Raw genomic sequence first — 71,445 nt, forward strand, 5'->3', positions numbered from 1 at the left:
TCAAAACCCAAAGGTTTGGCCGAAATTGGAGGTGGAGGAGTCCTACTCCAATCCTACTTGGAGTAGGATTCCACCTTCCCACTTGGAAACTCTTTCCACCTTGTGTTTTTTTCCTTCTCAAACCTTATGGGCCTTAGTGGGAACTTATTCCAGCCCACTAGGGGCTGGTTTATCTCTTCCCATAGCCCATGAGACCCCTTGGGGCGTGACACCCCTCCCGATGGTCCCCGGCACCCCTCCCGGCACTCCCGGTACACTACCGATGAGCCCGAAACTTTTCCGGTAATGCACGAAAACCTTCCGGTAACCAAATGAGGTCATCCTATATATCAATCTTCGTTTCCGGACCATTCCGGAAACCCTCGTGACGTCTGTGATCTCATCCGGGACTCCGAAAAACATTCGGTAACCAACCATATAACTCAAATACGCATAAAACATCGTCGAACCTTAAGTGTGCAGACCCTGCGGGTTCGAGAACTATGTAGACATGACCCGAGAGACTCCTCGGTCAATATCCAATAGCGGGACCTGGATGCCCATATTGGATCCTACATATTCTACGAAGATCTTATCGTTTGAACCTCAGTGCCAAGGATTCATATAATCCCGTATGTCATTCCCTTTGTCCTTCGGTATGTTACTTGCCCGAGATTCGATCGTTAGCATCCGCATACCTATTTCAATCTCGTTTACCGGCAAGTCTCTTTACTCGTTCCGTAATACAAGATCCCGCAACTTACATTAAGTTACATTGCTTGCAAGGCTTGTGTGTGATGTTGTATTACCGAGTGGGCCCCGAGATACCTCTCCGTCACACGGAGTGACAAATCCCAGTCTTGATCCATACTAACTCAACTAACACCTTCGGAGATACCTGTAGAGCATCTTTATAGTCACCCAGTTACGTTGCGACGTTTGATACACACAAAGCATTCCTCCGGTGTCAGTGAGTTATATGATCTCATGGTCATAGGAATAAATACTTGACACGCAGAAAACAGTAGCAACAAAATGACACGATCAACATGCTACGTCTATTAGTTTGGGTCTAGTCCATCACATGATTCTCCTAATGATGTGATCCCGTTATCAAGTGACAACACTTGCCTATGGCCAGGAAACCTTGACCATCTTTGATCAACGAGCTAGTCAACTAGAGGCTTACTAGGGACAGTGTTTTGTCTATGTATCCACACAAGTATTGTGTTTCCAATCAATACAATTATAGCATGGATAATAAACGATTATCATGAACTAAGAAATATAATAATAACTAATTTATTATTGCCTCTAGGGCATATTTCCAACAGATAGAACTTGACGAGGTTGTCGAACCTCTCATCCCTCTGGATGGTGGCGCAGGGCAAGGGGAAACCTCTGTCGTTGCGACGCCGGTTGAGGAGGAAGTTAATGATGATGATCATGAAACTCCAGTTCAAGTTTCTGTTGAACCACGCAGGTCGACGAGATCACGCGCTGCTCCAGAGTGGTACGGTAATCCCGTCTTGTCAATCATGTTGTTAGACAACAATGAACCTGCAAATTATGAAGAAGCAATGGTGGGCCCAGATTCCATCAAATGGCTAGAAGCCATGAAATATGAGATAGGATCCATGTATGAGAACAAAGTGTGGACTTTGGAGATACTACCTGAGGGCCGCAAGGCTATTCAGAACAAATGGATCTTTAAGAAGAAGACGGACGCTGACGGTAATGTGACCGTTTATAAAGCTCGACTTGTGGCAAAGGGTTTTTCACAAGTTCCAGGAGTTGACTACGATGAGACCTTCTCACCCGTAGCAATGCTTAAGTCCGTCAGAATCATGTTAGCAATAGCTGCATTTTTCGATTATGAAATCTGGCAGATGGATGTCAAAACGGCGTTCCTTAACGGTTTCCTTAAGGAAGAATTGTATATGATGCAGCCCGAAGGTTTTGTCGATCCTAAAAATGCTGACAAGGTGTGCAAGCTCCAGCGATCCATTTATGGACTGGTGCAAGCATCTCGGAGTTGGAATAAACGCTTTGATGAGGTGATCAAAGCATTTGGGTTTATACAAGTGGTTGGAGAATCTTGTATTTACAAGAAAGTGAGTGGGAGCTCTGTGGCGTTTCTAATATTATGTGTGGATGACATATTACTGATTGGAAACAACGTAGAACTTTTGGAGAGCATAAAAGGTTACTTGAATAAAAGTTTCTCTATGAAGGACCTAGGAGAAGCTGCTTACATTCTAGGCATTAAGATCTATAGGGATAGATCAAAACGCCTGATAGGACTTTCACAAAAGCACATACCTTGATAAAGTTTTGAAAAGGTTCAAAATGGAACAATCCAAGAAAGGGTTCTTGCCAGTTTTACAAGGTACGAGATTGAGTAAGACTCAGTGCCCAGCAACTGATGAAGGTAGAGAGCATATGCACTCCGTCCCCTATGCTTCAGCCATAGGTTCTATCATGTATGCAATGCTGTGCACTAGACCGGATGTTAGCCTGGCCATAAGTATGGCAGGTAGGTTCCAGAGTAATCCAGGAGTGGATCACTGGACAGCGGTCAAGAATATCCTGAAGTACCTGAAAAGGACTAAGGAGATGTTTCTCGTATATGGAGGTGACGAAGAGCTCGCCGTAAAAGGTTACGTCGATGCAAGCTTTGACACAGATCCGGACGACTCTAAGTCGCAAACCGGATACGTATTTATTCTTAATGGGGGTGCAGTAAGCTGGTGCAGTTCCAAGCAAAGCGTCGTAGCAGATTCTACATGTGAAGCAGAGTACATGGCTGCCTCGGAGGCGGCTAAGGAGGGTGTCTGGATGAAGCAGTTCATGACGGATCTTGGAGTGGTGCCAAGTGCACTGGATCCAATAACCTTGTTCTGTGACAACACTGGTGCCATTGCCTTAGCAAAGGAACCAAGGTTTCACAAGAAGACCAGACACATCAAACGACGCTTCAACCTCATCCGCGACTATGTCGAGGAGGAGGACGTAAATGTATGCAAAGTGCACACGGATCTGAATGTAGCAGACCCGCTGACTAAACCTCTTCCACGGCCAAAACATGATCGACACCAGAACTGTATGGGTGTTAGATTTATTACAATGTAATTCACATGGTGATGTGAGGGCTAGATTATTGACTCTAGTGAAAGTGGGAGACTGTTGGAATTATGCCCTAGAGGCAATAATAAATGTATAGTTATTATTATAATTCCTGTATCAAGATAATAGTTTATTATCCATGCTATAATTGTATTGAATGAAGACTCATTTACATGTGTGGATACATAGACAAAACACCGTCCCTAGCATGCCTCTAGTTGGCTAGCCAGTTGATCAATGATAGTCAGTGTCTTCTGATTATGAACAAGGTGTTGTTGCTTGATAACTGGATCACGTCATTGGGAGAATCACGTGATGGACTAGACCCAAACTAATAGACGTAGCATGTTGATCGTGTCATTTTGTTGCTACTGTTTTCTGCGTGTCAAGTATTTATTCCTATGACCATGAGATCATATAACTCACTGACACCGGAGGAATGCTTTGTGTGTATCAAACGTCGCAACGTAACTGGGTGACTATAAAGATGCTCTACAGGTATCTCCGAAGGTGTTAGTTGAGTTAGTATGGATCAAGACTGGGATTTGTCACTCCGTGTGACGGAGAGGTATCTCGGGGCCCACTCGGTAATACAACATCATACACAAGCCTTGCAAGCAATGTAACTTAGTGTAAGTTGCGGGATCTTGTATTACGGAACGAGTAAAGAGACTTGCCGGTAAACGAGATTGAAATAGGTATGCGGATACTGACGATCGAATCTCGGGCAAGTAACATACCGAAGGACAAAGGAAATGACATACGGGATTATACGAATCCTTGGCACTGAGGTTCAAACGATAAGATCTTCGTAGAATATGTAGGATCCAATATGGGCATCCAGGTCCCTCTATTGGATATTGACCGAGGAGTCTCTCGGGTCATGTCTACATAGTTCTCGAACCCGCAGGGTCTGCACACTTAAGGTTCGACGTTGTTTTATGTGTATTTGAGTTATATGGTTGGTTACCGAATGTTGTTCGGAGTCCCGGATGAGATCAGGGACGTCACGAGGGTTTCCGGAATGGTCCGGAAACGAAGATTGATATATAGGATGACCTCATTTGATTACCGGAAGGTTTTCGGAGTTACCGGGAATGTACCGGGAATGACGAATGGGTTCCGGGAGTTCACCGGGGGGGCAACCCACCCCGGGGAAGCCCATAGGCTTTGGGGAGACACACCAGCCCTTAGTGGGCTGGTGGGACAGCCCCAAGGGGGCCTATGCGCCAAGAAAAAGAAATCAAAGGAAAAGAAAAAAAAGAGGGAGGAAGTGGGAAGGGAGGGGGACTCCTCCCACCAAACCAAGTCCAACTCGGTTTGGGGGGGAGTCCTCCCCCCCTTGGCTCGGCCGACTCCTTGGGGGGGTCCTTGGACCCCCAAGGCAAGGCCCCCCTCCCTCCTCCTATATATATGGAGCTTTTAGGGCAGATTTGAGACGACTTTCTCACGGCTGCCTGACCACATACCTCCATAGTTTTTCCTCTAGATCGCGTTTCCGCGGAGCTCGGGCGGAGCCCTGCTGAGACAAGATCATCACCAACCTCCGGAGCGCCGTCACGCTGCCGGAGAACTCTTCTACCTCTCCGTCTCTCTTGCTGGATCAAGAAGGCCGAGATCATCGTCGAGCTGTACGTGTGCTGAACGCGGAGGTGCCGTCCGTTCGGTACTAGATCGTGGGACTGATCGCGGGATTGTTCGCGGGGCGGATCGAGGGACGTGAGGACGTTCCGCCACATCAACCGCGTTCTCTAACGCTTCTGCTGTACGATCTACAAGGGTACGTAGATCACTCATCCCCTCTCGTAGATGGACATCACCATGATAGGTCTCCGTGCGCGTAGGAAATTTTTTGTTTCCCATGCGACGTTCCCTAACAGTATAGGCTATTTTCGACGTGGGATCGATGTAGGCCACAGAATCGTTTATTTTTAATACTGTGTTGACAGGGTCTTGATCTCAAGACCTCTTGACTTTGATAAAAAATTGAATTCATGCTCCAGCCAACTCATCCAAAAGTCTAAACTGATAAAAAGAGATTGGGCAATATATTTCAACAATATAACCGCGATAACGATGACGACATGGGACATAGTGCTCTCATAGTCTCACGTGAGACCTGATTCGTGAAACAAATGGACAGAACATTAGAAAGCGGACGGAAATCCTATACGACCTGGGTCACCCACGCCCGATGGCTGGACCAAGTCAGGCGCTTGACGCGTGGCAGAAACGAATCGCAAAGCAGCAGGGCTCACTTATTCCCCAATTCAGCTACCAAATCCTTATTCTCGTTGTCTTCTCCACAAGATCAGCACCGCTCTCGCGCTGCCGTGATTCTCTGCCTGCACTCGCTGCTCTCCTCGGCGTCCATGGCCACGACCCTGCGTCCCATCTCCTTCGCAGTGCCGTCGCTCGCAGCAGCACCGACACTCTAGCTAGCGACGACCAGCCTTCTCCGCGGCCGGCGGCGCAACTTCTTCCCCGCGCCGTCGCTCGCGGCACCACCGGCGCTCCAGCTAGCCACGGCCGCCCTCCTCGACGTCTTCGCTCTGTGCGCCGCCGACGGACGGCCTCCACTGCTTGCCCCAACTAGCCGTCTTGCACGACAGGACCAGGACTGCCGTGACTTTGGACTGTCCTGTTTTAGACTTTCAGTTAGCAATAGACAGTGTCAAGAACTGAACTGGACTGAAATACATAGGAGTGGATAGTGATGCTTTATTATTTTTCTTCTGAATCTTACTCCCGCTCCTACAGAATATTCCACTTCTTTTGTATGGAAGAATTTGATGAACGCTCTGAATAAAAAGTTGTGCTATTTGCAGCACTATTCTCACACTTGTGGCATTTGGTTTTGGCAACTTAACATAACAGAGCAATGGTGATCAGGATTAATCCAAATACATCAGTTGCCAACTCAAAATAGACAAATGCACAAGATTTGACAAATATGGCAATGTATTTTCACCAATATCCAGATAGCAACATGAGGACATAAGCACCATGTATCAAAATCAAAAGATGGCTTTAGTGTTATGTTGTAATAATTAAATAACAATAATTAGCTGACATGCCCAGCTAACTAGCATTTAGCACCAACATGATACATTTAGCACCAACATGATAATTGCCTTTTGAATTCCTCTTCAAATTCAGAGTAGAGTGTCCTAGTATATGATTCAGCTGCAATCTTCAACAAAGGTAGGTCAGACAGGCAAAGTACTGGGCTGGTATGGCGTGATTTGTAGTCTTCATATTTTTCTTTCCTATGAAGACGGGCGGTGCACTTATCATATGCTTGTAAAAATTCTGAGAGGCATAGTCTTTTGCGGAAACTTTTCTTGAACACATTATTCATTCATTCGCTCCTCTGAGTGGTCGTCATGTCTGCACTAAAAGAATCTCGACGATAAATAGTAGCCCACTTCTCACGCAGCTTGTACAAATTGTTCATCCATGAATTGTCCACAACCTGGTATTTAGCCAATAGCCCATGTCATCTATTCTCAAAGTGTGCCACTGATCTATCTTCATACACACATCTCTTAAATTCTTTAAGAAATTTAGGATGATCGTTGATTACTTGACTTAGATGTTTAGCTGCATTTTGATACAAATGCCACAAACAAAGACGATGGCATGTGTTTGGAAATACATTTCCAATAGCCTTTATAATGGCCGCACATTGATCAGTGAATATGGTTTCAGGCTGCTTACCGGACATAGCTTGTAGGAAGGTTCTAAAAAGCCACTCAAATGAATCTGCGGTTTCATCATATAGCAAAGCTGCACCAAAAAGAATAGTCTGTTTGTGATGGTTAACACCAACAAGCGGAGCAAATGGCATTTTAAACTTATTTGTTGAAAATGTGGTGTCAAAAGAAATAGCATCCCCAAAGACAGAATAATCCATGATAGCTTGTCCATCAGCCCAAAAGATATTCATTATTCTTCGTTCAACTTTATCTGGCTGCACGGCATAAAAGAATGAAGGGTCCTCAACTTGCTTATTCTTCAAATACTCCATAAGTGTTTCTGCATCTTTGGATTCTAAATACTTCATGCGCTCACTTCGCAAGTAATTGTTGCAATCCATTTGCAAGAAGGGTACACCATCCTTACCATACAATTGCTCACAATAATCATATATTTCAGATTGTCTAATTCCGGATGTCCTCATTTGTTTAATCATGTGGCGGTCAGCGTCTAAAAGTTGACGTTGAGATCTAAGCATGTGCCTTTTATCTGGACTTACCAACTGATGATTGTGATCGAGTATAACTTTCTGAACATTCCAAATACCCTCCCGAGTGATGCTGAATTGAACACGAGCCATGCAAGCTGTCCTCGAAGTAGCTTGTTCTTTCTTGGTTACATGTGTTAGATGAGTAGCCTTCACACCTGATTTGCTACAAACAAAATATCTTGAAGCTAATGTCCCATCTGCTCTGTACTTTCTGTGGCACCTCCTCATGCTGAATCCATTAGCTTCGGCATAAGAATTATAGAACTTGCATGCCTCTTCCTCTGATTGAAAGAACATCCCAACTGTTGGAACACTATTTTCAGATGATGTATTCTGATTATTAGCCTGCAACCATGTGTTACTTTATTTTCAGTTATTGAATAACTTATTGCAAGAACATAAATATTATGAACCTTATTTACATTATCTCCATCTTGCAGGTCAAAATCATTCCTTGGTGTGTTCCTCGCCCTTGGCTGACCGCTGGTTTCATCCAACGGAAAGTTTGGGTATTCCCGTGGTGATTGTTGTGCGGGTATGAAATCAGTCAAAAGAGGATTTGTGCAGCAGGGGTTGTATGTCTGTAGATGTAAAATATACTTACCACCGGTGGAGGAGCGGTGGGCAGAGATTGATCCGGCGGAGAGGCTTCCATGTCTGTTCCTTGGCTGTCGTTTGCCGCACTACCCCGTCTTCAAGGTCGATCGCCATCTTGGCGTTCCGTCACAGCGAGAGGAAAAGGGGCATGGAGATGAAACGCTCGTAGGTAGATGAACCGTTCAGGGATGATTTGGTCTGGTGAGAATAGGGATTTGGTAGCTGAATTGGGGAATAAGTGAGCCCCGCTGCTTTGAAATTCGTTTCTGCCACGCGTCAAGCGCCTGACTTGGTCCAGCCATCGGGCGTGGGCGACCCAGGTCGTATAGGATTTCCGTCCTTACAAAGCCTCCTGGCAAGAAGATATTCCTTCATCGCCACATTGCCCACCACTCACAGTGATTCCTTCTTGGATGAGAAGAGAAGGCTACTCCATGTGTCACGACCAACGGCATACACTGTATAGTCAAGAGTAAAGTTCTTAGTGCACTCGTGGCAGATAAGCAGGTGTGTAATGGTCACACCAAAGCCCGATGGTCGACTGTGAAGAGGGGGGAACAACTAGTTAGCAAGCACTCTTTCGAAAGCCTCCCAACGAGCACTCTCACGCGCCGTCACTTCGCGCGTTCTCAGTCGCCGCCACGTGTTGCGCTCTAAGCGTTTTCTTTGTATTTTAAAAAAAAAATCGCATGTGTTTTCGGTTTTTTAGAGTGATTTTTTCCGGGTTTTTTCGCACGGCCGTGCCTCTCGAAAAGGGAAAAAACGTGTCTTTTACTCACTTCTTTTCTGTGAGAGGCACGATTCTGCTATCGCGAGAAGCACGACCGTGCCTCTGGAAAATATAAAAAAACGCGGTTTTTGTTATCTCTTTTTTTCGTGAGAGGCGCGGTTTTGCTTTCGCAAGAGGCACGATTTTGCTATTGTGTGAGGCACGTTCGTGCCTCTCGGAAAGGGGGAAACACGTTTTATGCTCTCTATTTTTTCCGCGCGAGGCACGATTTTGCTATCTCTTTTTTCGCAAGAGGCATGGTTTTGCTTCCGCGAGAGACACGGACGTGCCTCTCGAAAAGAGAAAAGAACACCGGTTTTTTCATGAAAAAAAAGTTTATCAAAACCTATCAACTTGGGATCTAGTTTTAAAGATCTCGATGCGAAAAATCCAATGATGAAAACAATTCAAGATTTGAACGCACGGTTTATGAGATAAAATATTTTAAAAATACGGATCATCGAAAAAAGAAAAAACTTCCCGATTGCGACAAGTGACACGTATATAATACGCCGCTTGTCACAATCTAAAGAATTGGAATAATCGTTGAAAGATGTACTCCTCAACTAATGATTTCGGTAAAGAGGTCGCACACACAGGTTACACTACGTAGGCGTCCAGTTTTCCGGATCATCGGACCGACGGTCTGGCCCATTGGTTCTTTGCCTTTAGTTTGGCTTCTATCGAGGCAACACGAGAAGGAGTCGACTACACCGTATCATTATAGTACTAATGTATTAAATAGCGGGCTACGGCAAATAGCCGCGAGCCTCTAAATCAGCTATAGCGGAGCTATAGCGACATATTTGTACATGATACCATTTAGCGGCACCCTGCTGAAAAGGCTATAGCAAGGCTATAGCGGGCTATTTAAAACTAATAGTACCACACCCCCTACAGAAGGGGACCTTTACCTATTTATAAGCTGGTTTCCGGACATGGTATTCACCACTTGACATGAGTGGTAAGTTATATAAAAAACAATGAACAATAGATAATTGTGATTTCACCATGGCATTGATCTCTCAGGGGTGATTACAGTGGTGGAACTACATTAGGAGGGTGTTTGGTTAGGCTGTGGGCTGTGGAGAAGCAGCTGTGAGCTGTGGGCTGTGGAAAAGCTGCTGTGTCAGGAAAGCTGCTGTGAGCAGTATTGTCGTTTGGTAAACTGGCTGTCTGAACTGTGGGTTTCGAGTAAATGTTTGGAATACCCCTGAGATGCTGAGACGGTGTATATGTACTGATACTATGATAATAATCTATTTTTTGACATGTTTCACTAATTTTTAGTTGATGCATGTATTTTGGAGGTAATTAAAATTTGATAATTGCTAACATTGTTCATATATAACATTAGTTGTTCATACATCATCATGAACATTGTTCATATATCACTGTCCACATATTTATACCAAAATATACTTCCTATTTCCTACATCTACACCAAAAGACATTACTTGTTCATACATCATCGGTCAAATATCTATACCAAAAGACATCATTTGGCTCTCCCATAAGATAGTTATCCTCCTCTCGCGGCAAACAAAGAGTCAGCAATGTTTTCACGAAGATCATTCATGTTTACCGCATCAAGTAAAGATGAGGTACTATCGCCTTGTAGTGGTACAGTTTGTCGCAAAACATGTGGCATGTAGTCCTCATCCGCGTCACACTTATCGAACTCTTTGTCACGTAACTTGGTGTCCCGAATATAATTGTGAAGTGCCATACAAGCAACAATAATCTTCTTTTGTCTTCTAGGCTTGAATTTTGGCACCTTTTTCAAGATGCGCCACTTTTCCTTAAGCACACCAAATGTGCGTTCTACCACATTGCGAAGTGAAGAGTGAGCATGATTGTATACCTCATACTTCCCCGTCGGTTCTCTTCGCCTATTGCGAAACTCCGGTATATGATAGGTTTGGCCTTTGTATGGAGCAAGGTATCCACTTCGGTTTGGATAGCCTGAATCGACAAGGTAGTATTTGCCTAAAAATTACAACAAAGTTAGCATTACAAAAAGAAAACTTGAAACTAAATTGCTTTGAATATGAGTATTGTTTTGTAGTACCATGTGGAGGAAGAGGGAACTTATGTGCATACTTCTCCACGGTATGATTCAAAATCCTTGTGTCATGTGCCGAGCCCGGCCACCCAACAACGACGAAAGTAAACCTCATGTCAAAGTCACAAACAGCCATCACATTTTGAGAAGTAAATCCATGTCGCCCGGTGTGGGTAATGACATCTAATGCTGGAACTGAAACTGGTATGTGACATCCATCTATTGCTCCAATAGCACCCTCAAAATGTGGCCAAAATCGATCATCTTTAATTCTTTCATGAGGAGTTGAGAAAGAATAATCAGTGGGTTTTATGTTGTTGGATGATAACTTGCACAGACAATCCAACACTTCTTTGAACTTTCGATGAATTGTTTCAGTTGATCTTGCAAAACGATTTTCAACTTGAGAGAAAGATTGTGGGGCTCCAACCATCCATAAGAACATAGCTAATGATTCCAACGATGTCATGCCTCTACTTGATTGCAATCCATAATCATCAACTAGAAGATCATGCAATGAAATAAAAACATCTGGGTACATCCTAAACATTTTGTAGCACATCTTTCTATTATCAAGATTCTCCATGACCCATTCATAACCAGTTTGTTGAGGAATTCGATATGGTGCTTTGTTCAAATAAGTCTGACTATACTTGTTACCTATTTCACCCAGCATAGCAACTTCATATGAAATGTGTGTCATTTGAAGAAGAAAAGTCCTCTCAGCCTCGTCATCAACCATCTCAACACTTTCATCCATCTACAAAATAGAGCAGCAAACGTATAAGTAAATGGCAGCCCAAAAAATGGCAGCAAATGTATACGTACATTGCAGCCCAAAAAATGGCAGCAAACATCACATATGATATATAAAACATATGAGATGCACATCAGCCCAAAAAATGGCAGCAAAGATCACATATGAGATGCACATCAGCCCAAAAATGGCAGCAAACAAATGAGTCAACATTTTTCATTACACGATAGCAACAGATCTCATAAATAGTTCACTACATCAACACACATTCAAACTGAAACAGGTCCCATAAACAACATTTGGGAACATGGTTTTAATACAACTTGCTACTTGCTCATTGCTTCGTGCTCCCTCGTAAGCCAGTCAAACCTGCCCTCCTTGGTTTTAATCAACATAAACAACTCACGATACTCTGGCTTCATCACAATCTTGGTCGCGGTGTGGAACAAAGAAGTCCCTTCCTCGGCCCCACACTCCACCATCAAATTAAGTACTTCTCCCATGGTTGGAGCAGTAACTTTGGGAACATGGTTAGCTGATCCTTCACTCACTCTTGAATTTATTTTTCCCAAGGTTTGCTTATACGCACGAAGAAATGGGTTCTTGTCCTCTTCATCTTCTACATGAGACTTAGATTTGCGTTTACCTAATGTTTTACCTTGCCCTCCTTTCTTCTTGAAAGATTTCAAAGGAGTTCCCAAATCTTCACTCTCTTTTACCTCCGCAATGGCATCATCATCCGAGCTACTGGATATCTCTCCTGGAATGGAGGCTGTTTCCCCGGTGACATGAGCATTCTCAAACATAACATCCATCTCCTTCAAGTTGGGAGGGCCCATGTACCGCCACTTTGCATGTCCTGGGTATTTCTGAAAATAGCATACACATTAACACAATGACATAAACAATTGGAAATCTTAATCATAAATATATGATCATCCTCACCTTAAGATGAATGTCCCACCAACTATCATCAGCTTCAATTGTTCCCATCTTATCATTCCAACCAAGTCCAGTTGCAGAATTCTTTAACTCCATAAACCGAGCATATTCTTTCTTCAATTGGTCCCATTTGTTTTTGAATTGCCTTCTTGTGCGTCTTTTCTTAGTTAGTTCAAAAAATTTCTCCTCGAGATTGTTGTAACCTTTGGGACTCAAATAACCACCCGGCCTATTGTGCTTCTCCGTCTCTTCTTTGCATATCTCACAAAATATTTTAGTATGATATGCATCCCAATTTGCTTTGTCCATCTATTGCATTCAAAGTTAAACATTCTCCTCAAAACATGTATATATATGGCCTATTGGCATCCATACATATGAAAGCATCTATTTTATTCTGCTCATATATTCAAACATATATACATGTATTTTTTGCTAATAGAATAAAAAACGAAGGCATGTAATTTTCTGCCAATAGAATCACACACAAACATATATGTACACAGGGAAATAAAAAAGAAGAACAGAGAGCTACCTTGGAAAATCCTGCAGATCTTGAGAACGAGGGGGAGGTGCGTTGGGAGGAGGTCGGCGAGGCGCTGGGAGGCGGTCTCCGGCGCAGACGAACACGGGCGAGGGCGCCGGAGGGCGGGCGCCGGCCGGCGCCGGCGGCGCAGTCCCCGGCGAGGGCGGGCGAGGGCGGGCGCCGGAGGGCGGGCGAGGGCGGGCGAGGGCGGGCGCCGGAGGGCGGACGAGGGCGGGCGACCGAGGGCGGGCGCCGGAGGGCGGGCTCTGGTGTACAGCGAGGCGAGGGCGGGCGCCGGCCGGCGCCGGCGGCGCAGTCCCGGCCGGCGGACGAGGCTGGCCACGGGAAAACCTAGCGCCGCCCTTGCTCCATCCCGTGTGGCTGTGTGCTGCGGGGAAAAAATGGCTAAGGAAAAAAACTGAATGGGGGGTTTGCACGTTTATATGGGAGGGGCATTTTTGCTGTAATTCTAACGAAGTGGCAGGGGTAGGATGGGCGTGGGAGTGATTCACCGGGGGAGGAAGCTGTGGAAGCTGCTCGGGACCAGCTTCTCCTTTTGCATGTAAAAAAGCTGCAGCTGCAGTCAAACTTCTCCCAGAAGCTGGCTGTTTGGTTGGGCTGCTGGCTTCAAAGCTGGGGAAGCTGTTAAAAATCTCAACCAAACACCCTCTAGGACTTATGGGGGCAGCTGCCCCCACTTGATTTTTGGTACCGGTTTATAGGGTAGGATACGGTTCATTAGTGCCCCCACTAAGTCTAATGACCTGCCCCCACTAAGCTTATCCTTTATGTATTTTTTAAAACGCAAACATAACAATATTAGTCATTAGGCCCAGGACTGATTAGGCCCATCAAATAGGAATTAGTACGTGCAAGGTTTCAGCCGGTCAGGCATGTTATACACGTAGCTCAGCCGGTCAGCGGTCAACCCCCGCGGCGCTGCCTATCCTTAGTATCCTATACACACGCAATGCAGTCCCCTGCCCCTGATGCAACGCAAACCACCGCGCAGCCGCATAGTCGCCGCCTCGCCTGTTCGCTGCGCCTGCGCCGTGTTGCCGGCCGACGGCCGCCGCCCCAATCGTCCTTCCTTCACAGCGAAAGTTGCACTGGGTATCGGCAGCACTGGACAATCTCATCTTTTGCGATTCCCTAATTTCAAATTTTCAATTGAGATCAAGATCGAGGTAAACCCTAATCTCTAGAAACTTTTTTTCAAACTTTTTTGTTCGTTTGCTTCTATGGCAAAGATAATCTTAGCCTTGTTAACTTGTGTATATAATAAATACAGGGAATCTAATCAGCTAATGGAGAGATTTTTTCAAAAATCAACAAGTTCTAGTACTAAGATGCCTGAACTAGTTGATTTAGATAAACTTCCTAGGGATCCATCTAAGAGGAAAAGGATTGTAGATTACAATCCCAATCAACATGAGGATATAAGAAGGAAGTACTTGATGTGGGGGCCCCATCGACCTCTTCCTAAAAAATTTAAGCCAAGGATGTTTGGAAAAACCAATAGGTATTTTAATCCTGATTGGTATGAGGATTATGGTGGTAATTGGCTAGAGTATTGTGAGGCAAAGGACAAGGCATATTGCTTGTGTTGCTATTTATTCAGGGACAACATCAAAGGAAACAAACCTGGGCATGATGCATTTATAGTAGATGGTTTTCACAACTGGAAGAAGCCAGAAAGATTTCTGACTCATGTAGGTGATCGCAATAGTTTCCACAATAGAGCAGTAAAAAACTGCGAGGATCTATTAAATATAGATCAATCAATCCCGGCAGCCTTACAGAAGCAGACTGAAATTGAGAAAATTGAGCATCTTATTCGGGTCAATGCTGCAATTGATGTTTGTCGATACTTGTTGCATCAGGGACAATCATTTCGTGGTCATGATGAATCAGAGGATTCGGTAAACAAAGGTAACTATCTACAGTTGATGGAGTATACTATTGGTCAGAATGAAGTTGTAGCCAAGGCATTCAAAAATGCCCCACATAATAATCAAATGTTGTCTCCAAAAATTCGGAAAAGTATCACTGAATGCTTTGCAGAAGAAATCTTATCATGTATTTTGCAAGAAATTGGGAGTGATGTGTTCAGCTTATTGGTTGACGAGTGTCGAGATATTTCGGACAAAGAATAAATGGCATTGGTTCTACGTTACGTGAGTGGTGGATTGTCATATGAGAGGTTTGTAGGTGTTGTTCACGTTGAGGAGACAACATCTATTTTTCTCAAGTCCAAAATTGATTTCATGATTGCAAAGTTTGGTTTGAGTCTAAAACAAGTGAGAGGACAAGAGTACGACGGTGCAAGTAATATGGCTGGTGAGTTTAATGGTTTGCAAGCAAAAATTATGAGAGAGAACAGTTCAGCTTATTTTGTACATTGTTTTGCTCACAAACTTAACTTGGTTGTTGTCGCCATTGCAAAAAAAATTGCTGATGTGGGAGACTTCTTTGATATGATATCACTTATTGTGACGGTTGTTGGATCATCTTGTAAGCGAAAGGATAAACTTAGAGCGGATCATCAAGAAGAAGTGAGGAAAGCAATTGGTAAGGGCGAGATTGCTACAGGAACTGGACTCAATCAAGAACTTTCTCTTCAGAGGCCGGGAGACACTAGATGGAACTCTCACTACAGAACTTTGGTAGGTTTGTCAAAGATGTTTCCATCAGTGATTAAAGTGCTAGAATATGTTGAGGAAGATGGTACCGATCCTATTAAGAAACGTCAAGCCAGTGGGATTCTAAAATATTTTCAATCATTTGATTCTGCATTCTATCCACACATGATGATGACCATATTTGCTTTAACAAATGGGCTATCTAAAACCTTTCAGAGAAAGGATGTGGACATTGTTAATGCCATGTCAGATGTGGAATCCACTAAGAGAGAGCTACAAAATCTTAGATCTGAGAATGGTTGGAATGATCTTCTGAACAAGGTACATTCTTTTTGTGAGAAGAATGAGATTTTAGTAATGCACATGGAAGATCATTATGTGAATCCAAAGAAGATAAGGCAAAGGACCGGCATTAACAACGAGCATCATTATCGAATTGATTGTTTCTTTGCTGTCCTAGATATGTTGGTAGAAGAGTTAAATGGAAGATTCAATGTTACAAATTCTGAGTTACTTTGTTGTATGTCAGCTTTGAGTCCAAGTGATCAGTTTTGTCACTACAATGTTGAGAAACTTATGAAATTGGCTCAGTTTTCGTTCCTGTTGCAGGTTGAGAAACTCTTCCTCGATTTGATCATGTTTTCGTTCCTTTTGCAGGTTGCAGACTAGAGTGTTAGAAAAATATCTCAATGTTCTCTTCTGCAACTTTGAAACAATTTATTGTTATGCTGATAAGATTCATTGTCTCAAGTGTTTACTGGTTAGTTCCTTTCATTTTTAAAAGAACATGATTGTCAGGAATAAAGTGATTACGCCTACATTTTTTTTTACAAGGGTCCTTTTCTTGTTGGTTCATGAATGTGGTCATACTTTGCCCCCTCTTAAATTTTTTCCTGGGTCCGCCCCTGGGTGATTACCTTCAGTACGAGCACATGACATGTTACCTACACACCGACATGGTGTGCATAGCTTTTTTTTATTCCTAAGTATTTTGTGTGTGTGTGGAGTAAACTACTTACTGAAAGATACATCTATTTGAACAAGATGTTGTCTCACGCGTTGCTGCGGAAAACTTGCTAGAAAAATCATAAAAGTTGCTAAAAACATTTATAACTTATGGGAATCTAGAAAAATCATAAAAGTTGCTAAAAACATTTATAACTTATGGAAAGCGAACGTAAGTTTCAAATGAAAATAAAATATAAAGAGTATAAAAAGACAAAAAAATGTAGTAAAAAGAATGTCGTTTTAACAAAAATGTGAATGTGATGCATAGCTTTTTTTTATTCCAAGTTTTGTGTGTGTGTGGGGAGTAAACTACTTACTGAAAGATACATCTATTTGAACTAGATGTCGCCCCACGCGTTGCTGCGGGAAACTTGCTAGAAAAATCATAAAAGTTGCTGAAAATATTTATAACTTATGGGAAGCGAACGTAAGTTTCCAAATAAAAATGAAATATAAAGAGTATAAAAGATAAAAAAAATGTCGTTTTAACAAAAATGTGAATGTAAAATACATATGTATGCATGGTACATGCGACCAACACATATATTGTCAATACAAAATCTAATGCAAAAAGTAACTTATGAGTAACATGCATGAATTAATGATGTGGTGCTTGCATGCATAGAGTAATAAAAAATAATGTAATTTATGACTTACATGGATGGCTTGCTCATGTGACGAGTTGCGGCGGGAACCTTATTAAAAAAATGTATGGATAAGTGGTAAAAAATTAGTATAAAACTTTCTTACATGACTTAATTCAGTGGGAAAAAATAATGCATGAGGTGGTATGTTTTGCATGAAGAGAGTGGTGGAAAAAATAACTTATGACTCCATGCATGACTTGATGATGTAGCATTGCTGCATGGAGAGAAAAATTAGCTAGTGGGTTGTAGCTATTTAAAAATAGAGGATGTAGGTTTGTGGTGATGTTTTTGAGATATAGCAAAAGGAAAGTCACTTTCTTCATGCATGGTTGATTACCAATACGTGTGATTTTCCTCTCGCGGTTGTAACCCTAGCCGCCGCGAGGAGAGAAAATCTTCCATCGCTATCCTCCGGTGGCTCCCCCCGCCGGCGACCTCTGTCGTCGATGGTGAGGGGGGTCGCTAGATCCACGCGTGTGGATTGTTTTTAGTCCTCGTAGTCTAGGTTTTTAGGTTGTTCATCATTTTGGCTTCGGCGACGATGATGACGGTGTTGAATAAGATTCTTCGAATCCTTCCCGAGCGAGGACATCACTCCTATGGTTGGGGATGTTAGAAACCAGTCTATTCAAGCAATGATGACGTGGCGGCGACGGCCTCCTCGTGGTGGACCTGTGTCCTCAGGCTCCGTCGTTGCAACAACGTTTTCTCCAGTGTCCGCGCGGAGTTCGGAAGGTAGTACAAGAGCGGTTGCAGATTGTGATCTGCATTAACGATATCTGGAAGACGGAACGTGTGCTGCTTTGTGGTTCGTGGATGGCAGGCATGGTTTCCTTCTACGGCGTCTTAGTCGTGGTGGGGTGCCATATCTGAAGTTCGATGGCGTGTCTGGGGTGTTGTCCCGGTCTGATTCATTAAACGGTAAAGGCTTCACTTTTAGTGAGCCATCATGAAGGTGCGCAAAGCTGCATATCAGTGATGAAGCCGTGTCGAGCTCGGCTGAGGAGGTGATTTGTCATACTTCTCTTCGATGGCTGTTGTGGTGGTGCCGGAGACAGGTAACGGGCGTTGGTGTCAAGCTAAGAGATGTTATACTATCTTTTTAATTTTATCATGATGGTCCTTATGTGACTTGTACTTTGATATTTATGATATGAATAAGACCAGTGACGTAGGCAAAGGGTGGCCAGGGTGGGCCACGCTGAGTTTTGAAAATATCTTTTATACCACATAGAAGATATATATTTTGTATGTGTATAATAGCATTGCTGGCTCACCCTGGTCCAGTTGCTAGCTCCGCCACTGAATAAGACACGTATTATCATGTATATGTATATATATATATATATATATATATATATATATATATATATATATATATATATATATATATATATATATATATATATATATATATATATATATATATGAGATGAATATATGTTGGGTTACATGTGAGATCTTAAATATAAAAGGGAATCTTGAGCACAATCATCCGTGCTTTGGGGCGTCAACCATGTCTACGTGGTTAGATCTATCATGTTTGCACACTCTGTTATGGGAGAAAATTGTTCTGGAATAACATACTTGAGAAACACGCCAACTTTAATGTAGGTTTCCAAAGATGTTTTTGAAATGTCAGAAAGAACATGAATATATGTTGGGTTATACATGGGGTCTTCAAAAACTATTATGAGGAATCCATAGCGCTGAGATTCGCGCTTCGCAACATGATCCATGTGTACACCGTCAGATCTACTATAACACAGACTCGTGTGATGAAACCAAATAGGTTGGATGGCATGGAAAGCTTTGACTTGATCGCGCATGTTTGACATTGTGCCCTGATGCATTTTATCATTGATATTTATAAACATATAATTGTGAATTCGCATCTCACCTATCTACTTTGCACAAACAACAGAAAAAATAACTAAGGGAGCGGCTAAAGGTCAGTCCACCGAAAACCGAATTAGGGTCAGTCGACTCACCCCAAACTCCTTCCAGTCGACCTTGTCGGGCGACATCTCAAGACTTTCTCTCACTCTGAGATGAGCCTTTGATCCAAACAAGGCAACCAAAGAATTTTTGTTCAAAAAGACCACTAATTAAATGTTATTGTTAAAAAAGACCACATGTGGTATGAAATACCAGAAGAGACCCCCACCTCTCGTAACGGCAGGCACGCCAGGTGACGCGTGGCACCTGCCGCCACGGACCGAGGCGGCTGAGACCTGCCGCCACTAGACGAGGCGGCCGGCTGCGCAGATGCGACCTGCCGCCATCCCTCGAGGCCGGCTGCGCAGATGCGACCTGCCGCCATCCCACGAGGCGGCCGGCCAGGACGCTTTCTTTTCTCCAGCACGAGCCCCAGCATCGATCAGCACAAACTCTAGCGAAGCTAGCTGTAGCAACAAGTACCCTTAGGCTAGTCACAATGAGGAGGAACATAGAGTAGTAACATATATGCCACGTAAGCATGTTACTAGTCTATGTTACTACCTCCATAGTGGGTGGGAACTTAGGGGGTTTATTTATTGTTTTTGTGGGATCTATAATAGTACTTCAACTTTGTGATCTATATGTGGCATGTACCACAAAATTGTGTTTTCCTATATCCATGTATATATAAGAGGACGCCAAACTTGGATCATAATAAATAATATAGTATGAATATAATATAATTAAAATATATAAAACATATTTAGCAATACATCAAGACTTGAATGTAATCTATTCTCGCACAAACTTTCTCCATATATGCTCAATCAGATCATTTTTAAGAGCCTTATGCGTCGGACGATCACGAACTCTAGCATCTCTTTCAAGTACCTCGGCAAATTTTGGTATGTCACCATGAGTAAATACCGAAGGAAGGACAATCGATGAGCCGGCTTCATAGTTCAAATCAAGAATATTTCCCGCTTCTTCTTGTTCATCATCGACTATCATGTTGTGTAGAATGATGCAGGCTAACATAATATTATTGAGATCTCCCCGTTCATATAATCGTGCCGGAAGGCGTAAAATAGACCATCGCGCCTGCAACACACCAAATGCACGTTCCACGTCCTTCCTTGCTCCTTCTTGATGTTTTGCAAAACACTTATGCTTTTCTGTTAGAGCCATCGGTATTGACTTCATGAATGCTGCCCACTCTGGGTATATTCCATCTACAAGGTAATAACCAAGTTGATATTCCTTCTCGTTGACGGTATAATTCACTCGAGGAGCTTGCCCTTTCAGTTGCTCACTGAACAATGTCGATTGGTTAAGCACATTGATGTCATTGTTGGATCCGGCAACACCAAAAAATGCATGCCATATCCAAAGATCTTGAGATGCAACCGCCTCTAGAATAACAGTAGGGGCTCCTTTGTACCCGCTAGTGAATTGCCCCCTCCACTCTATGGGACATTTCTCCCAATGCCAGTGCATACAGTCAAGGCTTCCTAGCATGCCAGGAAACCCACGACTCTCTCCGATATCAAGTAAGCGCTGCACATCGTCAACATTGGGTCTTCGCATATATTCATCACCAAATATATGAACCACGCCTTCGACAAATAGTTTTAAGCACTTAACTGAAGTGCTCTCGGCAATCTTCAAATACTCATCGAGAGCGTCCGCCGGCGTACCATACGCCAATTGGCGAATAGCTGCTGTGCATTTTTGCAACGGAGAGAGTCCATCGCGGTGAAGAGCATCTTTCCTCTGTGTGAACTCAGGAGACCACTCTCCTAGTGCATGTACAATACGCTCGAAGAGAGGCCTTCTCATCCGAAATCTTCTACGAAATATTTTTTGCTTGTAGACAGGGTTATCACAGAAATAGTCACGTACCAATTGCTCAGCGGCTGCTTCACGTGGCCTGTTCACGTAAGTCCTCGGGCCACTCCTGCTTGATCTTGCTTGATCTTCGAGGCTTTCCTTAACTTCTGCTGCGATCTCCTTACCTAATGAGTCTAACATGTCCATCTGGACAAGGTAGACTTCTAGTGTGTAGAGGGAGGCAGGATTGGTGATACTTGCTTCAGCTTCACCATCAGAACCATCAGCTTGTTCACTGCTGGCCATCTTGCTGAACAGGGAAAAGAATGGTGCAGTGTGGAGGAGTAAGGAAAAGAGAAGGCGTGGGCTTGTATATATAGCAGATTATTGTGCAACGATTCATGTGGAGAGAGAAACTGAAACGATTGAGGTTTGGCAATGATTAAAAAATGGTAACTGGCAATTGTAGTTGATCGGTCATCAGGTAACAGCAACCTCACGTAGTAGCTGATCGGTCACATCAATTAGAGTAGCTAATCAGGTCCACATAATAATTATCCATCAGACTAACACAAGAAACTGACCAGGACAACAAAAGCGCTTAACAATCCATCAGGTCCAGACAATAAACTGACCCAGACAACAATTAAGGATCCACCAAGTTGACACAATTACTTGACCGAATGTAGCTGAACAATCTAATATGCTTCATAGTGCACCAGTTCTTTCCCTTCAATCACCTTGCCCTGGTCATTCAACACATAATAATAATCAGTAACTTAACCGGATGAAGTTGAATGAAAGGTTCACAACAAAAAAACAATACCCGAATCTCCTTCAGAAAATAACATGGCCTCCATTCTATTCAAAGCCTTAGCACGTCGAGCCTTTTCAGCATCATCCATCTTAGATGTGTCCGCTAAAAGCATTTTCGAGTAAACATCCAACATTTTTGTCTTGTTGTTGATCTTTGCGGTTTCAAGCTGTTGATTTGATAAAAGAACCTGGTTGTCTATCACCTTTTGGCGGTCCTCCATTGATTGTTTGTTAACCTCGATGAACTTGTCCAGCCTTTCTCCAAGCTCTTGTGAGATCCCTCCCGACTTTCCTTTACCAGCACGTTCAACCTTAGCCTTATCACGACCATTTTTTGGGCGCTCCTCGGCCTCCAAGTTGATCATATTTGATGGGAGATCGGTCTCTGTCATGTTCCCTTTTTTTGCCATCATGTTTTTATAAGAGGCTAGCCATTTTGAATCATCCTTGATTTTTTCCCACATAGTTAAATGTTGGAAAGGCTGGTGATAGTTGCGTTCATACTTCTCCAATGCCATTTTTTGCAGGTCATGACTATTGTGACCACTATGATACACTCCCATAACGGCAATCCACTCACCGTTCTAATCATTGCAAGAAAAATGTACAAACAAAAATGCACTCTACATGGTTGCTGAATGTATAAAGTATTTTTGGTTCAGTCTATGTGGATTGAATAACTAGCTGACAAAAATTATAAACGTGAGCATTTGATCACTAGTTCGATTCAGCAAGCAAAAACCTGAAGAATTGTAATGTCTAATGCTACAGAAATTCAGGCTAATACTTCAGAGTCTCTCTGCTTCAACACGTACACATGCTGAATCAGGTGAGGTATAGAAATTACAATTACCTACTGCTGCTGTATAACCCAAATATAATTACATAATGCTGCATACTCGAGCTAGAGAAATTGTAATTGCCAAAGATTGAATTAAAGCAGAAATTTTATACAGTACCATGTAGGGTTGGCTGAGGAGGATTCCATAGGAGGCGGGTACAGGTGTGGCGGCGTCGAGGGGCTGGCCGAGGATCTTGTCGGGGCGCCGGGGTAGAAGAGAAGCTGTGCAGAGCGGCTGGCGTACGAGCTTGCCGTGGCGCCGGGGAAGTGCTGCGGCGGCGGCGAGGTAGCCGATGGCCGGTCTTGCGCGGCCTCCTTACGGGCACCGGACTTGGCCATGAATCTGGTGGCTTCGCGCCGCCGGCCAGAGCCGCCGCCGGCCGGCAAGACGGACTGCTGGGCGCTGGAGCTCCAAGGCGGCAGGGATGGAGAAGGATGAGACTCAGCCGTGGAGGAAGAGAAAGTCACACGGGTTGGGGATTTTCTTGGTTTGCTTCGCGATGCGTCCGGCCGCCCGCACACAGGATCAATTAGTAATAAATTTTTCTCGTACACAGCGCTATGTTACCGGAACCAGCTAAGTTCCTCCAAAGCTCTCTCTCTTCATTTAATCGACGCCACGTAGGAATATTTGCTGATGTGGAATCGAAGTTCTCGCTGAAGTTCTCTGCATTGGGGCCAGCCTTACCTGTAGACGCATACGAACATACAGCAAGGAAGAAGCTTGTCCCGTTCTGAACTGCATGGCCTGCAATCTTTCTGCATGTATGATATTATGATGGATTGGTCATGCTTGCAGACACTGACACTGGCCGGCCGCCTCGAGGGATGGCGGCAGGTCGCACCTGTGCAGCCGGCCGCCTCGTCTAGTGACGGCAGGTCCCAGCCGCCTCCGTCCGTGGCAGCAGGTGTCACGCGTTACTTGACGCGCCTGCCGCCACGAGAGGTGGGGGTCTTTTCTGGCATTTCATATCATATGTGGTCTGTTTTAAGTTTTAACAATAGCACTGGGATAGTGGTCCTTGTGGACAAAAAATGGCAACCAAAAGGTGATGCACGTGACGCATGCATGCATGTCAAGGCGTCAATTCCGGATTGCTGCGGTGCAATCCTCTTTTATTTCTTGTCTGTTTGAGATTTGATTAGCACGGACGATTAGAGAGTCGGGTCAGTTATGTTCATGTCTGTCGATGTGTAGTTTGTCAAACACAAAAAATCATCTATCGATGTGTATGTATATTTCGGCGCTCCAAGAGAATTTAATTATTTTTATTACATGCATCGTATTGATGTAAAGGCCGAAAGGAATCCTCCTTTTTTTAAAAAAAATAATTATTATCTTTTAGAGTAGCCGGCAGTGCCTTTCTAAAAATTAGGAAGATTGCTACCGAGCATATTTATAGTTAGACGTGGCTTTCTTCCAACTATCCCCCCCCCCCCCCCCCAAACCAAAGACACACAGACGCACATCATATGTAACTAAAACCGCGGTCGATAAATATTTTGTAAGTATTATTATAATACCTCAACTTTTCTAAACTACCAAACTTTTTATTCCCATGAAATGTTAAACTGATAACCAAAAGAAGAAAAAGGGTCAATCACTTGAAACTCTAATACTTGTGGTGGTGTCACCATAGAGAAATAATAACTAAAATAAAAATAAAAAAACGTGAAATTTTCTAAAGAAGACTGAAATTGCTAGCATCAGTATTGCACTTATAATAAAGAATACATTAAAAAATTAGTAAAACAATGAAAAAATTGGCAAACAATTATACACAAGAAGTGCAATTTTTAGTAATATGCAATAGTAAGCATTATTAGTGAAAGTTCCACAAGAGGAAAGTTTACTAAGAAGGAATAAGTTAGTGGCATATATATTATCCTAAAAAGAAAGAACGTGTATAAATCAAATCTACTCCCTCCGTTCCTAAATATAAGACCTTTTAGAGATTACACTATGAACTACATGCGGATGTACATAGACATATTTTAGAGTGTAGATTCACACATTTTGCTCCGTATATAGTCTACTAGTGGTATCTCTAAAATGTCTTATATTTAGGAACGGAGGGAGTATAATGAAAAAATTGCATGTGATTTAAATAGAAATGTGTATATTTATTTTATGCTGTAATAACCATATAGTGGTGCAATTTCTGCAAAAGTAGTTTTCAAAGCATGAATGAATTAGCGACATTGATATAACCCTTAAATAAGAAACAAAACAAAAAAAATAAAAGAAAATAAATGTAATAAATTTTTCCAAGAAAGAATGAATTGGTGGAATTTGTATTACCCTTTCATAAGAAAAAAATCAAAATAAATAATAAAACAGAAACAAAATAATAAAGTTTTCTGAGAAAGAATGAATAAGTGGCATTGGTATAAGCCTTTCAAAAGAAATGTAATGAAACAAAGACTAAAAAATCAAAATAATGAAGTTTTTAAAGAAAGAATAAATTAGTGGCATATATACTAACCTTCCAGAAGAAAACAAAATAAAAATAGAACAAAATCAAAATAATCAAGTTTTTTCATGAAAACTGAATTGGTGGCATTTGTACTACCAGGAGTTGCACACAATTTCCACAGGAATTGCGCTTTGTTATAATATGCAAGAATAAATATGTAATTGTGTTTTGTTTCATAAATGCAAAGTGTTTTTAATGAAAAAAAAAATTTGATTAGTGCCATTTGTGATCCATGGCGTCTCTACTTCTCCAAATCAAAATAATGATATTTCTTTAAAAGGGACGAATTACTTATAATAGAATTACCATTTAAGAAGAAAAAAACAGTGACAAAGATTACAAATAATTTATGCAGAAATTGCTCCTTTTATAATATGAAAGAATAAGCATATAATTGTGAAATTTTCACAAAGACAACTCCTAAGAAGGAATGAGTTAGTGGTATTGGTTTTGCCCTTTAAGAAGAAATAAAATCAAATAATAACTAAATTTTCAAATAAGAAACAATGATTTGGTAGCAATAGTATTACCCTTCAAAGAAGAAAGATAAAGAAAAAAAAGTTTTAGAAGGACTTGCATACATCTTTGCTCCAAATTACACTTTTTGTAGTATGCAAACAATAATCATATAATAGGGTAATTTCTGCCCATATTGCATAATATTAATGTGTATACATTTACACTCACCCAATATCTAAAAAATGCTCACTAAATAAAAAAACTAACAAAGCAAAACAAAAATAAAAGTAAAAAAACAAAGGGGAAGAGAAGAAGCTGGATCACATAGTTCATGGGCTTTGGCCTAGCTGACCCAAATACGGGTCAGTAAAAAAAAAAGCCCAGCACACGTCAGAAAAAAAAAACACGGAACACGAATCCAGAGCAAAATCCAAACATCCAAGAAATTGACTGACCCAAATTTAAAATTCAGGCAACTAAGAAATAGATAAAGTCAAAAACTAATCATGGATGCTTTTTTAGATGAGAATTGCTTTACAAGAACCTATCTCGTGTTATTTTTATTTTTAAGGAATGTCGTTTAAAAATGGAGCGATTGCTCGAAAGCACCATTCCGCTTGCTTGGATGATCTACTATCTTAACATATTTCCAACTCAAACCATCAAACCATCCATAGCCGTACGGAGTGTACGGTCCAAATGTGTTTTGTCATCTAAGACGGTTCTCTATCGGTCTACAAGACAGTGTTTTGTCATCTAAGACGGTTCTCTATTGGTCTACAAGACAGTCTGGATGCACTTTTTTCAGAAAACTGCACACAAAGTGAGGGGACGTTGCGGGTGTTCTGAACCACTCCCACACCCACCAAAAAACCTTCACCCGCGCCCGTGCACGTTCCCGAGCTTTCGTCAGCTCCCCGCATTCATTTCGTTGGAGAGTGGTCGCTTCACATTAACGTCGACCCAAAGCAGACATAACCTCTCACGTGTGATATCATTAATGCATCACATTGGTCGATAGTGCCGCCCACAAGCGTCCCGTGTGTCTGCCTGCGCCATTTCAACGCCACAAAGGAATTTATCGGATCAGATGGGCGGATATCTACCACGTTTGTTCAAAGCTCGTCTGTTTGTATGCTTCCATTAAGCAGGCTCCCCGGCCGACGAACCAACTTCGACGTCGTGCATTGATGCACCCAAATGTTTGGCCTCACTGAAAATTTCTATTTAAAGACGACCACACCCAAGTAAATTCAAACCACAACACATCCGCTCTACATCCTCCTCCCTTGCACCACATCCGCCATGACCATGAGTGGGAATGCTATATGGGATAGTCTGTCATCAGAGATGAAGCATGAGACAGACGCCCTTGCAGCCGGCTGGCAGTCCTGCCATGCCAGGTGGACCAAGCACAACATGTCGGCTAGCTCGCCCGAGGTCTCCAGTGACGATCCCACGATGGAGATGGGCTCGGACGACGACACTGCATCGAAACCCACGCTTGTGCTTGCCGAAACCCGCGTCTCCGCAGGCGCACTACGACGCCACCATGATGGAGGAGGAGGAGCTTGCACCGGCTCCTATGTCGGCATTCGTGCAGGCGCAGGAGGAGCAGAGGTACAACTTGTTCCTCCTCAAGCAGCACTGACTGGCGGAAGGTCAGATCTACGGCGAGCACACAAGTGAGGAGGCTGTGACCGCCATGGTAGGGATGAACTCAAACTTCATTGCGGAGCAGTGACGCTCTACGAGGCTGTCTATGCTCAACGCACCATTCGTAATGAACATTCAGTGCAATCTGACGCTCATGCGGCACCACAAAGTTGGCAGCGCGAGAACGCCATCAGTTGCGCGTCTTACGCAACATTGTCCAACTTTTGCGGGTGCATGTGGCAGGAGGACAATGACAGACCATCCATATCCATCATCGCCCTCACATCCACCTGCACCGGCAACATACATGTCACGGACTCCTCCGAGGATGAGTGGGCATGGGAGGCGGCAGTGCATTGTGTCCCAAGTACGCCGGCCCGTATCTCATGTCCTACTCTTCCTCCTCAAATACTGCACCTTCACTTCAGGGGTCTTAAACCCTGCCGACGCTAATCGAGTCGGTAGCCAAAGGATGTGGTTGTCGATACGGAATACAAAGCAAATTGGACGACCGGTGCCGCCGTAGGATAGTTTTAGGTACGACCGCTCTTTTTCTCAATGAAATAAAATGTTTGAATTATAACGTATGTGCTCCGATTTATATGAACATCAGTCGGTTTGCATGATTTTGATCCGCGTGTTGAAATGCAGTTTAAATTATATGCGAGCAGCGTTGGACGACCGATTCTCGTATCTGTGTCTGCGGACTGGTTCTTTTGTCCGCGTATGTATGCAGAAGGGAATTTATCGGTCAACGTTGAAGATGCTTCTATCACATTTTCTGTAGGTAAGCCAAAATTTTACAATCGAAAGTTCGAAACTAGCTAGCCCTGAGGATATATACCCTCTTGAACCACAATGAAATAACGTTGATACGTTGGTCATTTCAAGAATGACTATGATGTGAAAGCAATGTCTTGAGAAATAAAATTCAAACTGTTTTAGGCCTTATTTAGAATTACTCAGATTACATAATCCAGTTTTTATAATTTATTATGTCTTCAAACATGATGAATTATGATGTAGATTATAAAAATTAGATGTAAAGATTATTAAAAACTCATAATCTACTCTACCCCAACTAAAATCAGATTATGAATTACTAATGATCCATAACCTTTGTAAAGTTGAAGATAATTACATCCATACCACCGCCATCCTTCTTTTAAAAAAACCAGAGGCATGTCATTTGCAATGCAAAACTTGTATTATAGTTTATATAATCTGGTCTTCAAACATGTCTATCTAGATTATTTTTATAAACCAGATTATATAATCTATCTTCACAATCAGATTATCATAATCCGTTGAGGTTTTAAATAGGGTTTTATATCACTGCCACCGGACTACCCTGTTTTCTATCACGGCCATTTTGTTCCGTTTTCAAACAAAAATCAATTATGGAAATGCCTTGAAAAAATCTGGTAGGCCTAGCCGTTCTTGGATGTTTTTTACTTGATCGACACACCTACGGCTACGTGTCTTGTGCACAAACTGGGTCCCGCCGGCTCGCTTCTCCTTCTCCAGTGCGGCCCCGATAAGACGAGCAGAGCCTGGCTAGGGTTCCGAGATTTCGTCGGCGGAATCGACCGTCCACGAGCACCGGCCGCCGCCACCTTCCCTCGCCCCCGACGTCGTGCTCCCCGGCGACCTTCCTGGAGCTCCTCAGTCTCCCTGCCCCCTCCTCCTTGAGCACCACCGCTCTCGATCTCCACTCGCGCCGCCCGCAGATCTGATTCAGGGGTTCCCGCCTTTCCCATCCAGGGTCAGGGTCATACTCGTCGGCCACCATGCAGGTCAGTAGTCCCTGACCCAATCTCTCTATGTTGCTTATTCTCCCCAAAATATTCGATTGGCTTTATATGTGGCCTATTTATTCTTGTCTGCTAACTGAATTGATTTATACTAGTATTAAGCAGAAACCAGTGCTATATGTGCTCAATACCTGTAGAATTGTTGTTACGTTTACCTTTTCGTTTTGTATTGGTGGCTAGCTTCGAGTAGTTGCTTTAACTGGTGTGTGCCACAATGTCAGTCTTAGAGCTCAGATGCTGTTGTTTGTCTTGAATTGCACTATCATGGTGCTTGTTTTCTTGATTTGTTTATTTCTAGTAATTCTAGTAAATATCACCTGATCATTGATTGATTTATTGTCTTCTTTTAGTTTGCTTCAGCTTAAAAGCTCCAACTAGGTCATAGTCTTCCAATACATTGTCGCTTTAGTAACAGCTTTTTACATTTTAACTGTATCGCTTGTAAGTTCTAATACGAATCACTATTTTAAAGGCTAGTGACAGGTTCAACATCAATTCTCAACTTGAGCATCTTCAAGCCAAGTATGTCGGAACAGGGCATGCTGACCTGACCAGATTGTAAGTATCTAGTTTCTTGTTTTAGAAATGTTGCACTAGCTAACTGGTATTCTTGGTTTGCATGGGCTGGTAGATATTAACCATTGCATTTCCTTGTATTACAGTGAATGGGCTGTAAATATCCAGAGAGACAGTTATGCATCTTATGTTGGACACTATCCGATGTTGGCATATTTTTCCATTGCCGAGAATGAATCTATTGGAAGGGAGCGTTACGACTTTATGCAGGTATGCGCGAAAGCAATGTGTTGTAACTTGCCTGCTGAGTTTTAGCTGCACATTGTGTAGAACTGAACATGTGTATAAAGGTTGGCATATGTTACAACTATCATTGCTATTGAATTATGTTACTTGATTGCATTAGGCTTTCACCGACGGGATGCTCAAGCTAGTCTTGCTTTTGTTAATGAAACCTCTCTTTGCATCTTAACTGGCCCTTTTTTAATGATGACCATGTACCATGAAAGTGCTGTTATAGTGTATCACAATGCAAGCTCATTAAATACCATATTGTTGCTGCAAATTGTAGCTGTGCAGGGTTTCTCTATTGGGCCATAATACATCATTGTCAGAATCTAGCTTGAAGTTATTTTATTTCCATGCTACCAAAGAATAGTGTAGTGATGTGTGACAATTTGTGGCACTTCATGTTTATAAGTAGATGTGAGATACACCTGCTGCGCGAACACATGCTTCACAACCCTTTCTTGAAGTGATATGAGAGACACTTCATGTCTATAAATATGGTTTCAGAATACTCAGAGTTTATGTTAATAAGTTTTACCCTAATATACACAAAATTATTGACATGTTTATCATCAAAGGGTTAAAAATGTAGCTTGAAGAGGTTCCACATCATCTAAATGGTTCAAATTCAAATGGCAGATGGCTATTCCTTATATTAAATGGCGGAGGCAAAACATACTGGACCATAGCTTTGAATTAATTATTTCCGGCTTTCAAACTGACGCGAACCTTAATTTAAGGCTAGCTGGCTGCATTTTGTTAATTCACATTTTACCATCTACTGTTAGATAGGCTTCAATTTTAAAAGCCACGTGTACATTCTTTGCTACGCAATATGGATAAGGAGAGCCAAGCTAGTTATCTAATGTCATCATTTATCTTCCCATTTTATTGTGGTATTAATTAGTGTAGTACTCTAGTATCCCAGTGTGACAGTGTCTATCTATGATGCGCTCTTTGTTCTGCAATAAAAAATGCGAATATAATTTCTCAGGTTGCAATTGTGTATGGATAGAGAAAAGGACTGCTATATCTAGCGTGTTGCAGGCTTGTGGTTAAATGCATAAACCAACATTTTTACTCAAAATTGAAGAAAAAAAGTTCAACCTGTTGTGCGCACATATCCTATTTGAACCCTTTTGCTATGTTCGTGATGCTATTGATCTGTTTATGTGTTTCATCAAATTCATTTATTGCCATCTGGTTTAGCAAGTTTGAAGTTCTCAATGTATTTACCAGTATCTGATGTAGTCGCCCTCCATGCCTGGTATTTGTCCATACTACAATGTTTCCATTTGCACGTTTGTCCAATTATGTAACAAGCAGTCGTATCGAGGAGGTATTTCTAGTATAAATCATTAAACCATGTGTTTCTGCTCTTGCAGAAAATGCTGCTTCCCTGTGGCCTCCCTCCCGAGAGAGACGAAGACTGAGGAGTTGGTAGTATAGTGCTACCTCCACAGCAGCTTGTGTTCAAATGCTGTTTGTCACCAATGTCTAAGTCTAAGGCACTTTGGTGGTTGTCTTTGAACATCCAGAACATCTTTAGCACCGTGCACCCTGTTTTAATTGGTACTCTGTTCAATGGATCTCTATCCCATTCAGGCTGGTTCGATTTATCCGCTGCCTACTAGTTTAATATCTGGACGCCTGTGGCTATCTTTCCTTGTAAAGGCATAATGTAATGTGATGTCGTATCTGTATCTTACTATCTGTCAACGATCCAATCGAACTGCAGCGGCACATGTTGAAGTTGGGATGTTATTGAGATGCTATGCTTTGATTTTTCATGTTTGTGCGAGCTGACCTCTCTGCCAGGCTTAATTGCTTCTACCGGTGTCGGCGGAGGCGGGGGCAGCACAAACCACCGTCTGCAGGCAGCCGCCACATTTGCTTTTTACAGGAACTACAGACGTAGTACCTGATATGTTACCTCTATTTCACTGGAGATGTTGGTAGTAAATTCATTTAATCTGTTGGCTAAAACTGGTTTTCTAGGCTTAAAGCATAGCCACATCGCGGGGCTTCACTCTGTCCCACATCACCATTGCCTTGCATCTCCTGCAGCTTAACTTGCTAAACTGTTTGACAGAGTCTGAATCCAATTTCCTTGTTTTTTTTTTGAGGGCAACATGCTAGGCTTAGCTTTATTACTCAACATTCAAGTCTGAATCCAATTTCCTTGTGCCTTCTGAATTCTGAATTTCCTTTTCTTTTCTTCTGAGAAGACTGTACTCTGAATTTCTGATGGTACCAAATGTAACTCGTTCCTCAGTAGCTCTGGCAGTTTCGATTTCTTGGGCCGGGTCCAACTCCAGTCCTCAGCAGCGCTGGCGGTTTCGATTTATTGGGCCGGGTCCAGTATAGCGGCGGACGGCCTGGTGGCTGGTGGGCCGCGATGCATACACACACGCCATCGTTCTTCTTTGCCGTAACCGCTCTCCCTCCATCCCCACACCCCCCGGCGCCGGGAGGAAAAGCTAACGGGGATGCTTCTCCCTCACCTCACGCGCGCGGCCCCTCACCTCCGCGCGGCGTCGACGGCGGCAACCCTTGCGGCGGCGCTGAAGGCGGGCGACGCGCTGCGGTCGCGCCGGCGGCGGTTCACGGAGGACGACGTGGCGGCGTACGCGGGGGTGAGCGGCGACCGCAACCCCGTCCACCTGGACGACGCCTTCGCGCGCGGGACGGGCGGGTTCCAGCGCGGCCGCGTGGTGCACGGCATGCTCGTCGCCTCCCTCTTCCCCGCTCTCATCGCCTCCCACTTCGTACGCTCCTTTCCTCCCCCTCTCTTTGCCATTCCGCCGAACAGCTGGTGGGCGTGGCGCCTGGTCGTCGGGATCCCGCCCCGATCTGACGGCTGCTTCTTCGTGCAGCCTGGGGCCGTGTACGCGAGCCAGTCCCTCAAGTTCGCGGCGCCGGTGTACGTCGGAGACGAGGTGGTCGCGCAGGTGCAGGCGCTACACATCAAGGCCACCGGCGCAAGGCACATGTACTACTGCCTAGCGCCACTTTTTCTATCTCCTCTTCTTTCTAACATTGCGCTTGCTGACAGCTAATGGTAATTTCTATCTGTGGGCAGCGTCAAGTTCGCCACCAAGTGCTTCATGGACGATGAGGAGACTCTGGTCATCGACGGCGAGGCCATGGCTTTTCTGCCCACACTGCAGCTCATCGTGGAGGCAATCAAGTGACAAGTATGTTGATTAGATGCTATGATCGATCAATTTGGAATAGGACTACTTTTATCTCATGATGAACCATTTTCACCTTCGTATAACCTTCGGGCCTGGGGGACATGACATGAGATTGCAGCTTTGTTGGTAATAGTTCGTTGCAGTCTTCCTGTTATGATGAACAGCACGAGCAAAGAGTAGTAGATCACTTCAGTTTTCTGAACATTCAATGGGTTGGGTGTTCATGCTGACTGTCATAGGAACTGAAGAATTTCAACAGATTAACTTGAACCACTAGGCATATTCAGTAGGTCACTTCAGTCTGCTCAGTACTACTTCCTGCTGCTACTCCGTACTATTTCTGCCGCTACTCTGTTGTGAAGAGAGGAAGGAAGGAAACAACTCAGTCTGCTTAGTTCACAAAAATAACAAATCTGAGCCTTTTACATTTAAACTGAAATCTTCTAGGAGCTGAAGAGTTTCAACAGAATAACTTGAACCACTAGGCTGTAACCTGAGAAGATGTGTTCCCTCTTTCCCTCCAAAACTGAGCAGAAGCAAGTTGTACCAAGCAAAAGGGGAGCAAACAATAAGCATCTACCCCGACGTCTTCCTTCAAAGTTTAAACTTTATAAACAGCACACTTCAGATGTCTAATGAACAATTTTACATGCGGGCTCACTTCCGAAAACTCTAACATGTTTAGAAATCACACACATACCACTTCAAGGAGAAAAAACAATAGAATTGATGGCCGCCTTTAGAACTGACTAGCAATGACACAAAAGTATCAACGTGCAGCAGGACCAGTAGACATTGTTGGCACCCTGATAACATTATGCTCCATCTCAAATGTAGTGCTGTTCTGGTTCACACTCGTGGACCGATCAGTGGTGTAGGCATCATAACTCAAGTTCGGGTCGTCGTCGCTGCTACCGCTGTGGAAGCCGTTGTTTGTGTTGCCTCCAACACGCCCATTCTCTAGCTCGACACATTCCTGCAATTGTGCCACCACGTGGGTCATGGTGGGACGCTGCACCGAGGCTTGCGCAGTGCACTTGAGTGCGATGTCCGCAACCTTCCACACCCCATTGACATCGTAACCACCACGCATGCGTTCGTCCACCACACCCTCAATGTTACCCCGCGCTAGTCGCTGGCGCACCCACTGGATTATGTTGACGGGCACCGCCTCCTGTAGGATGGCTGGCTTTCCTGTGACTAGCTCCAGCAGTACGACACCAAAGCTATACACGTCACTCTTTGCTGTTGGCTGCATCGTCGCCTGGTACTCTGGATCAACATATCCGGGTGTGCCAACAAGTGTGTTCGTGGAAACGTGGGTTTCATTCTCATTGCTGAAGGCCTTGGATAAGCCAAAGTCAGCAATCCTAGCCTCCATCTTTGCGTTCAATAGGATGTTGGTTGCCTTCACATCTCTGTGGATGAGGGCCGGGTAGCACCCCTTGTGTAGGTACTCTAGCCCTGCACATCACCAGACCAGCCAGTGCTTAGGTTCTTGAGAAATGAGAACACTAAACATCAATAGCAAACTAGTAATATAATCTGGATATACATACGTACCTTGTGCAGATTCCAGTGCGATGCGGAGTCTCTGTGTCCAAGTCAAACATGCTCCATTCTGGTTGCTTCCTGCAAGTAGATTGACACTGGAACGTGAATAACAACTTTTTTTTTTTCAGTTCGAAGTGCTCAAGTAATAATGTATCGCCTCGTAGGAATTCAAGTCCAGAGCTAATGTTTTCTCTGAAGAAACACTGAACAGTCCGAGCTATAATATAATGCTACACAACTCGCATACCTTCAATGTGCTCTTGCAGTGTTCCTTCAGACATGTACTCATAGACGAGTGCCGTGTACTCCCCATCCTTGCAGTAGCCTATCATGGAGACAAGATTCTTGTGATGAATTCGGGACAAAATTTGAGCCTGCATGATATTCATAACATATCAAATTTCAGTCCTTAATTTCGTGACCCAAAGGGTCCGTTAAGAGAGACATGAAGGTTTGGAATATCGACAAAGACTTAGCCATGGACAGGGATGCGTGGAAGTTAGCTATCCACGTTCCAGAGCCATGACTTGGCTTCGAGATCTTATGGGTTTCAACTCTAGCCTACCCCGACTTGTTTGGGACTGAAAGGCTTGGTTGTTGTTGTTGTTGTAATTTCGTGACACACGTTTGTACCTTTAAACATATATCAATTGCAGTTAAACAGAATCTACCTCCGCGAGGAACTCCTTAACTCCTTGATTGGAAGAATGCGACCGCAACTTCACTGCTACCTGGGTTCTGTCCTCCAAGAAGCCGTCGTAGACGTACCCAAACCCTCCCCGACCAAGCACTCGCTGGAAGTTGTTTGTTATCATCTGAAGCTCCTTGTACGTGAACCGGCGACTCTCGAGTCGCAACGAACTGTCAGCACAAACATCGTTTACCATCGCATAGCTCATCGTCATCTCATTTTGTGGCTTCACGGAGTTGCTCACGGATCCTTCATAGAAAAAGGATGGTACGTCTAACGTTAGCTGTGTTCACCCATGTGGAAAATGGTCCGAGAGTTGCCATGTTCATGTCAAAGCCTCACCTGACTTTTTCCGTCTTAAAAAACAACAAAGTAGTACCACCAATACTATCACCAGAATCACAGCCACAGGAACTGCAATGTAAATGGCCAACGTGCTACTCCTCGTACTTTTAGCAGGCTGGCATGAATTGCCGTTGGTACACAAGTTTGGATTGTCACCATATCTAACGAAAAATCAACATGCTTAGTGAAATTTATCAACCATAAGATGTTTTTTTGACAACCACACAAGCTCTACAGAATGGGGCAAACTCACCTTAGAATCAGGGAGCCATCTTGAACTCTTTTGAGAAGCCCAGAGGGAATGGATCCACTGAGCTGGTTGGCTGATAGATCCCTGTATATAGAAACGAAATAATATTTGTACATATGATTCAAAGTAATTAATTGGTGGAGAAGGATCAAAATTTTACAAAACCTGCTCAACTTACAGAACAGTCAATGAAGTCAACTGCGAAAGGGCATCTGGGATTGAGCCCGTCAAGTTATTGTTTGAAAGATACCTGAAACAAATGAAACAACTTTTCTAAAACCCCCTTTACTTCAGAAGAAGAAAACTGGACACAAATCTTCTCCAGAAACAGGGAAACTATAAACGAGGCCAAAATAGACCCAGAACTCCTCCTCACAAGTATTTAACAGCTTTGAGATCTGCAAACGAAGCCGATATATCACCACCGATGCCACCGGAGGACAGGTTTCTGCATGACAAATATCCCAGTGGATCAGTTTCATGTAGTCATCTAGGAGTATTATACATACTCCAATATATCTCCCATTTTTGCTTCGGTAGACACCCCCCCTCACAAATATCCCGGTGGATCAGTTTCATGTAGTCATCTAGGGGTTCTATAGATATGAACTACTTACACGCTTATGATCTTTGGAGGGCGGCTGGCAATACCATAGTTGCAGGTCAACCCATCCCACGTCATGGTATTTGGAACGCATGGGTCACCCACCCAGTTCTTCCTGACCTGATATTTTGCCTTGATCTTGGTGATGGCTGATACTGAAGTTAAACAACAAAAAAAGTTCAGTAGCGCGCACGATGTGTTTAATTATGGATGCTCACGTATGTGCTTGTAGTATGATCCAAAAATAACTACCGAAGTCCTTATAATCTAGACATTGCAATTCATAGAAAGAAGTATTTTCAAACTATAACCACGACAAGAATTATGAAATGGAGGGAGTAACTATTTTTAGAAAATAGTCTTCCGTATGTCGTACCGTCCTGGGAGACTGTGCCAACGTTGGTGGTAGGGAAGACTGAGAACGCCTCGACTGCGTTGATGGTCGGCGGCAGCGTGGACTTGGCAGTGGCATTGATGGTGATACTGCAGCTGCTGCGCCCGGACTGGGAGGGGAGGCTGTTGTAGGTGGCGACGGCGAAGAGGTAGTACGGCATGAAGCTGAGGCTAGACAACTGCTCGCCGTTGACGTTGACATAGAACTCTTGCAGAGCATTGCTGGGGAGGCGCTGCAGCCCGGAGAAGTGCAAGATGGCGATGTACCCCGGCGAGGGATCTTTAGGGGTGAACTCGGGGTACAATGAGAACTCTATGTTTTGGGAGGCGTTCTGAGGGATGATCGCCGTCTGCATCACCGCTGTGGGCACCTCGAATGGGTCGTCTTCTCTATTCTCCACCTTCTCTGTTGTCGATATGTTAGCCCAGGTTATCCCGTCGAACTTAGGCCACCATAGCCGGTCATGTGGATCGTGGGGATACCTCACAACGGCGTTGGCGTCGGTCGGGCCGAAGTTACGCCTGTCAACCAGGACTAGACCCTGCGTTGCAGTTGCATGTGGGTAGAGCGTCCTCTTCAGTGGCCTCAGGTCCAGACCAGAGATGATGGGCGTCCCGTCGCCGGTGTTAATCAGGCAGACTTGCACGAAATCGTCCGGCACGATGACGATAGCCTCCACTAAGTACGGTGCCTTGGGCCCCGAGATGTTCACGGTCTGCCAGTAGTTGACGCCGATATGGAGGTCGAACACTGGCGGCTGGTCAAGGCCGTCGTAGTTGCCGTACATGAACCTGGCCCGGATCATGTACTTGAGTCCGGGCATGAGGGAGCGGAGTGTGTAGCAGTTTCGCATGCCGGTTGCGAAGCTGCGCAAGCTGTACCAGATCTTGGCCATGGACACAACGACGTACTCGGGTGAGATGATGTGATTCGTGCCCGCATCGGTGAAGGCAGCATCCGGGGCGTTCCACAGCTTGGTGGTGTTATGCTCGTAGCCTGTCTCCTCTGAGAGACCGCAATCTATAGTTATAAATCCTGCATTGGACGACACGGTGTATAATTCCGCCGCATTATGTTGTGATTTCTGATAACATGCTCGTATAATGTTCCAAAAATGTTGTGAGAGCATGCTTACATACCTTTGTTGTCAGGCTGGGCGCCAGCTTGGAACACGCCGGTAGCGCAAGAAACACAGAGAAGAAGCAGGAACAGCCATGGCGAAGCCGACATTGCTCGCGGCCTTGATTCCTCCATCGAACACGCCGGCAGCTAATGGAGCGTAATACACACACACACACACACACACACACACACATATGTATATGGTATATATAGTCTGTTAAAATGTAATATCATATGTTCTGTTGCTCGATCTTTTTTTGCTTGATTTTAGGCGCTCCATCCATGTCAACACGTGCACGCACGTCCTCAATCAAGACTATATAGAAGTGTAGTATGTCAATAACTAAGCATGAAAGCCAACTCTATCTAACTGTCATTAGCTACGATAATGTAGTAATGTAGAGCCTCGATGCCCATGATTATCCACGAGTTGCACAGAGCGATAACTGTGAATAACGTAGGCAGTGAGTTGATTCGCCTTCGAACGGTTTAACGTCATTGCTGGAACTTGGGGCCGTGGCCGTGCCCTCCTTTCCTCCCACAATAGCTATATGTGAGTTGAATGAATTTGTAATTTGGGTAAGTTAATTTGTGAAAAATGAAGTGGTTGGAGAAGGAAGAAGAAAGAAGGACGGTCGTTGGATCTTAATCTAATAGCCCCAATAATTGGGTTACCCACAATAAATTTTTGGGCAACTTACGTATAGCCCTCTTCTTCTGACTTCTATGCAGGCAAAGCAGAAAATTGAGTAGGGCATTTTAGAGACCGAGCTCCATGAAGCTCTTTATTTGAAAAATTCAAAATTCATAAATTTCAGTTTTAAAAAAAATCTGAAAAAATGTACACATGTATGCAAGGATGTAAGGTGTATGCATAAAAATTTGCCGGTGTCACTTCTATGGAAACAATCACTCCTGAACAGGAGAAGGCGTTCGCGGAGGCCACCGTCCTATTCCTTGGAGCAGTTATAAGCGTGATCGAAGATAAGCTGGTTGATGCATATTTACATGTGCATGTTGTTAAAGAGCCGTGGGAGACGCTCGAATCTAAATTCGGGGCCACTGATGTTGGGAGCGAGATGTATGTTATGGAGCAGTTCCATAATTACAAAATGGTTCAGAACCGTTTCGTACTGGAACAAGCTCATGAGATAATATGCATTGCTAAATAACTTGAGGTTCTGAAGTGCAATTTACCGGACAAATTTGTCGCGTGGTGTATAATCGCTAAGCTCCCTAATTCCTGGAGGAACTTTGCTACTACTCTGAAACATCAGAGGCATGAATTCTCAATAGAGGATATCATCGGCCATCTGAGTGTTGAGCAGATTTCGAGAGCAAAGGACTCGCACGAAAAAACGGTCGAAGGTCCTTCTGCTGCCAACATGGTACATCAGAGGAACTTCAATTCCCACAAGCCCAAGGGGAAGAATTATGTCCAACAAAATGCCGACTTTAAGAAGAAGGGTAAGAAGACCTCCAAGAAGAACAAGAAGGGAGATGGCTGCTTCAATTGTGGTTCTGAGGAACATTGAACCAATAAGTGCCCAAATAAGTACAAGAAGCCAGGACAGGACTCCAAGTCTGCCAATATGATAGTGAGCAACAATGAAAGTGGTGCATCTGGGTACGGTATTTTCTTTACTGTATTTTCGGTTTGTCAACCTACCGATTGGTGGGTAGAATCTCGTTAGTGGCTTCCTTCTGTGTAGAGAAGGGTTTAAGTTGGTCTTCGAGTCTAATAAAGTATTTGTTATGAAATATGGACTTTTTGTTGGAAAAGGTTATGAATGCGGAGGTCTGTTCCGTCTTCCCCTTGCAGATTTTTGTAATAAAGTCGTGAACAATATTCATTCGAGTGTTAATGAATCTGAAGTTTGGCATTCACGTCTTTGTCACATAAGTTTCGGTGTTATGTCGCGGCTAGCAAAACTGAATTTAATCCCGAGTTTCACTTTAGCCAAAGGTTCTAAGTGCCATTCGTGTGTGCAAGCAAAGCAACCTCGCAAGCCTCACAAGGCTGTAGAGGAGAGACACTTGGCGCCATTAGAACTCATACATTCTGATCTTTGTGAGATGAATGGTGTGTTGACTAAAGGTGGAAAGAAATATTTCATAACATTGATAGATGATTCCACCTATGTGTATCTGTTAAATACTAAAGATGAGGCTCTACACTACTTTAAGATCTATAAGGCAAAAGTTGAGAATCAACTTGAAAAGAAAATTAAACGAGCCGGTCTGATCGTGGTGGAGAGTACTTCTCAAATGAATTTGATTCTTTTTGTGCGGAACACGACATTATTCATGAGAGGACGCCTCTCTATTCACCACAGTGCAAGGATTGTTGGCTTTCCTGTGACTAGCTCCAGCAGTACGACACCAAAGCTATACACGTCACTCTTTTCTGTTGGCTGCATCGTCGCGTGGTACTCTGGATCAACATATCCGAGTGTGCCAACAAGTGTGTTCGTGGAAACGTGGGTTTCATTGTCATTGCTGAAGGCCTTGGACAAGCCAAAGTCAGCAATCCTAGCCTCCATCTTTGCGTTCAATAGGATGTTGGTTGCCTTCACATCTCTGTGGATGAGGGGTGGGTAGCACCCCTTGTGTAGGTACTCTATGTTGGGGCTGGACAACAACAATGCACTGCACAAATTCACCTACACGATAAATATGCACACTACACAGCCCCCTTCTCTTGTGATGAACTTTGAGGACAACTTCAACCAACAAGTAAGCAGCGGAATAACACAAACAACATGCACATGTGACACAAGCTTTAATGTGGAAAACCTCCTAAAACTACTCTGTTCTGAAACAGCAGCAATCAGTGCTGACAAAACCACTCTAAAATCTGATGCTCCACTGACCCAATCCTCAAACTAGCTAACCAGATCGAAGTACTCAAAGTAAGGAACGAGCTCACCAAGTTTGGGGTCGATCCAAACACGTTTGAGCCTCCAATCACTAGCTTGAACACTGTCTAGTTAGATGCACCAAATCTGGACAGAACCTCCACTTCTTCTCCTTCCTCTCTCAAACAGGTTGTGTTTTCTCTTGTGTGCTCTCTCTCACTCTCAGAATGGCAGCCACCACAGGCAGAGGTGGAGTGGCTAGGGTTTTCTTCTTGCTCCCCTTCCCTTGAAAGCACTCTCAACCATGGGTTGCAGCGAGGATCAACGACTCACATGTGTTGGACTTATGGGCTGATGTTGGGCTGTCAACACACCTCCATGTGCAAGGACTTAGCCCAACAAACTCCCCCTCCCGACATCATGGAGGGTCTCACTGCCTTCCGGCAGACATGCCAGCGAGCCGACGGCATACTTCGAGCTTCTTCCTAGTCACCACTTTAGTCAACATATCAGCCCCATTGTCATCGGTGTGAACCTTCTCAAGTTGCATTTGCTTGGAATACAACACATCTCGAATCCAATGATAGCGGACTTCTATATGCTTAGACCTTGAATGAAAACTTGCATTCTTACTTAAGTGGATAGCATTTTGGTTGTCACAAAACAACACATACTTGTCTTGCTTAAAACCAAGCTCACAAGCCAACTGTTTCAGCCACAATAGCTCTTTGCTCGCCTCTGTTACTGCGATGAATGCAACTTCGGTTGTATTCGGCGCCACACACTTTTGCAGCCTACTTTGCCATGATACCACTTCCCCTGCATAGGTAACCAAGTAACCTGAAGTAGACTTCCTTCTGTCAACATCTCCAGCTATGTCTGAATCTGAAAAAGCAATCATCTTGGTGTCACCACTACCAAAGGAAAGCTTCAGATTTGTGCTGCCCCCAGAGATATCTCAAAATCCACTTCACGACTTCCCAATGAGGTCTTCCTGGATTAGACATAAATCTGCTCACAGTACTAACCGCATGAGCAATGTCAGGCCTTGTACACACCATAGCATGCATCAAACACCCAACCGCTGAAGCATAAGGAATATTTTGCATTTACTTTTTCTTCTCATCACTGTTAGGACATTGCCTTTTGCTTAACTTGAAATGGGCTGCTAGTGGACAACTCACAACCTTAGCATTCTCCATCCTGAACTTCTGAAGTACCTTCTCAATATACTTCTCTTGAGACAAGTACAACTTGTTGGAATTTCTGTCTCGCTCAATTCTCATTCCGAGAATGTTCTTTGCTGGACCTAAGTCTTACATGGCAAAATATTTTCTCAACTCCTTCAACTTAGAAATCCTAGAGACATTCTTGCCAAGAATTAGGATATCATCAACGTAGAGCAATAATATGATAAAATCATCACCTAAGAACCTCTGAATAAACACACAATGGTCTGAGCTACACTTCTTGTAGCCTTGCTCCCCCATGATAGTTTCAAACTTCATGTACCATTGTCTTGGTGCTTGTTTCAGGCCATATAGACTTTTCTTCAGCTTGCACACATAGTCTTCTTTGCCTTTCACAAGAAACCCCTTAGGTTGCTCCATGTATATTTCTTCCTTCAACTCACCATGAAGGAATGAAGTCCTCACATCCATTTGCTCAACCTCCAAGTTGAGGCTTGCTGCCATGCCAAGGATTACTCTAATGGATGTCATCTTCACAACCGGAGAAAAAAATCTCATCATAGTCAAGGCCTTTTCTCTGGCCGAATCCTTTTACAACTAGCCTGGCCTTGTACCTTGGATGTGGTGTGTGCTCTTCTTGCTTGATTCTGTAGACCCACTTGTTCTTCAAAATTTTCTTGCCTTTGGGCAACTTCACCAACTCATAAGTATGATTCTTATGTAAGGAATCCATGGTTGGATTTTTATCGATCTAGATTTTTTTGGCAGAGTGATGAAGACAGGAAGAAATATAGATTAACTAAATGGGATATTATTTGTAGGCCCAAAGACCAAGGAGGTCTGGGAATTGAGAATTTAGAGGTAAAGAATAGATGCCTGCTAAGTAAGTGGTTGTTTAGACTTTCGGTAGAGACAGAAGGCATGTGGGTACAAGTTTTGCGTAATAAGTACCTACATTCTAAAATCTTATCCTAGGTAAAAGTCAGACCTAATGATTCACCATTCTGGAAGGGGTTGATGAGAGTGAGATCAACCTTCTTCCATAGAACCAAATTCATTATTGGAAATGGTGAGGGTACGAGATTCTGGGAGGATGCATGGTTGGGGGAGATGCCCCTGGCTGTTCAATATCCAGCTCTCTATAATATTGTGCAACGCAAGGAGGCGTATGTAGCCACAGTACTTCAGTCAAATCCTCTAAATATCCAATTCAGACGGTCATTGATAGGCCATCGCTGGGCGGATTGGCTACACCTTGTTAGGAGGCTCATGGATATCCACTTATCAGAGCAACCTGATAGGGTGCATTGGAAGCTTACAAATAACGGTATATTTACAGTAAAATCGGTGTATCTGAATCTTATTGATTTGACTAATATCCCTAAATCCATTAATATTTGGAGAGTTAAGGTACCCTTAAGGATCAAGGTCTTCATGTGGTTTGTGCACAAGAAGGTGATTCTAACTAAGGATAATTTGGCTAAACGTAATTGGGGGGGGGGAGCATTGTTGGGGAACGTCGCATGGGAAACAAAAATTTTCCTACGCGCACGAAGACCTATCATAGTGATGTCCATCTATGAGAGGGCATGAGTGATCTACGTACCCTTGTAAACCGTACAACAGAAGCGTTAGTGAACGCGGTTGATGTAGTGGAACGTCCTCACGTCCCTCGATCCGCCCCACGGACAATCCCGCGATCAGTCCCACGATCTAGTACCGAACGGACGGCACCTCCGCGTTCAGCACACGTACAGCTCGACGATGATCTCGGCCTTCTTGATCCAGCAAGAGAGACGGAGAGGTAGAAGAGTTCCCCGGCAGCGTGACGGCGCTCCGGAGGTTGGTGATGACCTTGTCTCAGCAGGGCTCCGCCCGAGCTCCGCAGAAACGCGATCTAGAGGAAAAATCGTGGAGGTATGTGGTCAGGCCGCCGTAGAAAAGTCGTCTCAAATCAGCCCTAAAACCTCCGTATATATAGGTGGGAGAGAGGGGACCTTGCCTTGGGGCTCAAGGAGCCCCAAGGGGGTCGGCCGAGCCAAAGGGGGGAAGGACTCCCCCCCAAACTGAGTCCTACTTGGTTTGGTGGGTGGAGTCCTTCTTTCCTTTCCAACCTCCTCCTTTTTTTTTTCTTTTCTCTTTGATTTTTCTTCCAATGCGCATAGGGACCTTTTGGGCTGTCCCACCAGCCCACTAAGGGCTGGTGCGCCACCCTCAAGGCCTATGGGCTTCCCAGGGGTGGGTTGCCCCCCCGGTGAACTCCCGGAACCCATTCGTCATTCCCGGTACATTCCCGGTAACTCCGAAAACCTTCCGGTAATCAAATGAAGTCATCCTATATATCATTCTTCGTTTTCAGACCATTCCGGAAACCCTCGTGACATCCGTGATCTCTTCCGGGACTCCGAACAACATTCGGTAACCAACCATATAACTCAAATACGCATAAAACAACGTCGAACCTTAAGTGTGCACACCCTGCGGGTTCGAGAACTATGTAGACATGACCCGGGAGACTTCTCGGTCAATATCCAATAGCGGGACCTGGATGCCCATATTGGATCCTACATATTCTACGAAGATCTCATCATTTGAACCTCAGTGCCAAGGATTCATATAATCCCGTATGTCATTCCCTTTGTCCTTCGGTATGTTACTTGCCCGAGATTCGATCGTCAGTATCCGCATACCTATTTCAATCTCGTTTACCGGCAAGTCTCTTTACTCGTTCCGTAATACAAGATCCCGCAACTTACACTAAGTTACATTGCTTGCAAGGCTTGTGTGTGATGTTGTATTACCGAGTGGGCCCCGAGATACCTCTCCGTCACACGGAGTGACAAATCCCAGTCTTGATCCATACTAACTCAACGAACACCTTCGGAGATACCTGTAGAGCATCTTTATAGTCACCCAGTTACGTTGCGACGTTTGATACACACAAAGTATTCCTCCGGTGTTAGTGAGTTATATGATCTCATGGTCATAGGAACAAATACTTGACACGCAGAAAACAGTAGCAACAAAATGACACGATCAACATGCTACGTCTATTAGTTTGGGTCTAGTCCATCACGTGATTCTCCTAATGACGTGATCCAGTTATCAAGCAACAACACCTTGTTCATAATCAGAAGACACTGACTATCTTTGATCAACTGGCTAGCCAACTAGAGGCTTGCTAGGGACAATGTTTTGTCTATGTATCCACACATGTAAATGAGTCTTCATTCAATACAATTATAGCATGGATAGTAAACGATTATCTTGATACAGGAATTATAACTATATTTATTATTGCCTCTAGGGCATAATTCCAACAGTCTCCCACTTGCACTAGAGTCAATAATCTAGCCCTCACATCATCATGTGAATTACATTGTAATAAATCTAACACCCATACAGTTCTGGTGTTGATCATGCTTTGGCCGTGGAAGAGGTTTAGTCAGCGGGTCTGCTACATTCAGATCCGTGTGCACTTTGCATATATTTACGTCCTCCCCTTCGACGTAGTCGCGGATAAGGTTGAAGCGTCGTTTGATATGTGTGGACTTCTTGTGAAACCGTGGTTCCTTTGCTAAGGCAATGTCACCCGTGTTGTCACACAACAAGGTTATTGGATTCAGTGCGCTTGGCACCACTCCAAGATCCGTCATGAACTGCTTCATCCAGACACCCTCCTTAGCCGCCTCCGAGGCAGCCATGTACTCCGCTTCACATGTAGAATATGCTATGACGCTTTGCTTGGAACTGCACCAGCTTACCGCACCCCCATTAAGAATAAATACGTATCCGGTTTGTGACTTAGAGTCGTCCGGATCTGTGTCAAAGCTTGCATCGACGTAACCTTTTACGGCGAGCTCTTCGTCACCTCCATACACGAGAAACATCTCCTTAGTCCTTTTCAGGTACTTCAGGATATTCTTGACCGCCATCCAGTGATCCACTCCTGGATTACTCTGGAACCTACCTGCCATACTTATGGCCAGGCTAACGTCCGGTCTAGTGCACAGCATTGCATACATGATAGAACCTATGGCTGAAGCATAGGGGATGGAGCGCATATGCTCTCTATCCTCATCAGTTGCTGGGCACTGAGTCTTACTCAATCTCGTACCTTGTAAAACTGGCAAGAACCCCTTCTTGGACTGTTCCATTTTGAACCTCTTCAAAACTTTATCAAGGTATGTGCTTTGTGAAAGTCCTATCAGGCGTTTTGATCTATCCCTATAGATCTTAATGCCTAGAATGTAAGCAGCTTCTCCTAGGTCCTTCCTAGAGAAACTTTTATTCAAGTAATCCTTTATGCTCTCCAAAAACTCTACGTTGTTTCCAATCAGCAATATGTCATCCACATATAATATTAGAAACGCCACAGAGCTCCCACTCACTTTCTTGTAAATACAAGATTCTCCAACCACTTGTATAAACCCAAATGCTTTGATCACCTCATCAAAGCGTTTGTTCCAACTCCGAGATGCCTGCACCAGTCCATAAATGGATCGCTGGAGCTTGCACACCTTGTTAGCATTCTTAGGATCGACAAAACCTTCGGGTTGCATCATATACAATTCTTCCTTAAGGAAACCGTTAAGGAACGCCGTTTTGACATCCATCTGCCAGATTTCATAATCGAAAAATGCAGCTATTGCTAACATGATTCTAACGGACTTAAGCATCGCTACAGGTGAGAATGTCTCATCGTAGTCAACTCCTTGAACTTGTAAAAAACCCTTTGCCACAAGTCGAGCTTTATAAACGGTCACATTGCCGTCAGTGTCCGTCTTCCTCTTAAAGATCCATTTGTTCTGAATAGCCTTGCGGCCCTCAGGCAGTACCTCCAAAGTCCACACTTTGTTCTCATACATGGATCCTATCTCGGACTTCATGGCTTCTAGCCATTTGTTGGAATCTGGGCCCACCATCGCTTCTTCATAATTTGCAGGTTCATTGTTGTCCAACAACATGATTGATAAGACGGGATTACCGTACCACTCTGGAGCAGCACGTGGTCTCGTCGACCTGCGTGGTTCGATAGAAACTTGAACCGGAGTTTCATGATCATCATCATTAACTTCCTCCTCAACCGGCGTCGCAACGACAGAGTTTTCCCCTTGCCCTGCGCCACCATCCAGAGGGATGAGAGGTTCGACAACCTCGTCAAGTTCTATCTTCCTCCCACTCAATTCTCTCGAGAGAAACTCCTTCTCGAGAAAAGCTCCGTTTTTAGCAACAAACACTTTGCCCTCGGATTTGAGATAGAAGGTGTACCCAACTGTCTCTTTTGGGTAACCTATGAAGATGCACCTTTCCGCTTTGGGTTCCATCTTTTCAGGCTGAAGCTTTTTGACATAAGCATCACATCCCCAAACTTTAAGAAACGACAACTTTGGCCTTTTGCCATACCACACACTACTGAAATTCAGAAATTTGCCGTCTGCCAAGGCGGATGGCAAAGGGGGCAACCACGGACGGCAAAGGTTTTGCCGTCTGCCCCCTCATGGCAAAGTAGACGGTAAAAAAAAATCCGGTGAAGAGGCTCTTTGCCATGAGGGGGCAGACGGCAAAATAAGTGGGACGGCATATATTGCAACGTCCCCGTTAAGTGTTAACGGCAGGCCTCCTCTCTTTGTCGTCTGCCTCCCCCCCTTTGCCATGTGGGGCAGACGGCAAAGGGGGGAGAGAGAGGGGGCAGATTCTCTCTTTGCCGTCTGCCTCCCCCCCTTTGCCATTTGGGGGCTGACGGCAAAGAGGGAAGAGAGAGGGGGCAGATTCTCTCTTTGCCGTCTGCCTCCCCCCTTTGCCATGTGGGGCAGACGGCAAAGAGGGGAGAGAGAGGGGGCAGATTCCCTCTTTGCCGTCTGCCTCCCCCCCTTTGCCATGTGGGGGCAGACGACAAAGAGGGAAGAGAGAGGGGGCAGATTCTCTCTTTGCCGTCTGCCTCCCCCCTTTGCCATGTGGGGGCAGACGACAAAGAGGGGAGAGAGAGGGGGCAGATTCCCCCTTTGCCATGTGCCTCCACCCCTTTGCCATGTGGGGGCAGACGGCAAAGAGGGGAACCAGCCCCTTTTTTATTTATTTTTTGTTATATCCAGCATTTTTAACAATAATCAGGATATATATATATATATATATATATATATTTGACATAAATAAATTTCTTTTCATACTCATAACCATATTAAAATAACTCTCATCCATAGTGCATACATATTATGGAAGTTACATCCGTACCAAACCATATATTACACCAGTTTCATCCACGTGCATACAAAGTTTCATATATTCATATACTACAATAGTTTCAATACAACCCATGGTACAAGAAATCATCTTCAAGCATTCCATCAACCAAGCTTCCCGTGAAGTGAAGGTAATCTGCAAAATGACAAATAAGAAAGTTAGAAAAATAATACTAGATGAAGTAGTGTATATATAGGTTATTTCGGAGAGAAATTAGCTAAGTATAGACCATTTAGGAGCTAACTAAGCTAATTATGTCATTTAGGTGGAACCCTAGCTAACTATAGGAGAAGAGAAAGAGAAGAAAAAGTAAAAGAAGGAGGAGGAGGAGGAGAAGGAGAAGGAAGAGGAGAAGAAGAAGAAAAAGGAGGAGGAGGAGGAGGAGGAGAAGGAGAAGGAAGAGGAGAAGAAGGAGAAGAAGAAGGAGAAGAAGGAGAAGAAGAAGGAGAAGGAGCGGGAGCGTTAGGGAAGCCGGGGGTTGATTTCTTTGCCGTCCGCCGTGCTTCAAGGCAGACGGCAAAGGGGCTTTTGGCGGACGGCAAAGACACGGCCGATGGCAAATTTAATGGCTACAACTGCGATTTCTTTGCCGTCTGCCTGGGCCATCTTTGCCGTCCGCTAGCTGACGGCAAAGAAGCGACTCATGGCAAAGCACTTCTTTGCCATCTGTCAGATCTTTGCCATCTATTTTTTGGTAGCTGACGGCAAAGAGCTTCTTTGCCATCAGCCAGCGGACGGCAAAGACCAGGCAGACGGCAAATTCTTTGATTCCAGTAGTGATAGTTCGTATGGTGTCGTCTCAACGGATTTTGATGGTGCCCTATTTAAAGTGAATGCAGCTGTTTCTAATGCATAACCCCAAAACGATAACGGCAAATCAGTAAGAGACATCATAGATCGCACCATCTCTAATAAAGTACGATTACGACGTTCGGACACACCATTACGCTGTGGTGTTCCAGGCGGTGTCAACTGTGAAACAATTCCACATTGTCTTAAGTGAGCACCAAACTCGAAACTCAAATATTCACCCCCACGATCAGACCGTAGGAACTTGATCTTCTTGTTGCGATGATTTTCAACTTCACTCTGAAATTGCTTGAACTTTTCAAATGTTTCAGACTTGTGCTTCATTAAGTAGACATAACCATATCTACTCAAGTCGTCAGTGAAGGTGAGAAAATAACGATATCCGCCGCGTGCCTCTACGCTCATCGGACCACACACATCGGTATGTATGATTTCCAACAAGTCACTTGCACGCTCCATTGTTCCAGAGAACGGAGTTTTAGTCATGTTGCCCATGAGGCATGGTTCGCACGTGTCAAGTGAATCAAAGTCAAGTGACTCCAAAAGTCCATCGGCATGGAGTTTCTTCATGCGCTTTACACCAATATGACCTAAGCGGCAGTGCCACAAAAATATGGCGCTATCATTGTTAACTCTAACTCTTTTGGTCTCAATGTTATGTATGTGTGTATCGCTATCAAGATTCAATATGAACAATCCTCTCACATTGGGTGCATGACCATAAAAGATGTTACTCATAGAAATAGAACAACCATTATTCTCTAACTTAAAAGAGTAACCCTCTCGCAATAAACAAGATCCAGATATAATGTTCATGCTCAACGCAGGCACTAAATAACAATGATTCAAGTTCATAACTAATCCTGATGGTAACTGAAGTGAAACTGTGCCGACGGCGATTGCATCAACCTTGGAACCATTTCCTACGCGCATCGTCACTTCATCTTTCGCCAGCCTTCGTCTATTCCGCCGTTCCTGTTTCGAGTTGCAAATATGAGCAACAGAACCGGTATCGAATACCCAGGCACTACTACGGGAGCCGGTTAAGTACACATCAATAACATGTATATCAAATATACCTGATTTTTCTTTGGCCGCCTTCTTATCTGCCAGATACTTGGGGCAATTGCGCTTCCAGTGACCCATACCCTTGCAATAGTAACACTCTGTTTCAGGCTTAGGTCCAGCTTTGGCTTTCTTCGTCGGATTGGCAACATGCCTATCGCTCTTCTTTGAATTACCCTTCTTGCCTTTGCCGTTTCTCTTAAAACTAGTGGTCTTATTCACCATCAACACTTGATGCTCTTTACGGAGTTCAGACTCTGCGACTTTCAGCATCGCAAACAACTCGCCGGGAGACTTGTTCATCCCTTGCATGTTGTAGTTCAACACAAAGCCTTTATAGCTTGGCGACAGTGATTGAAGGATTCTGTCAGTGATAGCCTCTTGCGGGAGTTCAATCCCCAGCTCAGCTAGACGCTTTGAGTACCCAGACATTTTGAGCACATGTTCACTGACAGACGAGTTCTCCTCCATCTTGCAAGCATAGAATTTATCGGAGGTCTCATACCTCTCGATCCGGGCGTTCTTCTAAAAGATAAACTTCAACTCCTGGAACATCTCAAATGCTCCATGACGCTTAAAGCGACGTTGAAGTCCCGGTTCTAAGCCATACAAGACTGCACATTGAACTACTGAGTAGTCCTCCTTACGTGCTAACCAAGCGTTCTTAACATCCTGATCAGCCGTAGCGGGTGGTTCATCTCCTAGCGCAGCATTAAGGACATAATCCTTCTTCCCTGCTTGTAAGATTAGCTTAAGATTACGAGCCCAGTCTACAAAGTTGCTTCCATCATCTTTCAATTTAGCTTTCTCTAGGAACGTATTAAAATTCAGGGTGACTGTCGTGTGAGCCATGATCTACAACACAAATATATTCAAAGTGGACTTAGACTATGTTCAAGATAATTAGAGTTTAACTTAATCAAATTATTCGCTAAACTCCCACTCAAAAAGTACATCTCTCTAGTCATTTGAGTGGTTCACGATCCACTTACACTAGCTCAAGTCCGATCATCACGTGAGTTGAGTATAGTTTCAGTGGTAAGCATCCCTATGCTAATCATATCATCTATATGATTCATGATCGACCTTTCGGTCTCATGTGTTCCGAGGCCATGTCTGCACATGCTAGGCTCGTCAAGCTTAACCCGAGTGTTCCGCGTGCGCAACTGTTTTGCACCCGTTGTATGTGAACGTTGAGTCTATCACACCCGATCATCACGTGGTGTCTCGAAACGACGAACTGTAGCAACGGTGCACAGTCGGGGAGAACACAATTTCTTCTTGAAATTTTAGTGAGAGATCACCTCATAATGCTACCGTCGTTCTAAGCAAAATAAGGTGCATAAAAGGATTAACATCACATGCAATCCATAAGTGACATGATATGGCCATCATCATGTGCTCCTTGATCTCCATCACCAAAGCACCGGCACGATCTTCTTGTCACGGCGCCACACCATGATCTCCATCAACGTGTCGCCATCGGGGTTTCGTTCTATTCATACTATTACTACTAAAACTACATCCTAGCAAAATAGTAAACGCATCTGCAAGCACAAACATTAGTATAAAGGCAACCCTATGGCTCATGCCGGTTGCCGTACCATCGACGTGCAAGTCGATATTATCTATTACAACATGATCATCTCATACATCCAATATATCACATCACATCGTTGGCCATATCACATCACAAGCATACCCTGCAAAAACAAGTTAGACGTCCTCTAATTTTGTTGTTGCATGTTTTACGTGGTGACCATGGGTATCTAGTAGGATCGCATCTTACTTACGCAAACACCACAACGGAGATATATGAGTTGCTATTTAACCTCATCCAAGGACCTCCTCGGTCAAATCCGATTGAACTAAAGTTGGAGAAACCGACACTTGCCAGTCATCTTTGAGCAACGGGGTTACTCGTAGCGATGAAACCAGTCTCTCGTAAGCGTACGAGTAATGTCGGTCCAAGCCGCTTCAATCCAACAATACCGCGGAATCAAGAAAGGACTAAGGAGGGCAGCAAAACGCACATCACCGCCCACAAAAACTTTTGTGTTCTACTCGAGAAGACATCTACGCATGAACCTAGCTCATGATGCCACTGTTGGGGAACGTCGCATGGGAAACAAAAATTTTCCTACGCGCACGAAGACCTATCATGGTGATGTCCATCTACGAGAGGGGATGAGTGATCTACGTACCCTTGTAGAGCGTACAGCAGAAGCGTTAGTGAACGCGGTTGATGTAGTGGAACGTCCTCACGTCCCTCGATCCTCCCCGCGAACAATCCCACGATCAGTCCCACGATCTAGTACCGAACGGACGACACCTCCGCGTTCAGCACACGTACAGCTCGACGATGATCTCGGCCTTCTTGATCCAGCAAGAGAGACGGAGAGGTAGAAGAGTTCTCCGGCAGTGTGACGGCGCTCCGGAGGTTGGTGATGACCTTGTCTCAGCAGGGCTCCGCCCGAGCTCCGCAGAAACGCGATCTAGAGGAAAAACCGTGGAGGTATGTGGTCGGGCTGCCGTAGAAAAGTCGTCTCAAATCAGCCCTAAAACCTCCGTATATATAGGTGGGAGAGAGGGGACCTTGCCTTGGGGATCAAGGAGCCCCAAGGGGGTCGGCCGAGCCAAAGGGGGGAAGGACTCCCCCCCAAACCGAGTCCTACTTGATTTGGTGGGCGGAGTCCTTCTTTCCTTTCCCACCTCCTCCTTTTTTTTCTTTTCTCTTTGATTTTTCTTCCAATGCGCATAGGGCCCTTTTGGGCTGTCCCACCAGCCCACTAAGGGCTGGTGCGCCACCCTCAAGGCCTATGGGCTTCCCCGGGGTGGGTTGCCCCCCCGGTGAACTCCCGGAACCCATTCGTCATTCCCGGTACATTCCCGGTAACTCCGAAAACCTTCCGGTAATCAAATGAGGTCATCCTATATATCAATCTTCGTTTCCGGACCATTCCGGAAACCCTCGTGACGTCCGTGATCTCATCCGGGACTCCGAACAACATTCGGTAACCAACCATATAACTCAAATACGCATAAAACAACGTCGAACCTTAAGTGTGCAGACCCTGCGGGTTCGAGAACTATGTAGACATGACCCGAGAGACTTCTCGGTCAATATCCAATAGCGGGACCTGGATGCCCATATTGGATCCTACATATTCTACGAAGATCTCATCGTTTGAACCTCAGTGCCAAGGATTCATATAATCCCGTATGTCATTCCCATTGTCCTTCGGTATGTTGCTTGCCCGAGATTCGATCGTCAGTATCCGCATACCTATTTCAATCTCGTTTACCGGCAAGTCTCTTTACTTGTTCCGTAATACAAGATCCCACAACTTACACTAAGTTACATTGCTTGCAAGGCTTGTGTGTGATGTTGTATTACCGAGTGGGCCCCGAGATACCTCTCCGTCACACGGAGTGACAAATCCCAGTCTTGATCCATACTAACTCAACTAACACCTTCGGAGATACCTGTAGAGCATCTTTATAGTCACCCAGTTACGTTGCGACGTTTGATACACACAAAGCATTCCTCCGGTGTTAGTAAGTTATATGATCTCATGGTCATAGGAACAAATACTTGACACGCAGAAAACAGTAGCAACAAAATGACACGATCAACATGCTACGTCTATTAGTTTGGGTCTAGTCCATCACGTGATTCTCCTAATGACGTGATCCAGTTATCAAGCAACAACACCTTGTTCATAATCAGAAGACATTGACTATCTTTGATCAACTGGCTAGCCAACTAGAGGCTTGCTAGGGACAGTGTTTTGTCTATGTATCCACACATGTAAATGAGTCTTCATTCACTACAATTATAGCATGGATAATAAACGATTATCTTGATACAGGAATTATAACTATATTTATTATTGTCTCTAGGGCATAATTCCAACAAGCATTCGATGTACCTTTTGTGATAACGAAGAGAACATTAAACACCTCTTTCTCCAACGCCCACTTGCGAGAGTTCTTTGGCACACAGTGCGTATAGCCTTTAACATTGTACCTCCGGATAGCATTGACACGTTATTTGGAGCGTGGCTAGATGGAGTTGATATGATTATTGCTAGACACATTCGGGTTGGAGTTTGTGCACTTCTTTGGGCTATCTGAAACTGTAGGAATGATGTGGTTTTTGACAGATATACGAATATACATTTTTTGTAGGTACTTCACAGAGCTGCTGCATTGATCCGTATGTGGTCATTACTCACTCCTGTGGAAACGAGGGAGCCTTTGGTTACTGGGTCTACCCGATGGGAGATGGTAGCGCGGGATATCTTCAACCGTTTTGGATGGCGGTCTAGTAATAGGATAGATGGTTAGGCATCTAGGCCTGTTTTGCCGGTTGTGGCACTTTTTGATCTACTTTTGCTTCTTTACTGCTTTGTTCGAGACTACGTTGGACCGGGATCAGTTTGTTTATTTTAATAAAAGGACCGTATGCATCGTGCTGATGCAGAGGCTGGAGGTAACACTCTTTTTTAAAAAAAAATCTCTTCTTGCATAGCATTTTCCCCTCCTCCTTGTGCTCATCTTCCATGGCGTCTGCAAAGCATTCAGGTTTTGAACCGTCAGATAATAACACCACGTATTGATCCGAGGGATACCTGCTGGAAGGAATTCGACCCCTGTTGGATCTTCTGAGTGGAGCGGCTGGTGGACTTTCTCGTGCTGGTGCTCCGTGCTGATCCGGATCATCAACTTCAGCATCATACTCTTGCTGCTGTTGGGGAACATCTTCTTCACCTGCACCACCATGTACGTCATTGTGTACATTTTCTGCATCTGCTTCAATTTGAACAAGAGCTGGAGCTGCAGGAACTGGGTCAGAATCAATCATGTCTTGTTGCTGCTGAGAAGGAACCCACCCTTTTGTCTTCACAATATACTTAATTGTTTGGTCTTCTACAAACACATGCTACCGTCATCCAAACCGGCTGAAGATAGCCCGTGCTACCGTCTCCCAGCGGTTGCATCCAATATCCATAAGCTCTCTGGAGTCCACATGTCTGAGTAACGATCACGTACGAATCCAAGCTGTAGCTCTGTGAATAACCTGACCTTAGCTATGTTCATTCATGTCGAAAATGATCCGAGAGTTGTCTTGTTCATGCCAAAGTCTCATCTGACTTTTTCCGTCTTAAGAAACAACAAAGTAGTAGCACCAATACTATCACCAGAATCACAGCCACAGGAACTGCAATGTAAATGGCCAACGTGCTGCCCCTCGTACTTTTAGCAGGATGGCATGAATTGCCGTTGGTACACAAGTTTGGATTGTTGCCATATCATAACTCCTATTTTATTAGGCAAATTCATGATCAAAGGTAAAGCTTAACATCAAGGGAACCTTACATATTTTGAAGGAGGGGGTATCACCCAAAGTGAGTTTCGTGACCAATATGGGCAATATGTATGGATGTTTCAACAGTCAAGTAACGCGCTTTGAGTATGACGTGCAAGTTTGAGTTGCCATACACAGATTTACTTCATGCAAAGATCACGCACCCTTGTTGCCGCCTAGAATCACTCGCCACTATTCGAGCCATCTTCCCAGGCACATTAGCCATCAGGACGTTGGCAAAGCACCGCTTCTAAATCTTAGTGAAAATCTCACTTTGTGCTGCAAATAAAAGTGAAGAGAAAATAACAGAACTGATCTGCAATGCAAGACACCAACATTAATTAAGACAGAAGCTGCAAGATATTGATTACTATTTGTACACAATGATAGTAATTTACATGCTAACTGAAAGCTGTGGATGACACACTGAGACCAAACACAAAACAAAGACCCATTCGTTCCCTCTAAGACCATAGAGATGAACACATCTCGCGACTAGTACATTATTATCCAAGGGGAGATTTCAAACTTTTTGTTTTTTTTTGTCTTTTGCTTCTCAAGCACCAAACCTGAAAACAGCGAGAAACACTGTGGTGATCTTCTCCAGGTCCAGCTCCTACTGGTCCATCCTCATGATGCAGCGCAGGCCCTCCCCCTTGAGCATGAGGTCGAACGCCGTGTTGATCTGCGAGAAGGGCACGCTATGTGTGATGAACTTCTCCAGGTCGAGCTCCTTCCTCATGTACATCTCGACCACTTCCGGCAGGTCGGTGCGCGGCTTGTAGTTACCGAAGAAGGTGCCTTTCAGGGTCTTCTCGTTGAGGAAGTTCATTGGGTGGGTCTTGAACACCGCCTCCTTGTGCGGCACACCCACCAGCACAGCCACGCCCCACCCCTGCATCCACCAGATTGCAACATTCAGTTTTAATCTCTAAACTAGAGTGATCATTGGAGTGCAGATTATATATAGGTAAACTGCAAGCTACGTACATCATGGACGCATTCGAAGGCGGCGATCATGGCGTCGATGTGGCCAGTGCACTCGACTGCCCGGTCGACTCCGCCATTGGTCATCTCGACGAGCACCTGAAGAGCATCATTGAACAGTGAGTTTTATCGTGTCTGAAGATTTACTGAGGGACATGAACAGACCTCTTGCACGGGCTTAGTGTGGTCCTTCGGGTTCACAAAGTCTGTGCATCCAAATTTCTTAGCTGAAAAATAATGTAGTACATGTTGTTAGGTTCAGTGTTCTATCAATCCGAAAAACATTTGCACATCCTTGTTTTCATATTACTGTACCTTGTTCGTATTTTGCAGGGTTCAAATCCACACCAATGATCCTTGATGCCCCAGCCATCCTGGCCCCTTCCATGGCCTGCCCATGTCAGAAGCATACAGTCATTATGCATGGTTACAGCACATAATTCTCTTAAGCCTGCAAAAATATGGCGTGGAAGAAAAACTCACAGCCAGTCCTACAGCTCCAAGACCGAAAATGGCCACCGTGGAACCCTTTTTTGGTTTTGCGACATTGAGCGTAGCACCAAGTCCTGAAGAAAAATGGCAACTCAGCAACCAATATATCGAGGCATCGTAAACCATTGTGCTTGTTTTGGAAACAATGGCATGAGGAGCTATTATGTCTTACCAGTTGAGATACCACAGCTGAGGACACAAACTTTGTCGAGGGGAGCCTCGGGGTTGATCTTTGCGAGGCAACCGACATGGATGACGGTGTACTCACTGAAGGTGGAGGTCCCGACGAAGTGGAAGATCGGTTTTCCGTTGATGGTGAAGCGAGACTGCCCATCGCCGATCATCACGCCACGATCCACATTGATCCTAAGGAGATCACAAAGGTTGCTCTCCTCTGACTTGCAGTGGGCACAGTCCTTGCACTCGCCGGTGAACACCGGGAGGACATGGTCACCCGGCACAAGCTCAGTCACGCCCTCTCCGACGCTCTCGACAATGCTGCAATAAAGAAGCTATTTGGTGAAACGAGGTGCCAAAAAAGATAAACTATGCAGAGCAAACATGATGAGTAGATTAGCCAGTCCAAAACTGTATGATTGTACAGAGCAGTTTATGATGAGAGCTTGTGTCATGGATGACGTTTTCCCATGATTCTTCATAGTATGTTTTATCCCATTGGCAATAAAAATATAGACACTTGCTTTATGTAGGTATGGATCTAGTACCACTGACAGAGATCAGTACTCAGGATGACTACAATTAGAAGCCAGGGAGAATAAACTATGATTTAGGATTCCAGATTCCTCCTCCAAGCAACAAAACTGAAACAGAATAAGATAGAGACATAGACAGAGACAGAGAGGATGCATACATACCCTCCAGCTTCATGGCCTAAGATCCTAGGGAAAACCGGAGTTTGCCCCTGCACAAATCCAGCAGAACAACATCACAGATTTAATTTAGCCACAGATGCATCACAATTCACCCAATTGGAAAACACAAAAACGGCGAGATACCTTGGCTTCCCAGAAGTAGACGTCGGTGTGGCAGAGGGCAGTGTAGAGGATCTTGACGCGCACCTCCATGGCCTGCGGCGGCGCCACCTCCACCTCCTCGATCGACAGCGGCTTCCCGGCCTCCCACGCCACCGCCGCTGCACTCAGCCGTACAATTCAGATCTCCATCCTCGAAGCATCAACCAAAATCAGATGGAACTAACTGCATGCATGCTACTGTATTTCAGGGGCAAACCTTTGCACTTGATCACCTTCCCAGCGGTCGCCATCCCTGTCGCTGGAAGAGAAAGACGGATCTCTGTCGCTGTTTCTGCTTCTGCAGTTCGTTGCTACGTAGATTTTGGTGACGAACGAAGGTGAGGGGATCCGGGTATATGTACTCCTGGCGCTGGAGGAATCGGCGAGTAACTAAGGCTATCTTGGAGTGCAAGTGGGGCAAGAAGAAGGGTTGTTTTTTCTTGGAGAAGGCGGCCGAAACAGGGGAGTCCGCGGCTGTGCGCGCGTCTCCGCTGGTTTCAAAATTGGGCCGGCCGTGTGGTATGTGGAAAACGTAGCGACGTTATCAGGGGGCGCTACGGGTCAACGGTAGGCCAGGAGGAGTAAAAAACCAGCGATGAGGCTGGAGAGGGCCGACTTGGCGACCAAAACCGGGGCGACCGAGAAAACCAACTGCGAAAACAACAGCGTCCCTCGATCGTTTGCTGGCCGTCGGTTTCTTTTTAAACCGAAGCAAAAGCTTTATCTCATCTCATTAATAAAGAAAAAGTTTTTTGTCCTGTTAATTACGAAATACCAAACAACCCATGAAGGGCACCACCAACCAACCTGGCTATCACCACTGAAGGCCTACACATGTCGTGATAACTCCGGGGTAGGCTCAAGCCTACTCCGTAGAGTTTCGACATAACTTGGAAGAAAGCATCCTCAAAGTGTTGGCACCCCCTGACCGGCTACGCAGCCCGTACCGGCTAGGGGCACTGCCGTCGCCTCCTGTTGGCCGGCTACGCAAGCCGTGTCGGCTAGGGACACGACCGTTTACTCTCTGGCTGGATGGTTAGCCGTCAGCCGACTGGAGAGCACCTGTCAACTCGACCCCTTGAACATGACAAGAGCCTTCGCTTGAAGGCGAAGGTATGTCAGCCCAAGTACGATGAAGAGGGATACGTGTGGCTACAGTGGTGGCGGCCGTACCGCTGACCGTTGTCGGCTACGACCTGTCAATCGTGTACAGTGTCCACACGCCACCACCCAATGACAGGCCCGCTGGCTAGTCAGAGAGGCTGCCAGCCGGGCCCCCATTTAGTACTTATTATCCATATTGTAGGCCGGGGGGTTCGATTATAAAACCCCATGGCCCTCCTCCATGCAGAGGGTCGGCCATTCCCATACTCACACACACCCATACAGGAGAGGCAGAACGCGAGCCGGCTGCTCCTTCTTCCTCCCCCGTCGAACAACTACAGGAGCATACTGTAAACACTATTGGTTCATCAACCATTCTGACAGGACTAGGGGTATTACCTCCCACGGAGGGTCCTGAACCTTGGTACACCGTGCGTCTCGCATTGCTAGTTACCAATCCCGTTACCGGAGCCCGCCGGTGTCACTTCGGTCTTCACCTCTCCCGATTAGCCTACCCATGGCTACCGTCGTGAGAAAACGACGACAGTTGGCGCCCACCATGGGGCCGTACGCGACACCGGTCGGAGATACACTCCGGTCGGGACCCCTCGCCAATACCACCGGACACCTCGCGTTCGGATTGATCGGCACGCCCGTGGAGCTTGCCCCCGCGGATGCTTCCGCGGTGCTGATCGCCGGCTCCACCCGCTCAGCAGGATCCATCGCCGAGCCTATCGGCAAGCCACGCTGCGATGACGCCGTTCCTGACATCGATCACCTCTGCGTCCTCTTCTATGGCATGCGCCTCGACGAGGAGCCTCGCCGCCTTGGCCAGGACATCGACATCGACTCTCTCTGTGCACTCTTCGGCGAGCTCAGTCTCGAGGATCCGCCTGCTCCCGACGAGTACCCTAGCGACGTAGTCGACTGCAGTGACCCACCAGTGTTCGCGAGGTCTTCGGCCCCGTGCGACATCGCCGACTCCCCCATCATCATGGAGGTGATGGTCACTGGATCCAGCACCAGCTCGAGCCATGCCAAGGCTGCGGCAGACGTGGTCGTGGCCCGTCCTGGTCCTTCGGATCCACTTTATGCCACCCTCGCGGGGTTGAACACCCCCATCGCGCCAACCGCCAATCCGTCGTCAGCTAGGGTTAAACTGGAGGAGGCCCGCAAGCAGCTGCTTGCGGAGAGCACTACCCTCGCCGCTGCCAAGCGCCGGATTGAGGCCGCACAGCGCGAGTATATCTCTGCTTATGGCTTCACTCCCGCTGCTGATGGACCCAGTCGGCGTGGCGACGTTCGTGGTCGCAGCGGGTTGTTGCCGACATCCTTGGCGGCAAGCTGCCCATCTACGACACTCCCGCAGCCAACATGCGGGCCGCCAAGGTGGCCCTTGATGAGATGACCGCCCTGGAGGGCGAGGAGCGCGCGAGGCAGGAGAAACACATTCGGGACCTCCTCGGTGCGGCCAACGAGCAACAAGGTCGTCTTGACCCGAACCACGACTTCTCAGTGTCGCCCGGTTTCGACTACGAGGGTTACCACATACACATCAGCCACCAGCAGGGTCAACACTCTTCCTCTTCTCACGGCTCCGACTGGAAGGCTGAGGGGAGTGTGGCCGACGCTCCCAGCGCCGGAGTGAGCATGCGGCGGTTTCCAGCCGTCACCACGATGCGGCTGGAGGTGATGACCAGTCGGTCCTCACCGCCCTCCCCGCCTGCGCAGCCAAGGAAGGCTCGCACACCTGCGCCTCCCGTCCATCCCGAAATATCGGGTCGGTTGGGTCCGCGAGTTCCTCGTAGCGAGAACAATGCTCGCACCCGCCTCGACTGACTGGCACAGTCGGCCCTCCTGGAGGAGGAGGGTCCCATCGGTCCGGCGTGCTTCGGCCCCCGGATCCACGAGGAGCCGTTTCCTTCCGGCTTCACCCTTCCCCATGATACCCTCAAGTACAACAGCACCGCTTAGCCAGAGGACTATTTTATCGACTACACCACCACAGTCGGCATTGCCAAGGGCAACAAGCACGTAGCTGTCCGCTACGTGCCATTCATGCTGACCGGCTTGGCCCAGACCTGGCTTAGCAGTCTGCCAGCTGGTAACGTCAACACCTGGGTTGACTTTGAGGAGGCCTTCGTCCGCAACTTCACCGACACCTACAAATGCCCTGGCCGCCCTCGGGAGCTGGCCATGTGCGTTCAGAAGCCGAATGAGCTCCACGACTACGTCACGCGTTGTACCGAACTGCGCAACTCTTGCGAAGGGGTGCATGAGGTTCAAGCTATCCAATGCTTCATTGAAGGCTGCCGAGGCGGCATCCTTCTCAAGTACAAGCTCATGTGCTCCGAGCCAACCTCTTTGGCGGCGCTAATGTCCAAGGCGGACAAGTACGCCATTGCCGACTCCGTGATGCAAATCAAGGTCAGCGCAACAGACAAGCCCACTCCTCCACCGGCTACAACAAAGCCGGCTCGAGACAACCGCAATAACAAGCGCAAGGATGATCAGTTGGCCCCGTCTGGGGGCAAGCAGGTTGCAACCATCGAAGAAGAGCATCCGGCTGCGCAAGTCGGCGCTCAGCGCCAGCGAATCAGCAAGACCGCCTGGTAGCCCAAGATCACTTTCGAGAAGATGCTTGATGCACCCTGCAAAATGCACATTGGGTAAAGCCGACCACCCACACGCTCCGACAGTGCAACTTCTCGCAGCGACTCACACGGGGTGAGGGTTTGCCGGCTCCTCCGCAGCCGGCTCCAAGAGTTCCGGCTCCTGTGCTGGCTCCGGCTCCAGCTCCACCGCCTCCCAATGACGGCCGTATTCATGACCAGTTCCCCGAACAGGACGGGGCCTACGTCCTCTTCACCAGCGAAGGACGCGACAAGCACAACCAATGCTAGCGTCGGCATGAGGTGAATGCCACGGTCCCCTCGGTTCCCCAATACATGCATTGGTCTGAAAAGCCAGTTACACGGAGCCGGGCTGATCATCCAGGTGTGATGCCGAACCCCATCACTTACGCGCTCGTCCTCGACCCCACCATTGCCTCTAAGAGACTCACCTGCCGGTTCTCGCGGGTGCTCGTCGATGGCGGTAGTAGCTGATGGGTAACGTAGCATAAATTCAAAATTTTCCTATGCCATATTCAGATCTTCCTATGGAGAGACCAGCAACGAGAGAGGGGTAAGAGCATCTTCATACCTTTAAAGATCCCTAAGGGGAAGCGTTACTAGAACGCGGTTGATGGAGTCGTACTCTCAGCGATTCAGATCGCGGTGTGATTCCGATCTAGTGCCGAACTACGACACCTCCGCGTTCAACACACGTGCAGCCCGGTGACGTCTCCCGCACCTTGATCTAGCAAGGAGGAGGGAGAGGTTGGGGAAGAACTCCATCAGCACGACGGCGTGGTGTCGATGGAGAGACGAGGTCTCCCGGCAAGGCTTCGCCAAGCACCGGCACAGAGAAGGAGAAAGAAGGGCAGGGCTGCGCCGAGGGAAAGGGAGAAGTCTGTCTCCCAAGGGCCAAAACCCCTCTCTATTTATAGGAGGAGGGGAGGGGGGGGGTGCTGTTGGGAAACGTCGCATGGGAAACAAAAATTTTCCTACGCGCACGAAGACCTATCATGGTGATGTCCATCTACGAGAGGGGATGAGTGATCTACGTACCCTTGTAGACCGTACAGGAGAAGCGTTAGTGAACGCGGTTGATGTAGTGGAACGTCCTCACGTCCCTCGATCTGCCCCGCGAACAATCCCGCGATCTAGTACCGAACGGACGGCACCTCCGCGTTCAGCACACGTACAGCTCGACGATGATCTCGGCCTTCTTGATCCAGCAAGAGAGACGGAGAGGTAGAAGAGTTCTCCGGCAGCGTGACGGCGCTCCGGAGGTTGGTGATGACCTTGTCTCAGCAGGGCTCCGCCCGAGCTCCGCAGAAACGCGATCTAGAGGAAAAACCGTGGAGGTATGTGGTCGGGCTGCCGTGGAAAAGTCATCTCAAATCAGCCCTAAAACCTCCGTATATATAGGTGGGAGGGAGGGGACCTTGCCTTGGGGCTCAAGGAGCCCCAAGGGGGTCAGCCGAGTCCAAGGGGGAAGGCTCCCCCCCCAAACCGAGTCGGACTTGGTTTGGTGGGTGGGAGTCCTTCCTTCCCTTCCCACCTCCTTTTTTTTTTCTTTTCTCTTTGATTTTCTTTCCTAGGCGCATAGGGCCCTTTTGGACTGCCCCACCAGCCCACTAAGGGTTGGTGCGCCACCCTCATGGCCTATGGGCTTCCCCGGGGTGGGTTGCCCCCCCGGTGAACTCCCGGAACCCATTCGTCATTCCCGGTACATTCCCGGTAACTCCGAAAACCTTCCGGTAATCAAATGAGGTCATCCTATATATCAATCTTCATTTCCGGACCATTCCGAAAACCCTCGTGACGTCCGTGATCTCATCCGGGACTCCGAACAACATTCGGTAACCAACCATATAACTCAAATACGCATAAAACAACGTCGAACCTTAAGTGTGCAGACCCTGCGGGTTCGAGAACTATGTAGACATGACCCGAGAGACTCCTCGGTCAATATCCAATAGCGGGACCTGGATGCCCATATTGGATCCTACATATTCGACGAAGATCTTATTGTTTGAACCTCAGTGCCAAGGATTCATATAATCCCGTATGTCATCCCCTTTGTCTTTCGGTATGTTAATTGCCCGAGATTCGATCGTCAGTATCCGTATACCTATTTCAATCTCGTTTACCGGCAAGTCTCTTTACTCGTTCCGTAATACAAGATCCCGCAACTTACACTAAGTTACATTGCTTGCAAGGCTTGTGTGTGATGTTGTATTACCGAGTGGGCCCCGAGATACCTCTCCGTCACACGGAGTGACAAATCCCAGTCTTGATCCATACTAACTCAACTAACACCTTCGGTGATACCTGTAGAGCATCTTTATAGTCACCCAGTTACGTTGCGACGTTTGATACACACAAAGCATTCCTCCGGTGTCAGTGAGTTATATGATCTCATGGTCATAGGAATAAATACTTGACACGCAGAAAACAGTAGCAACAAAATGACACGATCAACATGCTACGTCTATTAGTTTGGGTCTAGTCCATCACGTGATTCTCCTAATAACGTGATCCAGTTATCAAGCAACAACACTTTGTTCATAATCAGAAGACACTGACTATCTTTGATCATCTGGCTAGCCAACTAGAGGCTTGCAAGGGACGGTGTTTTGTCTATGTATGCACACATGTAAATGAGTCTTCATTCAATACAATTATAGCATGGATAATAAACGATTATCTTGATACAGGAATTATAATAATAACTATATTTATTATTGCCTCTAGGGCATAATTCCAACAGTGCGCCACCCCTAGGGTTCCCCCCTAGGTGGTGCGGCAGCCACGAGATGGGAAAGGGGGCGGCGGCTTGGGTGGGAGGGGGTGGCGCACCACCGGGTGGGCCTAAGGCCCACCTGCGCCTAGGGTTGCCCCCTCTCCCACCACTTGCGCATTAGGCTGGGTGTGGGAGGCGCACCAGCCCACCTAGGGGCTGGTTCCCTCCCGCACTTGGCCCATCTAGCCTCTTGGGGTCGTTGCCCCCCTTCGGTGGACCCCTGGGGCCACCTCTGGTGGTCCCGGTACGTTACCGGTGACGCCCGAAACACTTCCGGCGTCCAAAACGATCCATCCTATATATCAATCTTTACCTCCGGACCATTCCGGAGCTCCTCGTGACATCCAGGATCTCATCCGGGACTCCGAACAACTTTCGGTAACCTCGTATAACAATTCCCTATAACCCTAGCGTCATCGAACCTTAAGTGTGTAGACCCTACGGGTTCGGGAGACAGGCAGACATGACCGAGACACCTCTCCGGCCAATAACCATCAGCGGGGTCTGGATACCCTTGGTGGCTCCCACTTGCTCCACGATGATCTCATCAAATGAACAACGATGTCAAGGATTCAATCAATCCCGTATACAATTCCTTTTGTCTGTCGGTATAGAACTTGCCCGAGATTCGATCGTCGGTATACCAATACCTTGTTCAATCTCGTTACCGGTAAGTCTCTTTACTCGTTCCGTAGCACGTCATCGTGTGACTAACTCCTTAGTCACATTGAGCTCATGATGATGTTCTACCGAGTGGGCCCAGAGATACCTCTCCATCACACGGAGTGACAAATCCCAATCTCGATTCGTACCAACCCAACAGACACTTTCAGAGATACTCGTTGTGCACCTTTATGGTCACCCAGTTATGTTGTGACGTTTGATACACCCAAAGCACTCCTACGGTATCCGGGAGTTGCACAATCTCACGGTTGAAGGAAAAGATACTTGACATTAGAAAAGCTTTAGCATACGAACAACACGATCTAGTGCTATGCTTACGATTGGGTCTTGTCCATCACATCATTCTCCAAATGACGTGATCCCGTTATCAATGACATCTAATGCCCATGATCAGGAAACCATGATCATCTATTGACTAACGAGCTAGCCAACTAGAGTCTTGCTAGGGACACATTGTGATCTATTTATTCAGACATGTATTACTGTTTCCTGTGAATACAATTATAGCATGAACAATAGACGATTATCATGAACAAGGAAATACGATAATAACCATTTTATTATTGCCTCTAGGGCATATTTCCAACAGTCTCCCACTTGCACTAGAGTCAATAATCTAGTTACATTGTGATGTATCGAACACCCATAGCATTATGGTGTTGATCATGTTTTGCTCGTGGAAGAGGTTTAGTCAACGGGTCTGCAATATTCATATCCGTGTGTACTTTACTAATATCTATCACTCCACTCTGTACATGGTCCTGGATGGAGTTGTAGTGGCATTTGATGTGCTTCGTCTTCCGGTGAAACCTGGGCTCCTTGGCTATGGCAATTGCCCCAATGTTATCACAAAAGAGTGTCATTGGACCCGATGCGCTTGGAACCACTCCAAGGTCGGTGATGAGCTCCTTCATCCAAATTCCTTCATGAGCCGCTTCTGAAGCAGCTATGTACTCCGCTTCACATGTAGATGCTGCCACGACTTCTTGCTTGCTGCTGCACCAGCTCACTGCCCCACCATTCAACACATATATGTATCCGGTCTGTGACTTAGAGTCATCCGGATCTGTGTCGAAGCTAGCGTCGACGTAACCCTTTACGACGAGCTCTTCGTCACCTCCATAAACGAGAAACACTTCCTTAGTCCTTTTCAGGTACTTAAGGATATTCTTGACCGCTGTCTAGTGTACCATACCGGGATCACTTTGGTACCTCCCTACCAAGCTTATGTCAAGGTTTATATCAGGTCTGGTACATAGCATGGCATACATTATAGAGCCCACGGCTGATGCGTAGGGGACATAACTCATCTTCTATCTATCTGCTGCCGTGGTCGGAGACTGAGTCTTACTCAATCTCATACCTTGCAAAACTGGCAAGAACCCTTTCTTTGAGTTTTCCATATTGAACTTCTTCAATATCTTGTCAAGGTATGTGCTTTGCGAAAGACCTATGAGGCGTCTCGATCTATCTCTATAGATCTTGATGCCTAATATGTATGCTGCTTCTCCAAGGTCCTTCATCGAAAAACTTTCGTTCAAATAGGCCTTTATGCTCCCCAACATCTCTATATCATTCCCCATCAATAATATGTCATCCACATACAGTATGAGGAAAGCTACAGAGCTCCCACTCACTTTCTTGTACATACATGCTTCTCCGTAAACCTGTATGAATCCAAACGCTTTAATCACCTCATTAAAGCGAATGTTCCAACTCCGAGATGCTTGCACCAGCCCATAGATGGAGCGCTGGAGCTTGCACACTTTGTTAGCACCCTTAGGGTCGACAAAACCTTCTGGTTGCATCATATACAACTCTTCCTTAAGGTTCCCGTTAAGGAACGCTGTTTTGACGTCCATTTGCCAAATTTCATAATCATAAAAGGCGGCAATTGCTAACATGATTCGGACTGATTTCAGCTTCGCTACGGGAGAGAAAGTATCTTCGTAGTCAACTCCTTGAATTTGTCGAAAACCCTTTGCGACAAGTCGAGCTTTGTAAACGGTTACATTACCGTTTGCATCAGTCTTCTTCTTGAAGATCCATTTATTTTCTATGGCTCGCCGGTCATCGGGAAAGTCCACCAAAGTCCATACTTTGTTCTCATACATGGATCCTATCTCGGATTTCATAGCTTCAAGCCATTTGTTGGAATCCGGGCCCACCATCGCTTCTTCATAATTCGAAGGTTCGTCGTTGTCTAACAACATGATTTCCATCACAGGGTTGCCGTACCACTCTGGTGCGGAGCGTGCCCTTGTGGACCTTCGCAGTTGAGTAGTAACTTGATCCGAAGCTTCATGATCATCATCATTCACTTCCTCTTCAGTTGGTGTAGGCGCCACAGGAACAACTTCCCGCGCTGCGCTACTATCCTGTTCGAGAGGGGGTGTAATTACCTCATCAAGTTCTACCTTCCTCCCACTTACTTCTTTCGAGAGAAAGTCTTTCTCTAGAAAGGATCCGTTCTTGGCAACAAAGGTTTTACCTTCGGATCTAAGATAGAAGGTATACCCAATAGTTTCCTTAGGGTATCCTATGAATACACATTTCTTCGCTTTGGGTTCGAGCTTTTCTGGTTGAAGTTTCTTCACATAAGCATCGCAGCCCCAAACTTTAAGAAACGACAACTTAGGTTTCTTGCCAAACCATAGTTCATACGGTGTCATCTCAACGGATTTAGACGGTGCCCTATTTAAAGTGAATGCTGCAGTTTCTAATGCGTATCCCCAAAATGATAGCGGTAAGTCGGTAAGAGACATCATAGATCATACCATATCTAATAAAGTGCGATTACGACGTTCAGACACTCCATTGCGTTGCGGTGTGCCAGGCGGTGTCAGTTGTGAAAGGATTCCACACTTCCTTAGGTGTGTGCCAAACTCGTGACTCAAATATTTTCCTCCACGATCAGATCGTAGACATTTAATTTTTCTGTCACGTTGATTCTCAACCTCACTCTGAAATTCCTTGAACTTTTCAAACGTCTCAGATTTGTGCTTCATCAAGTAGATATACCCATACCTACTGAAATCATCGGTGAGAGTGAGAACATAACGATAGCCACCGCGAGCTTCAACGTTCATCGGACCACACACATCAGTATCTATTATTTCCAATAAGTCGGTTGCTCTCTCCATTATTCCTGAGAATGGAGTCTTAGTCATCTTTCCCATGAGGCACGGTTCGCATGTGTCAAATGATTCAAAGTCAAGAGACTCTAATAGTCCATCAGTATGGAGCTTCTTCATGCGCTTAGCGCCGATATGATCAAGGCGGCAGTGCCACAAGTATGTGGGACTATCATTATCAACTTTACATCTTTTGGTACTCACACTATGAATATGTGTAACATCACGATCGAGATTCATCAAGAATAAACCATTCACCAGCGGAGCATGACCATAAAACATATCACTCATATAAATAGAACAACCATTATTCTCTGACTTAAATGAGTAGCCGTCTCGCATTAAGCAAGACCCTGATACAATGTTCATGCTTAAAGCTGGTACTAAATAACAATTATTAAGGTTTAAGACTAATCCTGATGGTAGATGTAGAGGTAGCGTGCCGACGGCGATCACATCGACCTTTGAACCATTCCCGACGCGCATCGTCACCTCGTCCTTGGCCAGTCTCCGCTTATTCCGCAGTTCCTCTTTTGAGTTGCAAATGTGAGCAACAACACCAGTATCAAATACCCAGGAGCTACTATGAGCGCTGGTAAGGTACACATCAATAACATGTATATCACATATACCTTTAACGTTGCCGACCTTCTTGTCCGCTAAGTATTTGGGGCAGTTCCGCTTCCAGTGACCCTTTCCCTTGCAATAGAAGCACTCAGTCTCAGGCTTGGGTCCATTCTTTTTCTTCTTCCCGGCATCTGGCTTACCGGGCGCGGCAACAGCTTTGCCGTCTTTCTTGAAGTTCTTCTTACCCTTGCCCTTCTTGAAACTAGTGGTCTTGTTGACCATCAACACTTGATGCTCTTTCTTGATTTCTACTTCTGCAGACTTGAGCATCGAGTACAACTCGGGAATGGTCTTCTCCATCCCTTGCATGTTGTAGTTAAGCACAAAGCCTTTGTAGCTTGGTGGGAGAGACTGGAGGATTCTGTCAATTATAGCATCATCCGGAAGTTCGACTCCAAGTGAAGTCAGACGACCGTGTAATCCAGACATTTTGAGTATGTGCTCACTGACAGAACTGTTCTCCTCCATCTTACAGCTAAAGAACTTGTAGGAGACTTCATATCTCTTGACACGGGCATGAGCTTGAAAAACTAGCTTCAGCTCTTGGAACATCTCATATGCACCGTGTTGCTCAAAACGCCTTTGGAGCCCCGTTTCTAAACTGTATAACATGCCACACCTAACCAGAGAGTAGTCATCACTCCGCGTTTGCCAGACGTTTAGAATGTCCCGGGATGCTGCGGGAGCGGGAGGGTCACCTAGCGGCGCATCAAGGACATAAGCCTTTTTAGTTGCTTCAAGGATGAGCTTCAAGTTGCGAACCCAGTCCGCATAGTTGCTACCATCATCTTTCAGCTTGTTTTTCTCTAGGAATGCGTTGAAATTGAGGTTGACGTTGGCCATCTACAATATTTATAAAGACAAATTTTAGACTAAGTTCATGACAATTAAGTTCATTTAATCAAATTAAGTATGAACTCCCACTTAAATCGACATCCCTCTAGTCATCTAAGTGATACATGATCCATGTTGACTATCCCGTGTCCGATCATCACGTGAGACGGACTAGTCACCATGGTGAGCAACTTCATGCTGATCGTATTCAACCATACCACTCATGTTCGTCCTTTCGGTCTCTTGTATTCGAGGTCATGTCTGTACATGCTAAGCTCGTCGAGTCAACCTAGGTGTTTCGCATGTGTAAATCTGGCTTACACCCGTTGTATGCGAACGTTAGAATCTATCACACCCGATCATCAGGTGGTGCTTCGAGATAACGATCCTTCGCAATGGTGCACACTTAGGGGAATACGTTCTCGAAATTTTAAGAGGGATCATCTTATTATGCTACCGTCGTTCTAAGCAATAAGATGAAAAACATGATAAACATCACAATGCAATCATATAGTGACATGATATGACCATTATCATCTTTGCCCTTTGGATCTCCATCTTCAGGCATCGCATAATCATCATGGTCACCGGCGTGACACCATGATGTCCATCATCATGATCTCCATCATCGTGTCTCCGTGAAGTCGTCACGCAAACTACTACTATCACTACTACTATAGCTAACCGTTAGCAATGAAGTAAAAGTAGTAAGCACATGGCGTTGCATCTCATAAAATAAATTAAGACAACTCCTTTGGCTCCTGCCGGTTGTCATACTCATCGACATGCAAGTCGTGAAACCTATTACAATAACATGATCATCTCATACATCATACATGCAACATCACAACTTTGGCCATATCACATCACATGTCAAACCCTGCAAAAACAAGTTAGACGTCCTCTAATTGTTGTTGCAAGTTTTACGTGGCTGATTTGGGTTTCTAGCAAGAACGCCTTCTTACCTATGTGACAGCCACAACGATGATATGCCAAAGCTATTTACCCTTCATAAGGACCCTTTTCATCAAATCCAATCTGACTAGAGTAGGAGAGACAGACACCCGCTAGCCACCTTTATGCACGGTGTGCATGTCTGTCGGTGGAACCAGTCTCACGTAAGCGTACGTGTAAAGTCGGTCCGGGCCGCTTCATCCCACAATACCGCCGGAAAAGAATAAGACTAGTAGCGGCAAGCAAATTGACAAATCATCGCCCACAACCTTTTGTGTTCTACTCGTGCATAGAATCTACGCATAGAAAACCTGGCTCGGATGCCACTGATGGGTAACGTCGCATAAATTCAAAATTTTCCTACGCCATATTCAGATCTTCCTATGGAGAGACCAGCAACGAGAGAGGGGTAAGAGCATATTCATATCTTTGAAGATCGCTAAGCGGAAGCGTTACTAGAACGCGGTTGATGGAGTCGTACTCGCAGTGATTCAGATCGCGGTGTGATTCCGATCTAGTGCTGAACTACAGCACCTCCGCGTTC

General features: G+C 45.4%; 5 protein-coding genes across 6 annotated transcripts; 2 read left to right on the forward strand and 3 right to left on the reverse strand.

Moving 5' to 3' along the window:
* Positions 1-21,547: 21,547 nt before the first annotated feature.
* On the reverse strand, positions 21,548-23,305 carry LOC123418027. 2 transcript variants are annotated; one of them, XM_045106941.1, is made up of 2 exons: positions 22,854-23,305; positions 21,548-21,824 (listed from the first exon to the last, which is right to left on the reverse strand). In XM_045106941.1, exons 1-2 carry the CDS (start codon positions 23,072-23,074, stop codon positions 21,815-21,817), a joined length of 231 nt encoding a protein of 76 aa, XP_044962876.1. In that variant the 5' UTR covers positions 23,075-23,305; the 3' UTR covers positions 21,548-21,814. The 2 variants fall into 2 exon arrangements, with proteins under 2 accessions (XP_044962876.1, XP_044962875.1); XM_045106940.1 differs by lacking the exon at positions 22,854-23,305 and adding an exon at positions 21,905-22,607.
* Positions 23,306-28,812: 5,507 nt separating this feature from the next.
* LOC123448972 (uncharacterized protein At4g14342-like) lies at positions 28,813-31,709 on the forward strand. The gene is made up of 4 exons (XM_045126034.1): positions 28,813-29,123; positions 29,614-29,699; positions 29,804-29,927; positions 31,331-31,709. The coding sequence occupies exons 1-4, from the start codon at positions 29,118-29,120 to the stop codon at positions 31,376-31,378; spliced, it is 264 nt and encodes an 87-aa protein (XP_044981969.1). The 5' UTR covers positions 28,813-29,117; the 3' UTR covers positions 31,379-31,709.
* A 715-nt stretch (positions 31,710-32,424) lies between these two features.
* LOC123448993 ((R)-specific enoyl-CoA hydratase-like) lies at positions 32,425-33,272 on the forward strand. The gene is made up of 3 exons (XM_045126056.1): positions 32,425-32,713; positions 32,822-32,937; positions 33,028-33,272. The coding sequence occupies exons 1-3, from the start codon at positions 32,435-32,437 to the stop codon at positions 33,137-33,139; spliced, it is 507 nt and encodes a 168-aa protein (XP_044981991.1). The 5' UTR covers positions 32,425-32,434; the 3' UTR covers positions 33,140-33,272.
* Positions 33,273-33,359: 87 nt separating this feature from the next.
* On the reverse strand, positions 33,360-38,622 carry LOC123448982 (putative leucine-rich repeat receptor-like protein kinase At2g19210). Its single transcript, XM_045126045.1, has 11 exons — positions 38,120-38,622; positions 36,963-38,015; positions 36,600-36,741; positions 36,359-36,430; positions 36,161-36,232; positions 35,986-36,066; positions 35,730-35,893; positions 35,368-35,636; positions 34,936-35,070; positions 34,706-34,763; positions 33,360-34,606 (listed from the first exon to the last, which is right to left on the reverse strand). The coding sequence occupies exons 1-11, from the start codon at positions 38,232-38,234 to the stop codon at positions 33,912-33,914; spliced, it is 2,856 nt and encodes a 951-aa protein (XP_044981980.1). The 5' UTR covers positions 38,235-38,622; the 3' UTR covers positions 33,360-33,911.
* A 17,358-nt stretch (positions 38,623-55,980) lies between these two features.
* Positions 55,981-58,587, reverse strand: LOC123418054 (alcohol dehydrogenase 3). Its single transcript, XM_045106942.1, has 9 exons — positions 58,370-58,587; positions 58,135-58,271; positions 57,994-58,040; positions 57,291-57,616; positions 57,110-57,192; positions 56,942-57,017; positions 56,792-56,853; positions 56,630-56,725; positions 55,981-56,534 (listed from the first exon to the last, which is right to left on the reverse strand). Exons 1-9 carry the CDS (start codon positions 58,401-58,403, stop codon positions 56,256-56,258), a joined length of 1,140 nt encoding a protein of 379 aa, XP_044962877.1. The 5' UTR covers positions 58,404-58,587; the 3' UTR covers positions 55,981-56,255.
* Between the last annotated feature and the right edge of the window lie 12,858 nt (positions 58,588-71,445).

Source organism: Hordeum vulgare, chromosome 1H (assembly GCF_904849725.1).
Source record: "Hordeum vulgare subsp. vulgare chromosome 1H, MorexV3_pseudomolecules_assembly, whole genome shotgun sequence".
Taxonomy (NCBI): Eukaryota; Viridiplantae; Streptophyta; class Magnoliopsida; order Poales; family Poaceae; genus Hordeum; species Hordeum vulgare.

Coding starts and splice junctions, on each gene's coding strand:
- LOC123418027 (XM_045106940.1), bottom strand. CDS start 22,457: ATGGGAGTGTATCATAGTGGTCACAATAGTCATGACCTGCAAAAAATG.
- LOC123448972 (XM_045126034.1), top strand. Junction 29,700..29,803: donor CATGCTGACCTGACCAGATT/GTAAGTATCTAG, acceptor CTTGTATTACAG/TGAATGGGCTGTAAATATCC. Junction 29,928..31,330: donor AGCGTTACGACTTTATGCAG/GTATGCGCGAAA, acceptor CTGCTCTTGCAG/AAAATGCTGCTTCCCTGTGG.
- LOC123448993 (XM_045126056.1), top strand. CDS start 32,435: ATGCTTCTCCCTCACCTCACGCGCGCGGCCCCTCACCTCCGCGCGGCG. Junction 32,714..32,821: donor CTCTCATCGCCTCCCACTTC/GTACGCTCCTTT, acceptor TTCTTCGTGCAG/CCTGGGGCCGTGTACGCGAG. Junction 32,938..33,027: donor GCCACCGGCGCAAGGCACAT/GTACTACTGCCT, acceptor ATCTGTGGGCAG/CGTCAAGTTCGCCACCAAGT.
- LOC123448982 (XM_045126045.1), bottom strand. CDS start 38,234: ATGGAGGAATCAAGGCCGCGAGCAATGTCGGCTTCGCCATGGCTGTTC. Junction 36,233..36,358: donor CTCAAAGCTGTTAAATACTT/GTGAGGAGGAGT, acceptor CATTTGTTTCAG/GTATCTTTCAAACAATAACT. Junction 34,607..34,705: donor CGCACTGGAATCTGCACAAG/GTACGTATGTAT, acceptor GGTGATGTGCAG/GGCTAGAGTACCTACACAAG.
- LOC123418054 (XM_045106942.1), bottom strand. CDS start 58,403: ATGGCGACCGCTGGGAAGGTGATCAAGTGCAAAG. Junction 58,041..58,134: donor TCTACTTCTGGGAAGCCAAG/GTATCTCGCCGT, acceptor GGATTTGTGCAG/GGGCAAACTCCGGTTTTCCC. Junction 57,193..57,290: donor CAGCTGTGGTATCTCAACTG/GTAAGACATAAT, acceptor ATTTTTCTTCAG/GACTTGGTGCTACGCTCAAT.